The following is a 70,581-nucleotide window of genomic DNA, read 5'->3' as shown; positions in this document are numbered from 1 at the left end:
AACTTGCAGAGGTTTTATTGAATTCGTAAAGATGTGTGGAGGCAGGCTTACCCAGCTTTCAATAATGGAGGAGGTACTGATTCCAGATAATGATTACAGCCTAGATCGACTTCATTTGGAAGTCTCCAAACACCTTGGAAGAATGTGGTTTCCTGATATGATGCCAACATGGTAAAGTCTGTACATTTGTAGGTGAACTGGTAGAATCAGGGTGTTGCTTTCTATGCAAATAAAGAATTTAAAAAATTAAATGTGGAAACATATTTCCAGATTTGAGTTTTTCTACCTTGAAAACCTCTAGTAGTTTAACAGCAAAACATTCTAGAATGTTAGCGGTATATTGGAATAGGAAGTATTTTAGGTGTACTTAACACTTCTGAAAGTATGTCTGTGGTTTACAGGTGCTTCAAACTTCAGTGAACTTGGGCTTCTCTGAGCTTCAGTTTAAATGTTCCATTCACGTCAAAGATTTCTCTTTTTTTCATGTTTTTGTATGTAGTCGGAAGAGGTCTAGAGAAACTTTTTCTTTAGGAAATCTAACTTTATGGGCAGCTGGGTACATCTTGGAGCTATTTTTCAAAATATTTGTGTTATAGATGTAAAAACTTGTACATTAAAATACTTACTCTAGCCCAGGTTAGTCAGATATAATCTAGCTTGAACTCATGCCAGTATATTAAAATGTTGTGGTAAATAAGCTTATTCTTATAAAAAACTTTACAATTTTAAATTGCACATTAAATAATTTTGTCAGATTAGCTAAACTGTAGACACTGCATTGTGCAGTATGTTGTTTTTCTGTCCTATGCATTCAATGGATGGGAAAGAAATCCTGTTATAATTGATGAATTTAAAAGTTTGGCTCTAGATAATTGGTTGGGTGAATGACAAAGCACTTTGGAAACTGCCGGAGTACAAGGAATAGCTTCTGTGTTTGCAAGAGTTCAAGTCTGTGATAACAAAGATTGATGTCTGAATGCTGTTCTGTGCTCTTGTTATTGAGAGACAAGAAGGATCTCGTAAATATGGCTATTGAGAAGGAAGGATCAAATGGAACACAGTTGTATTTGATCACTTTCTATCTGGAATCAAGGATTTAAAACGCTTAAAGAAAATATTTGCCAGTTAGAGGCCCAAATGGCCTGTAGTAATCTTGCCTGTATCTCACAGAGCTGTGCTGTAAGCCCTGACTTCTGGAGTCCGGGTTGCTGGAGGTGATCCTGAAATTTTTAATTCAGGACTGTTTAATACTTGTTGCTATTAATTGGTTTTTTAGGGAGATAATTTTATTTTTTTATTTTCTTTAAAGGGGAAAGGAATGGTGGGTTGATATGAATTAAAGTCTGTATTTTTGTGTTGACGTTTTTGCGTACTGTAACCTGAAATGCGTTGTATACAAATTTTGCTGTAATTATTTTCGTGCTGTAGTTCTATCTTTCTATTTATAATGAGAAGTCTACATTTGATTTGCTGGTGGTATTTGTCACTGCAGATAACATGTCAGTTTCTTCCACACTTCCACATCTTTATTACAAAAATAACAGCTAAAGGGTTAAACCACCATTATCTTGGGCAGACTGGTTCCCAGTTGCAGGCTAAAGGATTTAAGATACCATATAATGCATGTCTGCGTTATTGCCTTTTATGCAAGCTCTTGCTTCCGTAATCAAGGAGATTATAATTGTCCTTTCAACAAAAGACTAAAATACTTCTAAACAGTATTTGATTTAAGATGTGTGATTTGCTTTGAATGTAAATATAATAAAGTGATCTCATACAGGCACTGATATTAGACTCTGTTGCACCATGTCCTCCTGCGAGGCTGAGTTCTGTCCTGCTAGAAACTGTATACTTGACAAATCTGGGGAGAGGCAGTAGAAATGTAGAAACTTTGGATTCTAGTGAATTAGTCATTGTCATTTCATGTTCATGCTCCAAATTTTCTTCAATTCAGGTGCCTTCAAAATCAAAAGTAATCTTGTTTTCCAAGGTGTAGTAAAGTTTTTGAATTAGCCTAAGATACAAGGTTCACAACAATTACAGGTACTTACAAAACAGTGCCTAATGAGTATCTGGAGTGTATATTAAGTATTGAATCAGTAGGAATATAAACTGTTGTATTGTACAACTTCTTAAATTCTGTCAAATACATTTTTCCTTCCTTCACTGCCATAGGCTGTCCACGTGGTTAAAAAAAAAAAACAACAAACCGCCAACAACTTTTGGATGCTGAGATGAGTTTATTTGGAATTTACTACGTTGCCATTTCACTCTCTTTGCCCTTTTCCCCTTTCAAGATTGCTAGTAGGATCTGAACGGTCGCAGTTCTCAACATGAATATGAGAGGTGATCCCAGGAAATACTCTTTGCATCGGCAGCATTCTCCCAAGGATTTGCCCCTTAGAAATTCTACCATTGTATCTGATGGGGTGGATGCAGAGTAGTTTTACGCAGAAGCCTGGGGAAAACAAGAGGATAGAAAACATCAGATGACCGATGAAGCATTTGTTCTTCCATACTAACTATTTCAGAAATATTGATGTTTTCTGTCTTGTCCTTTCCGCTAAGATAGCAATAGTGGAAATACCAATAAAGTGAAGACACTGTGGTCTTAAAAAATAGAGATAGTGGTTGAAGTTGTTGGCTTGGTGGAGAAGGGAAGATGGGGGCACGGAGAAGGTAGGAATTCCAGCTTTAGTGAAGAGAAGAGCTCTAAGGCATTTTACAGAACTCAATTATTTGCATTCTATCATAGGAGCAAAATGTTCTGTGTGTAAATGGATAGAAGATGCAATGTTCCAAAATATGTACCTTGCTTAACTACTTGGCTAGCTGCAAGATAATACATCCTACACAGCATCAAGACAAAGAGATGTTAAATGAAAAATAGCTCTTTACCTGATCCCCTGATCTGGACTCCATCATCAATGGCATTTCCATTGTGGAAGAATTTAATGGGTCCAGAGAGCTCGCCAGAAAAGGGAGCGTACACGGTGGCTCCATCAGAGCAGATGACATCCACACCCGTGTGCTTTCCTTTCCCGTTGCGTCTAGAACCAAATACGTAATTAGAGAAGTCTCTTGTCAGGCCTAACATTAGAGAGAGATCAGTTAGCTTGCTACAAGATCTGGAAGTGGGTTGTTTGTACTGAGACAGTGTTGACACAGTTGACTCGCTGAAGAATCTATAAAAAGCTTTTTGCTGTAGATGATGTCATGCCATTTAGGGCTGATCATCTGTTAGAGTTGCAGTTTTGTAAACCGGAGGAAAAAATACTGCCTTTCTTCCAAGCCTTTAAACAGAACTGTGAAGTGACAGAAATGTTGATTGGCAGGTACCTGTGGAAGACATCAAGTCCAGCCTTCCACTTGAGTCCAGATTGTTCCCAACACCAGATCAGGTCCAGCACAACTTGGTCTGAGTCATAAAAACCTCCAAGCACAGAGGTTTTTTGAACAAATTGAGCAACCTGTTCTACTGTTGCATTACCCTTGCAGTGAAAATGTTGCCTCATGTCCAACCTAAACCTTCAAAGCTGTAATTCTTAACTGGCTTAAACAAAGTTCAACTCTGTTTCAGTGGAGCAACAACAAAACCCATGTGTTCTGCTTACAGTACCTTGGAGCTCCGTAGTATCCGCAGCCGTACTTATCACAGCCTCTTATCTCGTTTGTGGGATTCCCGGCGCACACTGTTGCCCAGCGTGTGTCTTGTTGTGGGAATGGTGGAACAACTTGGAAATACAGAAACACAGCACAACAAAGTCAACTTTTAGGTTCTAAGTGTTTGTAGCTACTAGTTTTCATTTTAGGTAGGAAAATACTGGAATTGCATCCCACATGTAGTTGGATGTCTCCTCCACAAAATTTGTCATCCTTTAGGATTACTGGATTGTAATGTTTCTAGATTAGGGTTATCTCATATAAGGAACATACTTTAGAGACAAAAATTCAAAATTATCGCAGTTCCTAGAGTGTGATCTGAGGGACAAGAAAAGACTCAGTTTTGTTTATTATTCTGAGCCTGGGCTGACGGGACTGGACTCTCTTAAGTCCTCCATTACTACCAGTGTAGTATTTGTATTTGCAAAGAATCATCCTCAAGTCTGCCAGGATGCAGTACTGAAAACACTAACAGTTGAAAGGGCACAAGCAGAAGAGATGGCTGATCCAGTTTACTGCTGAGACTTGATGCCGCTGTGTCATGGGGGAAGAAGAAATAGAATGTGATAAGCTGATATATTTTCTTCCTCTAAGATGCCTGCAGTCCTGTCATGCTATGTTTATAATGCTTATTTTCTTTCTTTCAGATGTTCCTGTTGGGGAGAACCTAAGACAGAGGAGACTATTGCTATTTTATATTATTGTCCTTATTTGAAATTAATTAATAACTTCATTTTTATTCAATATACTGCTTATTCTGGGGTTGCAATTTTTTGTTGTTGGTTGTTGTTGTTTGTTCATTTTTACCAGGTGTAAGTAGATGAGTAGGATCAGAGTGGTCACAGTTCTCAACATGGATGTGAGAGATAATGCCAGGAAATACTTTTTGCATTGGCAGCATTCTCCCGAGTTGTTGCCCTCTGCGGATTTGGCCTTGGTACCGGATGGGGTGAATACAGACAAGCTTCACACAGTAACCTGGAAGAGACAGGAGAGGATGTGAGGTCAGGAAGAACCAGCTGTGTCTATTCTTGGAGTGAGCAAGAAACCTTCCTCGCTAACCTTTTACTGGAGACTAGAATGCTGAAACAGAAATACAGTCAAGGGACCAACAATCCTGAAATCAAAATTTCTTGGATTGCTGGGGAAAAGAATGAACTGGAAAACAGGGACAGGAAAACGTCCTCTCAGCAAAATGGAGGGCATATTTCTGATAGTTTATTTTTACTGTTTCCTTTTTTTTTTTAAGTTTATGTGGTTGTTTTCCTGCTACCTGTTTTTTCAACTCCCTTCTTCCCTCCTCTACAAGAAAAACATAGGAAAAGGACTATATCCAGCTGGTGCTGACTTCTGATCTTTCGTAGCAGCAGCCTAGTTGTGCTTCAATGCAGGAACTAGAGAAGGTGTAAAATTAGTTAACCCTTTGCTTGAATTGAAGAGCCACAGAAACCTTACTCAAGTAAATAAAATGAATAAATAAAAGCCTCAGAACACCTCTGCTGTCATGACTTGCCTGATCCCCGGATTTGGACTCCATCATCGATGGCGTTTCCATTATGAAAGAATCGAATGGGTCCGGAGAGCTGGCCGCTGAAAGGAGCGTACACCGTCGCTCCGTCAGCACAGATGACGTCCACACCCACGTGCTTTCCTTTGCCACTGTGCCTGAAAACAGAAATATGTGATTAGAGAACTCTGTCAGGCTTAACATCATGGATAAATAGATCACTTAAACACCACGCAATATCTGAAGCTTCTCTAACAGAAGTTTTGCATCTGCAATGAAGTTGGAAAGAAATAGTGGCTTTGATCCATCTTTATTTTATCGTAAAATGTTTGTATTAGTCTGATCTTTTTAAAGGTGACTGAGATTTCACATTTTAAGTATATTTTTAATTTTCCCAAGTTCATGGGCTATTTCTAGCTGTTATAGAAAAGTACTGCTGTTCTACCCCAAGATAATCTGTGCCAGTGTAAAATAGAATCTTATGTTTGGAATTTTCTCATTTAGAAATTCAGAATGATGACGATGGACATTTCTTATAGTGCCTGAGGAGATGAGGTGACAGGAAAACTCAGGAAAGGCAGGCGTCGTCCTACATATAAAACCATTCTTCAGGGAAATATAACCTGTTTTGTTACGAGGTGTCTACTTAAAGATGACAATGCTGGCAGACATTTGGCTTGGGTAAATTAATCTATTTCCTGTAAGCTCTTGCTGAATGTTAGTTAAATATCTGGTCTATAAGCAACTTCTGTTTAAACTCTGCTCTTTCTCCCATCTGACGATTTCATGTAGGAAGGCAAGAGCGAACCCCGTTGCTCCTGCTGCGTTACCTGTCGGCACCGAACTGGCCACAGCCATATCTGTCGCAGCCCCGGATTCTGTTGGTGGGATTCCCGCTGCAGATCTGTGCCCAGTGTCGGTGCTGTTGTTGGGGTGGGTGTGCGTCCAACTGCTTGGCAAAAACTTTACGTGCAAAAGAGGAAAACGGGGAAAATTCAACTGTGCTCTTAGTACAGTACAACAGAAAGCGTAAATGTGCAAAATAGTGTTTAAAGTGAAAGACTTGAGCTCCTGGGAGTTCATAATTTCAGAAACCGTAGGTAAAAGGACATTGTACAACCTACTATATAGATTTGATCAATTTTTCTTGAGGTCTTAGTTTTAAGGTACATACACTGAACAAAGCAAAGCTATAGATTAATATTTTCAATATTTATGAAATAAGTCAAATTACTTTCACTTCATGAAATGTCTAAACATGTAATTATGTGACTATAAATGCACCATCTAATTCCATATTTTATAATACTCATAACTGTGCCTATTAGCAAATTTTTCATCAAACTAGATTGAAAAAACTCTCAGCATTATTTATGTTGGAGAAATGTCAATAATTCATTAGTGTCTACCTAAAACCAGTGAAGACCAACTGCGATGTTGGTTTCAACTCACCAGTGGACACCAAGCTGACCAGAGCCACCAGGCTGAGAGCTGACATCTTGTGGCTGTTTCACCGGTGTTCTTTGATCAAATCAAATCAAAGACGTTGAGCAGTAGCTGCCTGGGGTATTTATGTGTTTTTGAAAGCCCGAGTCTGTTGTCTTGGCCAATCAATCTGGAGTAAAGTATTACAGCTCCAGGGAGATGGTGTTGCCATATTAGGCACTGAGGATGTCTACAAACAGTTGTTAGAGCTGGTTGGGAAAGACGGATATAATTGGTCTCTTAGCACACAGTAACAGATGGAAATGAACAATCCCACATTTCAGGAAGCCCTGGTGGAATGGTTTCTTAACACCTTTTCTTCCCCCTTCTGCAGCAAGGCCATGCTTAGGCCAGAAATGGTAGGAACAAAGAATATGGTCCAGAGGATTGAGCTGGAGGGAAAAGATGAGCAAAACTCCACCAGTGGATGTGACCAGTGTGTCCTTCACTGCTGGTTCCAGTACTGCCTTCCTGGTGTATGTGCCCGTTAGAGCTTTCTAACCGAGTGACAGAGAACACATGCAGTTGTAATATTTGTTCACTTAGGCTGAGAAATACAGATGCTTTTGCATGGAAACTTGTCTTTTTTTTCCTGTTCAGCTGAAATTATCAGCTAGCCTGCACTCAAATTCATGAAGTCTTTTCACTGAAACCCTAGTTTTTTGACAACTAAATTCTTACTAAAACATCTTCAAGTTCTGAAACAGTTGCAAACCAAATTGCATGGCATAACTGACATGGAGTTAAAAAATCCTAGGTTTTAAAATGTTTCATTTAGTATTCGCTTGATTTCAGGTGTTGTACCATTAAGCAGGCTCCTTAGTGTCTCTTAATCCTTCAGTTTGATTTTTCTGCACTACTTACAGAAAAGCATTAGATTTTCTTTACAGACATGTCTTAATTAGTATGAAATTTAAATGAGTCATGGTGCTTTCACATGAACTATCTGATACTGCACGTTACAGAAACCTCTGATATCCTGCACGTTTTATTCAGAGGAGAAACAGATGTCTCTCTGCCTCACTTCTAGTTTGCAAAGAGCATCTAAACAAATATTTTTGCCCTCCCTGGGGTTATTACAAGTGACTTTGGTGATTTTTACCCATCCTGCCAGAAGGAACTGCTGTTTTTCACACTTGTAGCCACCAAACAAATATTTATATAAATGTTATGTCCCCTCAGTCTAGATTTGATGGGGCTTTTGGTTGTACTTTGCTCAATATAATGTAGTCCAGGCTTACAAATGATACAAGGTGCTGGTAAGAGCTCTCAGTGGGTGTTCAGGACTTGAGGATGCTGAAATATGGGTATGTGTGTTTGTGTGACCATTGCCAGGAACAGCCTTTGTTGTTACAAGCTGGGACACCCTGTGTAATATTCTTTCCAGACATTTTCACCTTCACAAACCCCCTCGGCTTTCTTTTGCAGAGAGAATCAGCAAGGGAGGTGGTATGGGTGGCATCTTTCAGTGAAGATTTCATGGAACAGAGGTAGTAAAGCATTTCCAAGCTTGGTTGGCTTGATACTAGCTGTTGTAAGTGTTGTTGTTTTGTTTTGTTTTGTTTTGTTTTGTTTGCTTGTTTGGCGTGTGTTTGTTTGCTTTCTTACTGGAAATAAAGCCATTTAAAAATAGAGACTTTATTTGGGTGGTGCCCCACCATTCCCAGTTGAGGGGTCTCTTGTGGGGTTTCTGCAGTTATCTCTCTCAACGAAATTTAACTTCTGATTGATTCCTGGCTGCCAGTTCACACTAGTAGTTTTAAACATCTCGTTTATATAAATTTTAACTGAGGCAGACCTGCCTTGAAAAGCTAATGATTTTTATAGGCTTTTGTGAGCTCACATGCTCCTAATTTTACCAAGGAAGGAACTGCAGCACCTCAATTGACTCTACAAGGCCTTGCAAAGCAAAGGCTGGGTGTATAGCCAGCCAAGCTGGTAGGCACGAGGAGAGGTGTGCAACTGTGTTACAGGTGCACAGACACTGAAGAAGCTTTTCTCCCAGTTCTGTTTTGCAGTCTGGTACTTTGTAAATAAGACACTGGTTCTTTGTGTGTTTTTTTTCCTTTTTTTTCACCCTGTCTGATTTGTGTTACAGAGCTGACTCCAAACTGCTCATAGATGTGTGTAATTTTTTAATATTTTTCTCCATATATTTTGCTCTGGTCTTGCTGAAACGTGTCAAAATGTCATTTGTTACGATAACATATCTAACGCACTTCTTGTAAAGTGTTCTTAATAGAGCAGTTTTCAAGTGTATGATACTGCAGTTCACATTTCTCGGTGCGTTCCTTGTCTTTCCTGGGTGAGCTGGAGGCGACAGAGCTCTCACCTTGGGTGTGAGGAAGCTCTGACCCAAACCTGCTGGGATCCTGTGTTGGGCAACGGAGATGCCAATGTAACAGTCGGTAGGTGCAGTTGTGAAAGACCCGAATTGGCTGCTTGACACACACTAACAGAAGGATATGGAACAACTGGCCAGCGTTGCACAGCCCTGGGAGCTGGAGTTGCACCATTTCCTTCACTACGGTGGGGAGTGGGCACAGAGATGGAGAGGAGCCAGCCCAAAGCACTGCGAGGAGCATACTGACTTGGGAAATGCTGGCGACTTTCTCTTGAATGAATGGTGCGAGTTCCCTGGTTTGCCCCTTTTATATCAGTAGTATCTTCCCTGGCTGTGTCAGTCCCTGTGAGGTATTCTTAGGGACTGAGCAAGAGTGCAGCAGGCAAATGTGAGTGTTTGGGCTGATATCAAGAGGCAGGGAATGAGTTAGGACTGTTGCTGTCCAGGAGAAATCCTTACTTTGCTATTCAGCCTCTCCAAAGACACCCTGATGCTGCTGAGTAGATTCTGTCATGTTTCAGGAGGGTCCACTGCCAGTCACCAGGACTTTTGGATAGATGGTACCTGCCATGCATGTGGCCATAAACCTTGCAAATGTTAGACTAGTCCCTCAACATGTTAAGTGACAAGGTAATTAATGAGAAAAGTCAGATGGTAAAATTAGGGAATAAGATTTTCAGAGTTAAAAAAGCTAGAAAACTGTGAGACACACCTGGGCAATGGTAGTGGACCTTTTGAGCAGAAACATCAGCAAAAGCCAAGGCCAAACCCTGAGCCAGAGTGAATCCCACCCCCAGCCAAGGCCTGTGCTTTCCTTCCAGCTGTGCTGCCACCCCCCTCTGGTTGCCCCTCAGCAAGGGCTGGTTTCTCCTTCATTTTCTTTACACATATTTCTGCTCGATAGGATTCGGCCAACATCCAAATACCGATGATTTGATCCACAAAGTTCTTCCTCTTTGCAGCCTCTGTGGGGCTGCAGCCCCAGCAAATTGGATAAATGAGAGCTGCACATCTCGTTTCTTGCTAATGTTGCAGTATCGTAACTGTAGTTTTGCCAGGCTTCTTAGGAGGCGATTGAGAAGGTAAATCCTCTTCCTGTAACAGATACATCTCGCAGAACGGTTGGCTTTGTCCTTCTCGGCTGGCCTGGTGTGTTCAGTGTGGGAGCAAGTCGACGCTGAGCTGTGGACAATATGTTACTAAAGAACCTTAAAAACCGTTTCTTTGAAAAATGCATAACATTCTTTGTGCTAATCATTATAAAACAAAATATGTTTTAAAAATTAACTGTAGAAGAATTTACTTGTGCAATTAGCAGCACAGACTTTCATGGGGAAAATCAATCTGGCACAATGTAAAACAAATTCCACTCGCTGTTTATTTAGGCCTCTGACCATTGGCAAGGCTGAGATAAGAGAATTTCGCCTCAATGATTAACTGAGCTTTGTGTACACAGCTTATTGTAGTATCCCTGGAAAATCAGCAGGTTGCGCCAGCTGATCAACCAAAATCTTCTGACTGAAGTCTCCATCTGCCTTTATTAACATCCTTACTAAGCCTGACTTAGACAGGTTTTAATAAGGAGGATTGAGCAAGGCAAAATCCTTTTGCAACTTACATCCTATCTCATGGGTTGGACAAAGCTTAGGCTGAATCCTCCAAAAGTCCTTTAATGTTTGGGGAAATAGCAGGATACAGTGTAGATTGGGTTGCAACTTTAGGCAGTTACTCTTGGACTGTGTGATACAAAGTTATAAAATAAAAGGGATTGCAAGTAAAAGGATCCCTGCAGAACCAGTGCAGAAACAGGGCAATTCTGCATGGCCTGAGTTTCCACCTCTTTCCTGGAAAGTCTACTTGCCCCTGTTACTTCACCCAACCCCTTGCCCCTCACCTCGAATATTCTAGAACAGTGTATTTTACCAGCCCTTTATTGGTTTCCCAGAAACAGCTACGTGTTGTACTTTCCCTTCCTCTACAGCCAGTTATTTTTTTACTAGTCTGAAAAGATAAAGCTGGATTTACTTATACCCTTTGCCCCAACTGCTCTGTAACCTTAAAGAGAAAGTGGTATTTACTTTTTCTTTGCTGCTGCTGGTTGATGGCCCCAGCTAAAAGTGTAAGATTTAACATTTGCCCTGTGCCACTCTCAGGCGCCTGCAGGAGCATCCTGCATCTCTGTGACAAAGTGCTGCTGGAAAAACAAATCAGAGCTCCCTGAAAAGGTTTGTGAACCTAGACTCTGGGGACACACAAAGAAAGTGCTGTTGTCATTAACATGCAAGTGAAGCTGTTACTTGTGGAGGAGCAAAACCTGTGTGTGTGTTGGCTGGAGGCTCAGAATCCTGCTCAGTCTTTCATTAGGATTCACATGGAGAAGTGGGGGGGTTGATTGGGACCTTCCCTTTTCAAAGGTGAGAAGCTGATAACTGGGTTAGGACCTGGGATTTTAACCAAGCAGGAAACTTAGGTGGGAATCTTTCTTTTCTGCAGGCAACCAGCTTTGTGACAATTTAAAAAATTGATCCAAACAGGAGGACACTGGGGACTTTTTCTGAAATGTTTCTCCTTTCAGTAAAAGGAAAAGGTTATATTTTCACAGCAAACTCAATTGTATTGATTTACCTTCAAAGTCTGGTTGCTGTCTGCCCCTGCAGCTTTGGGCCGTATATTTATAAGGATGTGCTGATTTTTCATCCACAGCAAAATTCAAGTGGTTCCGGGGGCAAGTGAATGGGACGCAGCAGGTTAAGCACTTTTCACTGGTGTATCAAATATTCTTCTGTAATTTCTTAGAAGAAATCAATCTGCTGTCAGGACATACACAGCTCCCACTGAAGCAGCTTCTCTACTTATCCAAGGCTGCAGTTGCATTAGTAAATATGTGAGCCTGCAGCACTGTAGAGCACTTTAGCCCTTGAGACTCCCAGTAGCATGTTTGTAGCCTTGGCCTGAAAAGCCCTGTTCTATTAACAAGAGCTTGTTATCCCAGAAAAATCTTCAGCTGATTTGCTAATGGAAAGAAATGCCTCACTTGGACAAAATGAAACCTGCGTGTGCCCAGGTAATCCTGAAGCAGGAGTCTGGGGAAAAGGAATAAGTTACTTCATTAATGTTATTTTATGGTTTTGGTCATGGGCCCCAGGAAAGATTTGGGTTTCAGCTTATACAGGTATTTTTTTTCCCTAGCTGCACTAAAAAAGCAGAACCCAACCCAAACTGTGTGACAGCACCAAAGGAATTCAAAGCGATTTGTAGTGAAGCAGCTCTTTAATAATGTGATTTTCCATATGCAAGCACAAGTGAAGTTTCTGAGTTATTGAAGAAATCTTCATTTTTGGCTGCAAAGGGAGCAGAGAAGTCCAAGGCGAGTGAGCTGCAGCACAGCTCAGTGCATCGAGGATCCACCAGCCCCCGGCCACTCATCCTTTCCCTGCTGCTTCAGCCTTCATCTACGAGTGCAGTGATATGCAGGATGTGATAACAGCTTTAAAACACCTCTTACACCTTACTCCAAATCTGTTCATGGTCAGATAACTGCCAGAATTTTGCTCATGGGTACTTTTTAGGTAGAAAAAAACTATCTGAGGCTCAATGGCCTCTACTTTACTAGAGTGACGACTTAGACCCAAGTAATTTAATGAATACGCAAGCTGGGGGCTGAAGGCTTTGCCCTTGATGTGCAGCCACCTGTTTACAGGTTGGGAGTAGGATCTGTTAAGTCACAGTTCTGGATGTGGACATGGGATGTAATTCCTCGGTAGACCCTTTGCATGGGCAGCAGGACGCCGATTTTCTCGCCCTTCTTGATGGGGCCACTGTACTTGACTGGTTTGATGTAAAACATCTTAATGCAGAATCCTGGTAACAGGGGAGAGAGAAGAGGGGGGAAAATGTTTCTCTTGTGAAATGGTTTAAAAGCCTGGCAAAGTCATAATGTTCTGTTGCAAAATACAAGTTATGATAAAATGTGAGAGATTCATCAGCAGAAAAAGTTACAGAAAATGCTGTGATGCCCCCATAGCATCAGGAAAAGAGAATAGGAAAATAAATAAATTAACATGAGGAGGTTGGGGAAGGGGATTAGGGTGGATAAAACTGCATGGGTAAGTCAGAGGCTGTTCCTTTAATTATCCAAAAACTGCAAAGGAACCAGCTTCATCCTTAGACTTTTTAAATAGAGGTGAAATGCTGTAATCCTTTCAATCCACTTCCCTGCATTAACAGAACCTGGATTTCAAAGTTACAGTTTTCACCCAGATTCACATGCGAGCACACTGCAGTTCAGGTTGGGTTCATGATTTTTGCCTCAGTTTAAAGCTCTATAAACGAATCAGCATGTTTCACAGTCACGCCTTGCAAGATGCATGTTTTTCAGCTCTGGTACCTGATCCCGACAGCTGGACTCCGTTGTCAATGGCGTTGCTGTTTCCGTAGGGCCTGACCTGCCTGTCAATGGTCCCCGTGAAGGGTGCGAATACTGCAGCACCATCCTCGCACACCACATCCACCCCCTTGTGCTTCCTCCCTCCTCTGAAGAAGAGCAAGATGGGTTAGCCCACAGTAGCACCTTGCCAGCTAGAAACCCTCCTCTTCTCCAATTTTTCACATTTTATTCTATTTTAAGAACATTTCAAGCCCAGCCATCTCCCATCACCCCAGCCTAGGACCTGGGGTCGTCGTATCTACCGCAGCCCTGGGAGTCGCAGCCTCTGATTTTGTTTGCAGGTTGGCCTGAGCAAATTTTTGCCCATTGTGCTGCAGTAGCTAGAAAAGAATAAAAGAGAAGATCAGAAGATGAAACCCACAAGCTAGAAAGGGAATTTCCCAGCCAGTGTTGTTTAATCAATAACAAGGGCCCTTTGGACTTTGCTGTAACCATGGATCAGGCTTCAGGGAGCTAGAAAGTTGTTCATTTTTTAATGCAATTTTAGGAATGCAATGAAACAGCAATATTTTTTTTTCTTTTATGCTTTGTCCAGTGATGTTTGAGGGTACTTCAAGCAGTGACTTCAAAGCAAAAATGCAGAACAAATATATCTGGAGGGACACCATGGAGGGACCCCCTCCTCTCCCATTGCCCCAGGGCAGACGTGGGGCTGGTGCTATGGGGTGTCTCTGCCTGGAAGGTGACCTGAGACACCCAGGATCTTGGAATACTGAACTGAAACTGTGAAAAACAGGGCTGAGTGCCACCAAGGTCATTCTTATGCCTTAATGTGGGATCCAGTCAAAAATAAAAGCTGTCATCTACCTTTTATTAACAGTATTTTCTATCTCCCCATATTTCTATATTATTCTTTCAAAGTGGCAGCCGGCAGGGTAATATCCTCACATTTTTTACTCTAGACTCCACAGTCAAACCCATGCTGATCCTACAGCCCTGGAGGTGTCTGAGAGAGGGAAGACATTTACAGGGGAAAAGGGGGAAGAGGCAATCCCTGCCTTGGTACTTTCTGCAAACCTCTTATAGCCCCACTCCCCCATCTCTGTTGGGCTCTGGGAACATACGCAAACAGGGGAAATGATGTGCTGGCACTGAAGGTCTGGTGCTAAAAGGATGCAGGAAACCTCTAATGCCTTCCTCAAGCAAAACAACTCTTTGTTCTAGGTAGCCTTCCTTTATTTTAGTGAAATACGTATTCTTTGTGGAATCAAAGGTGATGACATTAAACACAAAAACATCTCTGCGAACACTCTCTGCTCAGCAGGCTGATCTTTAAGTAAAAGGCTTTTAAGAAAATACACATGCTGTTAGTAATCAATATGACTCAGCTTATTTTTTTTTAGTCAATCAACTTTATTACTGCAAGAAAATTTTGCCACAACCCTTTATCATGTCTAAAACATATATTTCCATGGAGGTTTCTATGCAATGTGAGAGGGGTTATTTTCAAAAGCATGAAATGGCAGAGAACAAATCAGAGGAAAGGAAGAAAAAAAGGAAGAAAGAAAGAAAGTTACAAGTGAAGTATAGAAGAATGCAGCTAGCTCACCACTGGAGATGGCAATCAAGAGGATGACTGCTGTGACTCTATGCATTTTCATGTGTCTTGAGAGCTCTGATTTCAAAGTGAAAGGTCTAAAATATTTTGCTTTCTATTTATACACCCCAACAGAGGCTGTATCCAAATTTTTCCAGCCAATCAGAAAATCTATGTGGCCGCAATTCTTTTGCTTGCAGATTCAGGCCAACAGTAAGACCTGACGGCAGCTCTCAAGGTCTACAACCAGCCTGGCTGATTGGTAGTGTGGAGGTTCCAACCTATTTAGCAATAGCAGCTATGTGGTTTTGTTTGCTTTTGTTTACAATGAAACCATTAATATTAAACTCAAATGTTAAGGATAATTTGTAACTGTTCCTGCCTGTTGCACAATCCTGAAGTTTATCAGGATAATGCAGGTGGAAAAGGTGAAAAGAGTTCAAATTAACTTAAAAAAATACCTGGGCAGATGGATATGTTGCCCTCTAACCATGGCTGTTGCTTTATGGAAAGAAGTTCAGCTGGGTGAACACAGCTCTGTGTCATGCTGGAAAAATCTGATTAGGTGTCCTGTAAAATGAGAGCTTTGTACCCCAATTTTATTAGCCAGCTTCATTAATGCATCCCAGATATTGCCATGTTGCTGATGCTGAAACTTCAGCTTTAACAGTGGGAGAGACACGTGTTTACAGTCTTCACTATGCCTGAGCAGAAAATCTTAGAAAACCTACAATATTGTGGCTGAGCAAAATTACATGAAATTGAAGAAGAGAACACTGGAGCATGAACAAGGCCACCTTGAGTGTTGTTTCTGGGAAGGGAGAGAATGCAATGCCCTAGTTTACAGTCAGGAGCTGGAAACCGGTCTTTGGCCACCCAGTCTGTGCCACGGAGAGCCACTGACTGTTTTGTTTCTCTGTGCAATCAAAAACTGAGAGCCCAGGTTAGATCCAGCTTCATGTCGGGGCTCTCAGCCAGGATGCTGTGCCCTCACTCTCTCTTTTTTTTGTGGCACTAGGTGGGTGAAGACTGGCCTTATATCCCAGAACAGCACCAAGAGCTGTTCTGCCACACAGAATTCAAACCCTGTCTTAGTTGTAACAGAGAAGGTTCAGATTGGATATTAGGAAAAAGATTCTTCACTGAAAGGGTTGTCAGGCACTGGAAGAGGCTGCCCAAAGGAAGTGGTGGACTCACCATCCCTGGAGAGGTATAAAGATGCATAGACGAGGACCTTAGGGACACAGTTAGAGCTAGAGTTAAGTTATAGTTGGACTCAATAATCTTGAGGGTCTCATCCAACCAAAATGATTCTATGATTCTATGATTTGCTGAAGATGGAAACATCACATCAGCTGCTGGTGGATGCCACTGAACAGAAGTTGTACTTCATGGGGAAAGAAAGTGATCCCACCAGGATGTCTTCAAGACACATGTGCTACTTTCTCTTTTGCCCTTCTCCCAGTGAAATGTCATCCAACTATGTCATTTATGTCTGTCACGCAGTGACAGGGTAACAGCTTGGACAAAACCACCACCTGAAGCCTGATTGGAGTCGGCTTCAGAGCCTGATGGAGATCATGGGAGATGTTTCAGCTCCAGACAACCTACTGCAAATGAGCAAGGCGAGGTGGAGAGACATGCCAGTCCTGCTGCTCAAGGGGTTTTAAACCCATTGCCACCTTCACACACCCCACACTCCCATTTGAATCCCTGTATGATTGTTTTTCTCCAGAAGAAACACTCCTGATTTAATGTTTTCCTTGATCATCAGATGTTACATGTAGAAAGGGGAAAAAGTCTTTTTGACAGTAACATTTTGAAGCAATAAGTTTAGACAGAGTAGGTAGGAAAAAAATATGACAATACCTAGCTCTCTGTGCAAAGCTCCTCATGCCCAGGGCTCAGCTAAACTAATCCAGATGAAATTGCATTATCTTAAATTAATTTTCTTAATTACTAATTTTGTTAGAAACTTACCAGTTGAGATTGAAGAGGAGAACAGAATGAATGAAGTAATTCTATGCATTTCCCCAGAAAATGAGCTTTTTTTCCTAATTCTGTTACTAATAAATATCCTGAAGGCCAGATACTTTCTTGGTTTCAAGTTGCACATTCAGTTTAGTGAGGCAGAAGTGAAGGTACCATGGTGAGATGCAGCAGGAAACCCCACCAGCTTCAAGGACATTCTCCAAACACAACAGTAAGGTCTCCTGGCTACCAGCTCATGCCACATCTGATATTTCCCTGACTCACAAGAGTAACTTCTGCTCATGGCCAGAACTAGTGGTGTCACCAATACACTCAGCCATGTAGACTGTAGAAAACGTGCACCCAATTTTGCATCACACTGGGAAATTTGGGTTAAAAGCTTTTCGGAAATCTGGATTCCCAGGTTGGATATTGGTTTCTCGAAGGTGTTTTAATGAAGTTCTACTCAGGTCTGCAAGGCTTGACTCCCCACACCCCTCTGTGTCATTTTTTGGCTTTGTTTTGATTTTGTTAACTGAGTTGGAATTTTTTTTATGGAGCTAATTGAGTGAATTAAACATGGTGAAGACCAAATTATTTGCTGCCATTTTACATTATGCCTTGAGATAAAGATCAGTGAGGTAAAGGGTGATTAAAGTAGATTTTGTGTGAACTGTGCAAGAGCAGCCAATGCTTTGCTTGTCTTCTCTGCACCCACCAGCTGCATTTCATGGGGGTTACAGCCCCATTCTGCAACTGAACAACACTCCAAGCACTGCAGCAATACACATAAACCACCTGTTTCTTCACATTTTGCTTGTTGTGAACTCTAAACAAAGTTTTTTTTTAATTTGCAGAAAAAAACAGTCACAGAAAGCTGGCAGCAATTGGCAGTTACTTAATTTTGTATTGATGGCAGGTGTGTGAGTTAAAATAATGAGATAAAGCAGGACAGGATAAGCACAGCCAATGGCAGAGCCTGGGTGATGCAGGTGAAGAAGGTCTATTTTGTTGGGGATGAGATGGGGAAATCCTGTGGGAGGTAAGTGAGGCAGGATGGAGCTTTTCCTCATCCTGCATGCTGCTGGAAGCCACTGAGAAACAGGAAAAATGCAAAAACTGCAGCTTTGCAGGACACTCTGTGGCTTATGGATACCCACAGTGCTGCGTTTGGGGATAACACGGAGGGAGGTGGGTGTTTTGCTTGCAAAAGGGTGAATAAGTAGCAAAATGGAAACTAATCATATTGCGAGTAAGCACCACAGTGCAATCAAATTAAATGTAATTTGAATAAGATTAAATTTAAAAGACAATGACATTAAATCCTAGCTCCAAAACTCATCAAACTCACTAAAAGCAATTTTCAAAATTGTAACCATGCTGAGATCTAATAAAGTTTTCATTAAAGAGGAAGTGTTTGACTCAGCCTGTCACTTAGCAATATAACGGAGGGGTTTTTTCTCCTGTTATGGAAGGGATGCAAATATCTTTAATAGTTTCCTTTCTGTTTTACCAAGTACCAAGGCATGACTGAGTTCATTGGCAATGCTCTAAGGGCTGAGAAATCTCAGCCTAAGTAACTTATGATAGAAATGTTCTTTGTTGCTCCCTCTCACCCCTTAAATTTATAGGATTTTGCTAATGCAGGTACAGTGATGCTCAGCCTGCTCTGAGCTGGTTTTTGCTTTACTGGAATTACCCAACAGACAGGAGCCTTCTCATTTTCTTCTGTTCATCACTTAGTACAACCTGAATCGCCTAAATATGCTTAAAAGACCTTCAGAATAAAATAGAGTGAAATCCCTGAGTATGGGTAGATTGCAGCAGGGATGAGAAGGCAGTTTGGTTACCTAAATGTCAGGTTTTGGAAATATTCAGGTTTTGCAAGATTCTAGTTTAATTTCTAACATGAAATTGAAGGAAGTGAGCCCCAGGGCATGGTACGGCAGATCTCTATTACCAACGTCTTTTTGTTCTTCTTTTTTTGATGGTGGCAAAATATGAGTGAGCACACATTCCCCTGCTGTGCTGGGTTGTGTCACCCAAGTTTCCTAGAGACTGCCAAATCTATAAAAGAAGACCCGAATTAGTCAAAAAACTGTTTATGTGGATAACAATTTATTGCTTCTGTTAGTTATGCTTATAAAAGAAATAAATTGGAAGAACAGGGCATTCTAGAGAGCACACTGTTGTCCAAAAGTAGATGTTTCATCTGCCTTTGCTTCTCTGATAACATCTTGGACCTTTAAAGAAATAGGAAATAGTTTATCACAAAAAGTCTTTTTTTTAAATTTTATTTTTAATTTTTTTAGGAGAAAACATTTTTGTTGTTAGCGTGTAATGGATTCCTGAAATGCGGCATCCAGCTGGTGTAATGGGCACTGAGGGAAAGGATGGTAATGAAACCCAATTTAACAAATTAGTGTAATTTAGAGAGAGACTTTATTGCAGAGTTTCACGGGAAATAGTTTAGAAACATTCAGCCTGGGGAAAAGAAGGGTTTTGTGGTTCCTCAAAAAGCCTTGCTTCAATCTATAGAAACACATAGTGGTTTTTAATTAGTTAATGTGAGCAACTGAAGATGTGTGTAATCAGGAGAACACACTTGTCTCTCCATCACATCCCCAGCTGCTGCAGAGCTGCCTCTGGGTTGTCCCACCAGATGCTCCTGCAAACCCAGGCGAGGTGTGGTTTGTGAGGCTTTGCACTCAGTATTTACTTTAGTGTGTTGTTAACTTTAAACCCCCAGTTTACTGTGCACAGCTGCCTGCTGGCTCTTGCAGAAAGACATTTCTTTAGGTCCCAGTTCCCCGTCAGCATGGTGGGGTGTGATGGGACGAGCTCCACAGCCCCATATCCCTTCCTCTCCTCTGTGGTGCATCAGCCCCACGATGCCCCTTGTGTAATGGTAACGGTATGTCTCTGTCTGTTCTCCATCAATGGCCTTGTCTTTGTTCTTGTCCTGTTACTGGATTTTGGAGTATTTGGGGATTTTCTTTTTTTCCTTCCAAAAAACCTATTGAATAATAGCTCATCTTAGCACAGCTGGGCTCATCCATCTGACACGAAATGCTGACCTGGTGGCAGCTATTAATGGAGATTTGTGGGCAGAAATGGAAAAGTTGCTTTACTTTTCCATCATTGCGCATCTACATGCTTCTGCACCTCCCACCATCCAGGGCTGTGGTCCAGCACATTTGCTTTCATTTGGAAAAAGGAAAAGAGACATTTATCTCAAAACAAAATCTTTAATTCTGAATCCTCAGGCAGGTCTTGTGGTGCCAGGATCCCGAATCTGCCTTGTCCAGGTACCCCAGCCTCCCAGATCAGCCCACAAACTTCTCTGTACTTTGGCACTAGCAGCACAGAGAACAGCAATATACTGAGTATTCAAATATGAAAGCATGTAAAGATGACTATAAATATAAGTGATACAGCTCTTGTGATGATTGTTACTCTTTCATGTTCAGTAGATTTTCTTTTACAGTTTAAGAGGAAGTGTTGTTGGATTTTAAAAAAAACTACAGACAGAAAATGTTGTGCAGAAGTTGAGGCTGGTTTTGCTGATAGATGAAGGCAGATACTGTCTATCCCCTTTTACTTCAGGCTGGCAGAGCCCTGTCCTCACTAAAATAAAGATTGAGTGGAAATGGCCCCTTGGCAGGTCTTTGAATGGAAACCATATAATTATAAACCACTGTCTAGCCTAAAGTACTGCTAAGTGTTTAAGCTATCATATTTCCACTGCTCATTCAAGGGTATTTTTAGTGTTGGTGGAAGAAATTGCTGACTCTAGGTCAAGTAATCCCTCCTAAAGTCTATGATCCTGATTTGGGGAAAACAAACCATTTGCTTAAATGTGTGTTATTGTGAAGCCTCTCCTTCTCTCTGTCCAAGCCTGTGCAGGGAGAGAGTTTGCATGGAAGAGGGTTGGGCCTGGGGTACAGACATAGAGAAAGAAGACTGACTTGCATTGGCATTCGAAGTAGAATAGTCTGCTACTGCTAAAATGTAGATATTTGTCTAAATATAATTTCTGTTATACCTATACTTCCATTGCACATACTTGCTTTTGCCGGAGTGGAGGCAAGCAGCAAAGATCTGCTTCAATAGGCAGTGCCTTGGCCAAGGCCCTTCTTGGCTCATGAATCCAGCTGTGCAGCACAGCTGGCTCAAAAGCCTGGATGTGTTTGTAACACAAGTCTCTTGGTGATGATGGGATGGCATCATTAAACTGTTGCTCACCCAGCAAAGAAAAAAGCCAGATCTAGAAGTTTGCATGGTATTTGTTATCCTGTTTCTGTGTTTGGGGATTTATTGCTATGTGGTCATGGCTGACGATGCCCATCACCCCATTCTGGTCCCTTGTGACAACCCACTGAAGGAGATCTGTGCTCAGGGTGAGCAGTCTGATGAGCTGGAGCTGTTGGAGGGTGAAAGCAGCAAGGACACCATGCTGGCCAGCACCAAGGGTGAAGGGCTTAGTCTGCTTTTTCATAGGAGGAATAAAGCTCCAGGAAACATCTGAGGAGGGTCACTGGGTGATGGAGAAGAGGTCCCCTGCATGCAGCCATGCAGGCGACAGGTTGGAGGGTTCACTGTTGGCAGTGGAGGCGACCTGTGCTGGCAAATGGGAGGTGGGTGCTGATGGCTTGACAGCATGTGGGAGATGGCTGGTGTGGGGATGAGCTGTGAAGAGCCTTGAGATTGATCGGTGTGTTTGACATGAGAGAGGGGGAGTCATGGAGAGAAGAGTGATGTGGTTATGTTGTCATGCCAGAAAATGAGCCCAGGCTGCTCTGAGAAGACATCCTAACTCTAAGCCACAAACACTTAAGCCAAACAGACTGCTGAAATCACCCAAATTAATTCTAGTTTGAACTAGAAAAATCATCCCATTTAATTTAAACACTGCCAATGAGTATCCAGCAGCAAGTATTTCTTCTGGGCAACTAACCTCAGAGTTGAAGACATGAGCACACCCAGGGTCTCCCTTGATGCATTTGAAGTGTCACAACTGCTTTGTGATACCTTAAATGCCACTTCCAGTGGCATCGGGCCCTCCCTGCTGAACACCTACTTCAGGTTTGATAACTATGCTGCACCATTAAGAGAGGGTTTGTAAATAACTCCTCCCTGCGTCATTAAATCCACAGTTCATTCCCTGCCCTTGTATTTCATCTCTTGGGTTGCTGATGACTTTCCTGTATGGCTTCTCTCAGAAAACAGTCTTTCCTGCTATGCATTTCCTTTCATTGGCACATAAATGTTAATTAAAACCTCCTTAGGCTTTGTTGCTTTGATGCAATGAAGACTAGAGAAGCTTTTTTTTTTTTCTAGTAAGAAACAACCAAATGTCTGCAGATAATCTGCATGCTCCTGTAGCTCTGATAAGACATTCCTACTTGTTTGCAGGATCCTTTCTGAACACACAGCTTTGATTTAGTCCATTGTACTATGAAATAAGGAAGACCTGTGGCTCTGGAGAACCTCACGGACTAATATTTTGCTATGGAAAACCCAGAGCGCTTTATCTCAGGGCATGGTTATCCAGATCAGGAGGTAGATGATGCCTCTCAGTTTTGCCCTGTTGCCCCTCAGAAGAAGACCATGTCCCACCAAGAGATTTAGGGTGAGTCCAGCTCACATGGAGCTGTGGATCTCCAAAATCTGCTGCAGGGGGGAGGATGCTCTGGGCCATTCCAGCTGCCTGGTGCTTGACCCCTCTTCGGTGTTTCTGACCCAGCTGTGCCCAGACCAGAAGTGCTGGCCACATCTTCTCTGTTTGCTTGATGCACATTTGTCAGCTGCCTATTCACTCCCAGTTGTGGCTGATGTCAGATTTGTCATTCCTGGTACCCAGAGCACAGTTTGCACCACTGGTCATCTAACTGGGATGAGAGCTGCTTTGAGCCATGTCGTGGTTTCACCTCTTCTGTTCAACTGAAAAGATAATTTCAGGAAAAAAATAATTTATCTTGTTCAGGACAACGTATGATGTATGAAGCTTGTTTAAAGGACTCCTCTGGCAGTGTCCAGCAGAGGGTGCAGTGACTTTTTATGTCTGCACAGATGATTTCCAGGGAAAGGATGTCTTTATTGCTTACTTCTGTTCATTCTGTTTTTAAAAGGGAAAAAGATTGAAGGACCCTTTTGCTGTCTTAAAACTGAAGTTATTTGCTGCCCATATCAAAACTAATATCTACTTAATTTTAGAGAGAAATATAGCAGTATCATAGGTCATTCAAAAAACGCTCTCTGATATCCAACTATGTGAAATGATTACCAATAGGCAACAGATGAGAGGTTTGTAAGTGTCCTTTTATACTTAATTGTATGTGCTTTTATGGAGCCCTTATGTATCAAATTGTGTTGGGGTGGTTAACATTTTGTAATGCTTTTTGGGGTGTGTTGTTCTCGGTGTTGGTAGCAAGGGCAGGATATTTCTTTCTTTGAGTTATGAGTTCTCAGCACCACAGAGGCCACAGGAGAGCATTACCTGGTGGGAAATTTGAATCTTTATGTTCTTGCTTTCAGAATGCAAATATGGTGTGAAATTAGCTCTCCTTTAAATCACCATCTCAGTGCTCAATGGCTGTTCCTTCCAGTTTCTGTACAGACTGACACTAGGTTTTCTCCCCTGGAATAACAGGCTTTAAAAACTGCCCACAGAATACTCACTGTTGGGCAGGAGGAACTTGATACTACAATTATGAAGTGCTCCTTTGTAGGGTGGGCTTCAGGTGTCACCTGGGCTTCAGATGATCCTTATATCAAACAGTTGTGAATAATTTCTCTGCCACCAAGAGTCAGCCAAACAGCACTGGAGAATTGCCAGGGATCAAGCAGTAAGTTCTTTTTTCACACTTTTATTTTTAATTAAAATAAATAAATTTTAAAAAACCCAAAACCACACTGGTCCTACAAAAAGCCAGTGGGCATTCTGCCCCAGCTTGGGCAGGAGCTTGTCCAGACACACTGCTGCCTTTGTATGCCAGCACCCGGTGAAAAGGGGCAGAGGATAATTTCAGTAGATGACAGCCCAGGGCTTGGTGCTGAAGGCTGAGTTGATCGAGGCCTCGTTATTCTCATAGCAGGGGCTTCTGTGCTGAGTTCACCCACAGACAAGCAGTGCCACATGGGTGCCAAGTCTCCAGAAGGTTCCCCACCTCTTTACAGTGGCTTGGAGATCTATTTATTTAATCGTGCCAGTAATGATTGACAGAAATTGGCATGGGGATAATGAGGACTGCTGTAAAAATGGTCTGAGGGTTTGCAAAATCTGCTCTTTGCAAACATCCAGCATGTAAACTGTACATCTCAAATGGGATCAGGCTTTTGTGGTCGCTTTAAGACTTGGAACATTGCAACTCAGTGCAGCTTAATTAGATTCAGCCTCCTAATTCAAGTCTATGTTCTTTTCATAATGAGCTATAGATCTTACAAAGATTATTGATGAGATATCGGTGAGTGTGTTGTGAACCACACATCAAATTTACTCCTCTTGCAAAGGAAGAGAGAGCCAAGACCTCAGCAATGCTGTGTGCTGGCTGCACCCAGGCAGAGCCCTCCTTGCTTCGGCTGCTCTAACAGACTATGCATTAAGCTAATGAGGGCCAAAAATTGATCTAATTCCTGCTGGAACTGCACTGAGCAGTTCAGCTCCCACATTCAGACCTGCTGCTCACACTGACACCTAAGGCCATGTCAAGGTCTGGGTACAGCCTGGGACCACATGCTCATGGCTGTGTGATTTATCTGTTTATACTGAGCTGTCTCTAGACATCACTAAAGGGCTTGCTAATGTGTTTGAAAAGCCTGTTATTTCTCTAAAAGGAGTGAATTCCCTCATTTAAATGTGGCACTTTGAGTTTATATGTGCCAACATGATCCTTGTTGTTACACCAGGACTTGGACAACTTCCACTGAACCTGCTTAGATGATCTGTCTGCAAGAGGCACAAATTCAACAGCTCCTTGACACTGTTCTCCTGGTAGAAAGGAAAAAAAATGAGTCATTTCTGCTTCCTTCTTTCCTCCCCAATGAATGGGCTGAGAAATTGGGTGAACTTCCCACATCTCTGAAAGAGCAAACCAGTCAGATGCTGGTCACTGCTCCTGCTTCCCCATTGCCTGTGATGTGAGCCAAAGCTGACCCGATAGGAAGTGGCAGTATTTTCATTTTTGATGGTCATTTCTTTGTAGAAAGGCTGTGAGCCTTCCCTTTACTGATGATGTCTCAGAAAGCTGTGGCAGAGCAATAGAAAGGAACCTGATCTCTGTAGGAAGATGGCAACAAAATAGATTGGGCTGAATTGATGGGGAGGGTAAGAAGTGAAAATTTCACCCATTTCTCAAATTAAACATTTGTTGTCCTTCTTCCTTGCCTCCCATGGCCCCTCGGTTCAGAGAGGTGGGTGAGTGGTTCAGCAAATGCCCCATGGGATGCTCAGCTTGATTTGAGCTCCAATGGTGTTTCCGATGGCAGAAGGAACCAAAAAGAGTATGAAGGCCCTAGAGAAACCTTCCTGTGAGATTTCTTACCATCTTGAGGAAACTCAAAATCTTATTCAGACACGGAGGGAAGAGGAGGGGGTTGTTAGAGCTCTTCTGCCTCTGGCAAAAGGCTGCCCACTGCTCAGCTCTGATGTTAAACAGTTCTGAATAACCTTCAGCTAACTCTTGCTGGTAATTAAAAGGTGACTCATTAGTACTTGTAGGTTGGAGTCCATAGTGGGTATTTCCCTAATGACCCAAGATAGTTGAAGCCGTGGCGTGCACACACGGCGACTGAACTGCATCCTGTGCTCTCCATCCCTTCAGGGAAGGAAGCCTCACTCCAGCTCACTGGGTTTCCTATAAAAAAAGTTCAAATCATAACTTAACTGTGTATATTTTTTTCAAAAATGATGAAGCAATGTTTTCCTACTGAAACATTATTCCACCTCTCCCTGCAAGGGAGCCTTTGTTTTTATTCATCTTGAAAAAACGTATGTCTTGTTTCAGCTCTGTCTCTGTACTAGTCTCAATCTTTTGCATTTGCAGTTAATTTCCTACTTCAAAGAAAAACAGAAAGGTCCTTGATTTACTAGATTGGCTAAATTCAATATCTTTCCCAGAAACAGTGGCTCAGTGTTTCCTAACTGTAAGTTTGAATGATATAATTTCCTCACTTCTGACACTCATCAAAATCAGCATATTGTATCCAATTTGGTCTCCTTCATATCCCTGTGGCAAGTTTAGCATAAATTTTATCCACTTTAAACAATACTTGTGTTTGCCACACAGTGTCCTAAAGCTGCAAGGTCTGATTCGTGATATGAATAACACGCACAGTTGGACACCTACATTAAGTATGTATGATGAGATCACTTCCAGTAAAATCTTGAAATGCAGTAATGTGAAAAACATCTGGTTGTTGTGCATTTGATTTAAAGTTGGAAGCCTTGGACAAAGGGACTATACATTTATTAATGAGTTCTGTGCTTTATGGAGGTTTCCATGCAATTTACTTATTAGACTTCATAAGCAGGAAATTATACAACCTCTTGATTTAAATTAGCTTATTAAACATCAAAAGCAGGAAAATATATGATCTCTTGGTGTGAATTAATTATTGCGCTTTTTTTTTTTTTTTAAGTCTGAATTTAACATAGCAATTCCCACCTACAAACCCATCACTGATACAATATGTGTGTGTGTGCTTATGCACACACATGCCAAAAACAAAACGGGCAAAAAGATTTGGGTATTGGGAGTTGGCCGTGTCAAGCCATGGTGGTTCCTTAGCTGGAGATATTGGTGCATGTTCAAGGGCTAAGGCCAGAAGAGAGGATCCGGGGGTTCCTGCAGCTGTGCCAAATGTTTACAGCCATGCGGGGTGGCTATGTGATATCTCTTCCCCAGAGCAAGGAGATGCAAGGATGAAGCATCACCTCTCCCATCACCTGGGTTAGTCCCTGCTATCACCTTTGTGGCCTCAGCAGTGGCCAGCACAGGGCTGAGCTGTGTCCTGTTGCTCCGGGCAGTTGTGCAGGAACGACTCTGTGTCTACATCTCCCCAGCAAAAATGTACAGTATGTTTGAGGCGTATCGGTAGCGAGCCCTGGTAACCATGGAAATCTGGCTGTTTAGCAAATTGTAGAGGGGAAAATTCAACAGAGATGGCCAAGGGGATGAGTTAGAGCTGCCCCTTGGCAAGCGCAGCATAGAAACTGGTGTGTTTTTTTCTTCCAAAAAAAAAATATGTACGCATGTGAAATTTCTAATTTTTCATTCAGCACTGTCTGCTCTGAGCTGTGGAAAATATTTGCAGGGGTGTTGCAAGGTCTCCTACATCTCATTTGTGGTCCTGCCTGGCCTTGCCGAGATGGCCTCTCCTTGCACCGTGGGTGCTGCTGTGGTGGGGTGTCCCTCTACCCCTTGGTCTCACAGAAATGTGCTTTTTGCAGTCCTGAATTCATATGCTCTGAGGGGAGATCCCCTAATATGGGGAAAAAGTTGCTGGAAATGCTGCCAGGGGCATAACCAGAATGCAGAGGGGCTGAGGGTGTGTGATCTCTTCACTTGCCCATCACAGCCGGGACCCCCTTTCTATACATGAGGTTTCATATAGGACCTCTCCATTGGCTTTGCTTTGCGCCCAGTTCCTCACAACTGCCCAGTTATCATGTTTAGATCACTTTTCAAATGTGGGAGCTGCAATGGCTCATATTAATTCTATAATGGGAAAATCTGAAAAAAAAAAAAAAATACAGGAGATCTTGGTGTTTCTGAAATTGCTTTGTGCCATATTCTCTCTGATGCTGCTTAAAGGTACATTTGTTTCTGTATTTCATTTGGTGCTGCTGAGGATTTTGCTGCATTAATATTTAGTTTCTTATAAATTGCTACAAATTTACATATCATATTATGGTTTTAGTCCCTATAACCTCTGCTGTAGAGAAACACAGATGGCAAAGCAATTCATCTCTGCAGCAGTCACTGCATTGTCCTTAGAAATCCAGGCAGCCAACCAAGCGTAATTTAAGCAGTTTATTCTGAAGAAGTTATTTTGGTCTTCCCTCAGGCTGCCTTTTTGGGATGCACATACACAAATCCCTTGGCCTGGGCACAGTTGGATAAATAGGACCAGTTTCCACCTGATGTGCAGTTCCCCACCAGAAACAAAGGTGTAAACCTCAGGAGTTTTGGTAAGCCTCTTTCTGACCAATCATTTTTAACTCAGTCTGTTCTGGCTTTTTAACATTTGGGTCCAGCAGCGTTTCAAATGCAGCCGAGGTTCAACTCACAGCATCTCTGTGCCTGGGCTGGGGAAACAACGGAGAAAACCTGTCCTCTGGATGTGCAGACCATTACAAATGACCAATTACTGGAAAATATTTTTCTAATGAAACCGTCTATGTACAGTCTGACTCATCTAAAAGCAGACTAAGGAGACAAGTCACCTTTCATGTTTAATAAAACTGTGTTAGCCCCATGTATAAATATTCTTTTCCCGTAGCCCCATTGCTATATCCATGAGGCACGTTCTGCTGAGCCCTCTGTGGGTCTGTTTCCCATGAAAGCACAACCCGGGCACGATAATCCCAGCTACTACAGAACATCTGCTCTACATTTTCACATGATTTATGGTAACATGTTGCAAACATATATGCATATGTGTGCGTATATATATGTTTATGAAAAAATAATATGCTAGCACTGATCAAAATTCCTTCTTATTACTCTAACAAATGTTTTTATTACATTTCACAAATCATTTGTTGTCCAAATTCCTACATGGCATACTTGCATAATAAAAGAAGAAGGAAACAGCAACTCCATTGATCTTCTTCAAAGCCAACTGCACTTTATTTTTCTATATGAAAAGATAATGGAGAGATTTATATACAATATTTCTTTATTCCTTCAGTTACACAAGGCTAAGGTACTTAGCAGCAGTACAGATTACCTTTGGACTATGTGGAATCATTTATGCCATGTAATACCAATGAAGGTCTCTAATTATTTAAGAGCTTACACATTTCACAGCAGAAGCTCAAATTCCTGACATTAGGCCCTTCATTTGCTTTTTATTCTGAAAAACCTGATAACCCTTGGAGGAAAGAGAAAACTTTTTTCCCAGCTAAAGAGAAGTCTGAGCAATGACTTCACAGGAGATTTTCTTGATGAGTGTCTTACAGACTAGATTGCACAATTTCTATGCTTTTGAGTTTGCTTCTCAGTCTGCTCTTTTTTTCCCCCCCTTTAAGCAGGAAGGACTTTTTCTTCCTCCTTTTCTGCTTTTTACAGTCAAAGCAGAACATGAGGCAATAGCATCAGGGACTAATGTTAGTGCCAGACTTTTCCCACTGGACAGACAAAATGGGAAAGTCAAATTCTAACTGTAAAAAAATGAAAACTTCTCAGTGAGGATGCCCAAGGGTCTTAGACAGCGCTTGGGCTAGGTATTCACTACTGTCAATACACGTGGGCTGGTGAGCACCAGTGGCACATATCCATTTTGTGGTACTGCTGGTTCATTAGTGTTGATATTACTCTGCAATTTATAGTCTGGAGAACCTGCTCATAGCAAAGAGCACAGGCTCTATGCTTGTAGATGCTAATTTGATGTGATAGGATAAGTCCATATATTGCACAGCCAGAAGCAGTTATGATATTTTCCTGTTTCTCTCCCTTTGTTGTTTGTGCTGTGATGATTTCATCCTCCCACATGTAATACCCAGAGCCGCAGCCTCAGGTCCCCTCCATGGCTCCACCAGCAACCGGGAATGAGAAGCAGCCCTGAACAGCAACAAGGAGTCTACTGGATGGACCGGGATGCAGATGAATCATGGTCTGCAATTATGTCAGACTCTGCAATATGTTTCTCATTTGCCGAACTAAGGCTTTTATGAAACAATAGTGCAGTGTGTGCTATGTCAAAGGCAAGAGAGCTGAAGGATAGTGGGGAAGTCAGAGCGACAAGAAATAAATAGCCCATGGTAGGTATGGACTCTGCTTCCTTTTCTAATTTTTAGTTTATATTCAGTAACTTAAATGGCATTTGACTTATGCTCAAAGTAAAGTCAGTACTGCCACACATCCCTCTGTCTTCATTTAGGCCACTTACAGCTTTCTAATGTTTTGGGAAAAAAAAAAATCGTATTTAATTAGTCATTCTTAAAAAATAATACCTAGCAATTATGTAATGGAGTTCTTAATTAATCCATTTATTCGCATATATGGGCACATCATGCTCCTGCTGCTATCACTGAGGAATCCCAAACATTTATCTGGTGGAGGTTATTTACCCTGTTTTTGATCCCAGGTATGTGCTGAGGTGTGGTGTGAATCTGGGGGGCTGTGGTCAGACCCTCAAAGGGCTGCTGCTCCTGATGACAGGCTGTGCCTGCATATGGGCGCTCTGATATAAACACTTCATGTAACTCCTCAAGTGCTCATAATGCCATTTTTTTGCACTGATTATTTTGGTTAAGAGCAGTATAAGGTTACTGGAAAATGAATAACCACAGTTACAAGTGTCAAAGCAAAGCATTGGCAGAGAAATCTCCTCCCTGGGTCACCTATCTTGTTTCTCACTCTGATTTGCTTGTCCTTCCATCCCACCTTGCTGCCCAAACCGGAGCCAATGCGTGTGTTTTCTGGACCAGCTGTATCACTTACTGGAAAAAATTGCATGGTTTTGTCCCTCATGGGGAAGAATAAGGTTACGTTTGATTTTTCCACCACACTTGTCTGCACCTCAGGAGAACACTGAGTTGTGGTTCATCTCTGAGATATTTGCTCTCCATCACTGAAGTACATGGAGGAAGAGGAGGAGGGGGCCTGAAGGCACACAGGAGGGAGTAATTGGAAGGCACTGGGTGGATGCAGGCTTGGGATGTGCAGGCTCAAGGGAAAGAAGTGCTGTTATATTATATTAGCACAGAGGGATTGTAGTTTTGTAGGATTTTGGTGCAATTTTCTTTACATCCATTTGCTTGAAGAAAATTTCCAGGAGAGGCATCTTCCCTCAGGACTTGGAGAAGGCAATGGGAACCAATGGGGCAGGGCTGGGGGTGGTGGGATGGAGAAATGAACTCACATCCTGGGGGATAAAAGGAGAAAAAGGGCTTTGGGAGATGTGTTTCTCCACATTTCTTTGGGGAAAACACAAAGCACCCCGCTTCTGAGAATGCAGCAAGCGTCTGTCAATTTGTGCTGGAAAGGAGAGACAGGTCTTTGTTTGGAGATAGCTTGTGGTCCTTTTTTGAGGTCAGGGATGTGATTGTAGTGGAGAAAAAGGAAATAAATCGTCACTGGGAACTGTGTGAGAGGCGATGAGCCGAGTCAGCACTTGTGGGCTTGGTGTTGAACAGCGGCATCTTCTAGTGGTTTTATCAGGGGAAATTTGGAGGACTCGTTCTCAAACAACACCCTCCTGGGCTGGCTGTGGTGGCTCACATGGATGACCTGAATCTGGGAAGGATTCAACCTCCAGATGCTTCTCAAATGGATGTGATGTGTATGATCCTCAACAAAACTGGTGGGTTTGACTTAAAATGAGGCACTAATGTATTTGAGGAGGTATCTGTATGTTCTTTCACAGCATATATTTGTTTTGCAACCAAACCTCCTGGTTTGGAATTTTTTTTTGGAGTTGCTCTATATTCTGCTTCACCCATTTATGGTGCATTGCTGCAGGAGCAATGCTGATGCTGCAGCTGGTTTCACACCAGGCAGAACATCTCAACCAACAACAGCTCTGCAGCATCTCGAGGTGAGCAAGATCTGACTTTCTTGTTTATCCAGCAAATATCTCAGGAGCACCATTTCCAGAGGTGTCTGCTAACATTCCCTGGTGCTTTGGGTGTCCAGATCTGGCGCATCATACCTGATCACTGTAGGTCCCACTGAGTGGGGACAGGAGGTTCCAACCCAGGCTGTGGGCTGGGTCCTGCACAGGTCAGTGTTGGGCCCATAAATGAGGAATAAAGCTCCAGTAGTCAAACTTTTTGTCCTGTCAACGTGGGAGAGATTTGCCCAGATGACTTACATTAATTTTAATGGAAACTGTGTGCGGAAACCACAAGCTTAAATCAAGAAGATTATGTCAAAAGAGCAGACTTTACATTCATAAATCCAAATGACAGGCTCCAAGTGTGTTTTTTTTTTTCTCACTGCAAAGAACCCATCACTATTTTCAGCTTCTTAAAGCTGACACAATGCCCAGCCTTCATGGGGATCAAGTTTTGAAATGGTTTTCATAACTCAAAGGATAAAGGAAGAAATCTCCCCAACCAAGGTCATGTTAATAAGCAGCTACATTAAAAGAGCAGTTCCCAGAGACTTCAGCACAAGTTTTGGCTTGGCATCTCACCGCAGCCTCTGTGCCAAGGTGGGATGAGCTGCTGAATCTCATTTCCCTGCAGTGGTGTGGTTGGGAGCACAGCAAAGGATGTTGCATCAGTCCATCCTGCGTGCTCATCCCAGTGAGGAGACTGGCACTTTCCATGGAATAAACAGCCTTTCCTGGCCAGCTGCACTTTCTAAATTCTATCCATTAACAGCGATGAAAGGAAGGGAAAATAGAAACGTCAGGAATGTCCACAATGGATAGTATTGATTTTTCTGAGGATGCTTTTCGTCTGGAAACATACCTCCTGAGCTTTGCAAGGAGCTTGGGGGTTTCATGCAGATCCAATGTAGCAATCACAGACTGATCAAAATGCACTCCAAGAAGTATGGTGTGTAATTTGATGTACTGCAACAGGTTGAGAAAACCATGACAGGTCTTTGGGCAAGCAGAAAGGAAAGGACCTGGCTTGGAGGCTAGGAGTGAAAATTCCATTGCACCCTGTGCTTGAGAGAGCCCCTTCACACCCAGCTCCTGGCTCTCTCCATTAGGAAGACGGGAACAGAGAGTTCCTGGGGAAGAAAGAAGAAACCCTCCCTGCAAAAAACTGCTTTCAGAGATTTCTGGGCAGGGCGGGAGGAAGTTTCTCTGCCAGGAAACAGTAGCCATCACTAACGAACAGGGAGCAACTTGTCATTAGGTTCTTGTCAATGATTGACATGTTTGTGGCTCTGGACATCTGGAAGGGATTTAGCAGAAAGGTCTGGTTCCTGTGACACCGCTAATCTCTCCAGCTGATGGATTCAAAGGGAATGAGGTAGAAAGAGAAAAGAAAACTGAAGAACCAAGGGCTGATTCTTGCCACATGTGAAATAAATAAAGGACCTGCTCAGGAAAGGGTAAATAACCCAGTTCTGCAGCATCAACCACTTTCTCTTCCTTTTCCCTTTGCCTGCTATTTTGTCAGAGGTGACTACTACACACTGAAAGCAAAACACGCTTTTCCCTGTAGAGACTGGCTTTCTGCAGGGTAGCGCGGGGCTCCATGAGTCTCCCCCATGCTGGTTCCCAGCCACCTTCCCCTCCTGGACTGAGCACTTGGGCCTCAGCGATGCTCGTCCTGCAGAGGTGGTAGCAGAGCTTTAACTAAAGCCCAAACCATCACCTGGTACAAACTCTCATCCAGACTCGGTGAGTACATTTGAGGCTCAGCCCGTGACCCTGCCTCTGGCTCAATGGCATGACCAGAGTAGAGCCCATCACTGACCTGAGACAAACATGGGGAACAAAGATGGAAACTTAGAGGTTTTAATTGTTTGCTTCATTTTGGTATGACATAAAACCCAAGACTTCTGGAAAACATTATGCAGAGAAAGAGGGAGATTTCCCAAAGCCAGATGTGGTGTTTGGGCCTCACCTGGGCTGTGGGAGACCTGAGCTTCCTTCTCAAGAAGCCCTTGGCCGCAGGAAAATGGGCTGCTCTGGGTTAGCCACACTCAGAAATTACTCAGTCTTACATAAAACTGCAGACCCAAAAGGTGGTTCAAAATAAGAGATGACCTGACTTTCCAGCCTCCTTGATTACTTGCCTGTCAGGTTCTCCAGGAGCGACCCATATTTCATCGTATCTCATGTTTGGGAAACCTTCCACCTGAATACACAACATACAACATGTTGGTCACGCTCTTTCCCTTGGTTCAGACCTGCTCAAGATAACCTTATCCCTACACATGGTGCTGCTATATATTGTGTACTGGTAAGCAACATGTTTTAAGTTGTTTCACTTAATATAACACAAGATTTGGAATATTATCCTATGTATGGCACTCCTCTATTTATGTAAAGAGAAAATGGAAGGAATATAGCTGGTCTGTGTGTTTAATTTGCAGCCCTAAAATATGCTCTTGCATGTCTCATGTTTTTGAGATGGTCTTTTTTTAGTACCATCTGGGCTAAAATAATAAGGGTCTGTCCGGGAGCCATGAGCCAGTTTGTTAGCTCAGACCTTGGTAGGATTCAGATACAATTCCTAATTTGGACAATTCCTGATCCAAACAGTCCCTCGAGGAGAATGGCTGGGAAATTCCCTGGTTCTTCAGTTTAAAGGGTAAATCACCAAAGTCCAGTGAAAGGCTAATGAGCAAACCAAAAATACCTCAACCACCTAAAAACATATTCCCAGCAGTAATCAGCTGGGAGCATCTTCTGATGAGCTTTTAAAAATATAATAATGATTTTTAAAAAGTCACTTTTAAGAAAAAAAATCATTTAAAGAAGCTTTCAAGGACTTTGACAAGTTCTGAAACCTCAGAGCAACAGGTACCTAGTGCTGGTGCTGGAAATTTAATGTTGTGCCCTGGCAGCCCTTTTATGCTCTGGAGCAAGTCTTTGTGTGTGTATTTGCATATCACTGTGTCCCTCAGACCCTGCGGTTTGCTCTCGGCAAGCCCCACGTGGGGAGAAGAATGTTCCATCTCCCACCTACTTGATGTGGCCTCTAGAAAGAAAGTACAGTTTGGGATTAGGCAACCATGACCTCATTCTCAGAGTTTCACACTGCTGTGAGGATTAGGACCATATGACTGGAAAGCCTGTCTGATAAATATTTATTCCTGCTCATGCATAGAACGCTTCTCCCGCAGCAGCTGAAGCAAGGGAGTGTTGCCTTCCCACTTCTCCCAGTTTTGCAGGCACACTGGACTCCCACTGTAAATTAGCCCATCCCTCTGCTATAATAAAAGCTTTGGAGTCGGAGAGTGATGAGGGTGGATGGTGCCAAACCATTGTGAAAAGCAGACTTAGAAGAATTAAAAACTAATAATGAAGAAATTAGTCTGTCTTGATTGTGCTACAACTGCCAGACTAATCCTACTGGAATCCTCCTGAGCCAGAGCATCACTTAGTTTCTCAGTAGCTGGCAACTCTGCTTTTTAATCGTAATGGTGGAAATAACTTTGGTTTTAAGAAGCTCTTTATTTGCAGTGAGGTTTTCCTTCATTTGAATTCCAGATTTCCAGACACTGGGGGCTAATGCTAATACAAAGTCCTATTGTATCACACTAAAGAGATTACTTCTCTGAATCTTGCCATAAATGCCTGAAGCTGAGTTTCTTTTTACCTTGCCTGAGTGAGAAGCACCACTGAAATAAAGAGGTCAGTTTGCCTGAACAAAAGGAACCAGATTTGGCCCAAGATATCTTGCTTTATAATGTGCTATGTCTCCTATAAAAATCCACGTCTCCAGTTTCTCTCTGCTTTGGATATGCCGAAGTACTGGTACATGTTCAAACATCCTCTACGAGACCTATTCCCACACCTGCATCTCCTGTAAAAAGCAATAAACCTATGTGCTTGTGAGCTTCAGAAACGTGCATATACTTTGCTGGATAAAACAGTGCCTGCATGTTTCAAATATTTGACTGAAAGCTGCAGAAAATGCTGCTGCTTTTATTTTACGGAAAATAAGCTACGTGGACGTGGCTAGTTGTAGAAGTGGTTTATCCAGGAACATATGTCTGTACATTGAACTTGCATAACGAAGGCAATTATTTTCCATTCAACCCTCCTAACACATATTGCAACATTCGTTCTCAGCAGTAGTGAAGAAATGCATCCAAACTGCTCCAGGTCTCCCTGGCCCTTTATCAAGGAGCCTTTAACAAGTGCTGTACTCTATATTACTAAATCATTCCCTCTTTGAAATCATTACTAACCTTGTCATGTTATCTACTCAGCTGTGACTAGAAAACCACTAAACTAAATTAAACCGTATATCCCCCTATGATTCCTTGAAGTGACAATGAACTCAATATATCTAATGTGTCTATATGGGGTTTGTGTTTGTATCTGTGTGTGTATGCAGATAGAAATGGTCCAGAATCACAGGCTTGCGTGAAGCTCTGCTGGTCATACAGCCTCCCAACACAGACTGTGGTGAAAGAGATGTCTCTGTCTTAGTTTTCCAGCCATGAGGAAGCTGGAAGAAAAGGTGAAATTCAGACATGAAGGAGATGATGAGGTATATAATCACCTGCAGCGCACAGCCTCATGGACAAAGGAAAGCCTGAGAAAGTCTGCTGGTGTGATGCCAGGCAGGAGAACATGTCGAGTGGGATGTTCTGCTCTTATACCTACCACGGTCCAGCCCTGTGGGGATCGGTGTGGAGGTGTCCAGTGAGTGAGGGCTGGGGCAGGCAGAGCCCGCACATGAGTCCCTGCTGCTGCTGGCATCATTTGCTTCCCTGCCTGCTCCTGCCCATCCTGCCTGCTGCCTCCAGAAATGCTCCTACTGCTGGGGAGCCGCTTCAGCTCATGAATCCAGTAGGAAGCTGGACCTGCAAAGTGGGTCCCACTGTGCTGGGGCAAAGGAGCAGCCTGGGAGCACTGTGCTGGGCTGATGGAGGCAGGAGAAGAGCTGGTACGTGGGACAGGGAGGAGCATCCTTTTTGGAGCAAGTCAGCTGTAGTGTCAAAGGCTACCCAGCAGAAACTGGTCCAGGAAGGTGTAAGTGGATCTAATCCCCACTGACAGATCAGGTCATTTAGTCCATCCCCTCATCCCAGAGCTGGCTCAGTGCAAGCTCTCTCCTTGCAGCAGGCGTCTGTCCAAGCTGTTACTGAAATCAAGAGGGGAGGCTGCTCAACTTCCTACCTTACAGCTATACAGACCCTCTCTGATGTCAGGTCTGTGGTCGCACATCCACACGGTGCTTGGATCTGCTCACAGAGCTGAGAGAAAAGTGGTGGAGTGGGAAGGAGGTAGGTTGCTGTGTCCAAGCACTTGGTCTGATGTACAGTAGGAGAAGGCTGTTCCTCCTCAGTGGTGGCCTGGCACAAACTGTGACTGGCTGTGTTGCGAACTGTCCCTCTCGTGTCATTGACACTTGTTCTGACTTCATTAAGAAGAGAGACGTTTCTTTATCAGGACCTAGTTTTCCTAAAGTTTATCACTGCTTGCCTGGTCTTCAGTCCTACGCTTCCTTATGTATCTAGTTCACCTTGGTGCTTGAGGAGACCGTTGTCTGAAGAATGGAGCAAGCAGAAAAAAAACCAAAACACCCAGCATTTGCATAACTTTGCAGAACTGGAATATCAGTGATGTGAAAATGCTATGTGAAATATTCACCAATATTTTATTATTATTTAAGACTCTCTCTTTTTCTTAGGTGCAGCATGTCTTCCCGTTGATGAGGGCATGAATCAAACAAGGCATTGTAGCCTTGAGAAATACTCTGCTGTTCTCTGAACAGTTTCTTGACTTCTCAGCACTTCGTAATTCTAAATACTTTTAATATGCTCCTAACTGCAAGAGTCCATCGGGTTTATATAAACCCTCAGGTTTACTTCAGGTATATGGATAGTGTTAGAGAAGTTTCTATTCCCTAACAATAGTGTGTTGGAAAATGTACAGTAGGGAACATGCTTGCACTTTTACGCTATAATGTCTCTTTGCTTTGTTAACACCACGTGAAATGTATTGAGAGATGATTGTGCAGAGGTCCTGTGGTCAGTAGGTAGTGACCACCTTGTCACATTGGGTGTAGCACGTTGTTGTGATAGAGAGATGGAGAACAAAATGGCTCCTTAAATCTTGATGAAGAAATTATCGTGCTGAGCTGCAGAAGGACGTTTTGAGGTTAGTCTTGAAGTCAGAGTTTTGTCATGCTTTCAGGGAGCTGAATTTCATTCAAAGACTGTAGGCTAACAGAAGCAGCATACTGGCTACACATCTCTAGTTATGAGATGGTCGATTGACATAATGTAATGTAGTTTGTGTATCTTTTTGGCAGGGAACAGTTTCTTCTGCCTGTTCCATTTAACTGAAGTTAATGAGTATTTTTTTTTTTTTTGGAAGTTCCAATATATCATAATAAACTAAATGAATTCAGATTTCGAAGCTGAGCATCCCAAAATAACAGTCTGTTGTAATTTGGCTCAGGATGCTCAAACGTTTGCTGTCTTCCTGCATTACAGAATGGCCAACAGCCAACCTCAGCAGATTACTGCACTGACACTGGGCGTCTATCAGACCTTTAAATCAGTTGAGGCAGGCCAGAAAAAACTTGCTTTTATCCATTTTAAGGTCTGTAGACTCTGCTTGTCAAGTGGTTTGCTCTCCACTGATCACACAGACTTTTCCATGGCTTATGCAGCTATGCATGGAAATGAATACTCCCCAGAAAGATATGTCAGACTAAGCTTTCTTAGGGTTTTTCTACTTCATTGCTGGCTTGCTGAAAACAAGAAGATAAATTGCAGCATAAGGAATAAAATGAGAACATGTGAGAGCTAGAAATGCCTTGTGGGAGCTGTTTTCTATCTCTTTTTTCTTTTTTGTATATGGCTGATATGACTAAGTGACACTGAATTATTCTGTGAAAGTTGAATTGCTACTTTTTGTGACTTCCTGCTCTACAATTTTACTGTATCATATATCTGCAATAGGGCAGGGGGAAGGAGGGGAAAATGGAAAACAGATGAGGGATATCAGCTTGGCCCCATAACACTACTCATGATCTTCAGTGGGTTTATGAGTGTCAGCATACGAGAGAGAAACAGCAACGGAGAGGCATTCTTAAAAAGATTTATCTCAAAGTATCTAATGTGGGAAGATAATTACAAGCTTATACGATGAGGTAAGAGAATTGTTTTGTTTATACTAGAGAAGATAAAGTACATATTTCTTCCATCACGATGATATATTAAGAGGAAGCAGAATATTGTGTGTTAATTGCCTTTTTGGCTGGTGCTCCCCGAGGCCCCGAAGGACAGAATGACAAGGTGCCTTTTAAAGCTCACGAGCTCGCTCAGGGCAGCCGCCCTGCTTAGCTGCTTGCATCGCTCAGAGTAGATTCATTTCACGAGACCTAACAAGACATTCAGCAATAACTTCCCCCTTAATCAGAAAGGAAGGAGAAAACAAACAGTAACTGCACCCGATTTCCTCCAAGCAGCTTTTTGGAGGATGTGACAGAATTGGGCTGGTCCGGCCCTCACCATGGAGCATCGCAGCTCCTCCCAGGCAAACGTGCATTCTGTGGACTGCTGGGTGCCCAAATTGTCCATAGCTTGTGATGAAGACCCTGTATGGATGCTGCAGGCTGAGGAACTGGCAGAGTTTCGTGCCTTTTGACAGGGGTAAGTTAGCCATGCCACCGCAGCAGAGCAGAAGGCTTTCACCTTCTCAGACTCTAATGAAGTACTGGTCCCTCACACCAAATTTGATAGCCAGAGCATGGTTCATTTTTGTTCCTTTCTGCTCTTGCTCACTCTTCCTACTCCAAATACAGTCCTGATTTTTATTTTATTCTGAATTTCCACTGTATGTCATATCTCTGAAGGGCTGCACAGGCTCTTCTGAGGTTTCAAAGACAGCTCGTGCTGCCTGCTGCTATTCCGATTGCTGGCCTAGATGTTACTATACATAATAATAAAGCTGTATACATGCAGAGGGTCTTTTGGACACAGTTTTGGGTGGAGCTGGAACATAAATTCCATTAGTGCCCTGCTGTGTGAAGTGGAGGCAAGTGGGATTAGTGTTCTTCCTTTTCAGTGGGCTCAGGACACATCGAATGGAGCTGTCTACAAAGGAAAACTAAGAGAATTATGTGATCTTTATCGGGATCTTTTTACAAGACTGAGCTGTGAAAGTAAGAGCGTGGTGTGAAGGAGCATCTGCTACATTATTACCACATGGGACATGGAAAGAAGACCCAAAAGGCAAGTGTGGGAGCATTTGGGGTGAAGAAGTTGCTCAAAAAAGACCTAAAAAGACCCAGAAGGGAAGTATTTTCCCTTGATATCAGTATTGATAGTGAAAACAGATAAAAAAGTGGGAGTGTGGGGTTGGATGAGATGGAATTTATTTTATACTGATGCATTAACAGGCTCATGATTAAGGTCATTTCCCATCAATTAACCCAATTCTCCACCAACCCAAGCCAGGCATGAACTACTGGCTGTCAGCATCACTGTCACCAGGATATATTTTCCTGTGATATTCTGATTCCATCTCTCTGGATCATTTTTTGTTTGCTTCAGCTCCTTTTGCACCTGAGCCACACAGGTCCTGCCATGTCCTGTGTGGGGCTGTGCCTCTGAGAGTAAAATGAATGCAGGATCATCTGTTTATTCTTCTATATAAATTCTGCTGTATTTAAAACACAAGCACAACAACACGCTTGGAGATATTTCCAGTGCTTTTGCTCAGAGTCTTGGAAAATGAGAGCAAAGGCTACTCTGGGAAAAAAAAATCCAACCTGAAATCACCGCTAACAATGGAGATCCAGCCTGTTGCATGGATGTGTGGTTTAACAAATGCCACTATAGCTTTTGATTATGGGAATAATTGCTTATAATATTCTGAGGACAGTAGAAATGTAATTCTATCCTGTTGGTCATTTCTCCTAAAACTATTACTAGAGAGGTGTAAAGGTGTTTTTTCTGTACAAGCTCTCCTTCTGGCCTTTCTGTGCAGCTCACAGAACAAAGTAAAAAATATTTATGGTACTAAAGATTCGGTAATTTCAGCCTTCAGATTTTTTTATACAAGGAAAGCTTTTTAAATAATAGATGTTTATTATTGCTGAAGATTTCTTCATTTTGGCTCAGAATACATCTTGCAATTTCTCCCTTTTGGTGGAGCAGCTGTTATTTCTGCCTATTGCTTACTCTGAAATGTGTATAGAAGTGTCTACTTGTGTAAGTGCAATTTTCTACGTGATTGATTTTAAAGTATTTGTATGAGTGTGCAGAAAGTCCACTGCACATGGATTTCATTTCAAACTAAACATCCGCCCGAAAGCAGAGGTTAAAACAAGTGCAAACCAAAGTAATGGTCATTCACAAATAGAATATTTGAATATTTCTTTGCAACAATTGAACCACTCTCAAATAGATTCACAGAAGCTAATTGAAGGCTTAGTACAGAGAGTCCTGCTGGAGAGGAATAATGAATAAGGATGCACTGGAGAAGAACAAGGAGGCAGCAGGACCAGGGTGGGAGGGATGAGGAGGAACGAAACCAGCAGTGATAAATAAAAACCATGAATTTCCCTGCGGGGTTTGTGAGAGATGCTTTTCCATGAGAGCTCTCCACTGCCCAAATAGTAAATGCGACGGCTCTGCCCACCCACCTGCACACAGAGTATTCTCCAGTCCTGCCCTTGCCTTGCTCTGTGTATCTCCGCACAACCAACCCAGACTTTTTGGGGCAGGAGAAGCAGCGTGTTGCTCAGGATACGTACTGGCGCTGGGCACAGGAAGGTGACGGGGCTGCCCCATCCCTCCCCGCTCTCAGCCCTGACCCCTCTCAGATGCTTGTCCCTGCTGACCCAGTGTTTGCTTAGTCCTCAGGAAAAACCTTCCCCAGGAAAAATCATTGCCAAGTTTTTTTCCAGCATTTGCGGTTCAGAAAAATTCTGTTGACTACAATGCAGGGTTTGATGTCTTGAGGACATCAACCCTAGTTTTGGAAGGTCACAACATGAACATGGTAATCCTTATGAGCTCATCCTAGGACAGGCAGCCCTGCGCTCCTGGGGAAGATGCTCTTCTGAGGGTCTGGGGCTCCTGCTCCTTGGAAGTATCCAGGAGAGAGGCTCACGGGTCTGTAAACCAGCTGTGCAAATGAGAGGGACCTTGCAACTCCTGAAACACCAGTCTGGGAAGTCAAGGCAGAAGCCCAAATCCAGGTGCCTGGCTCTGCCACCATATGGGAGCTTCACAGTTGCAGAGAAATAGCAACCGACTGCTGTTGCCAGAGGACTCAGCAGTTGGCAATGCCTTTGCTGTGATCTCCCTCCTCTTTTCATTTCACTTTTTTGGAACTTTAAGTCTTTCCCTGGCAATAAATTACCATGCCTGGTGGAGGAGGAGTAAATTTTAAGGCGCGTTCTCTTCTGGGGCCAAAGGTTCTAACTCTGACCTGGAAAAATGCACATCCATCAGATCAGGCTTCACAGCCCTAAATCTTTCCCCAGAGCCAGGGAACCAAGTCACCCCTTTTTGGGGAGAGTGTAGATCACTCCTCCCTTTTAAACAGAGTGCTGGAGGCACTCATAAAGTAACTCCATTTTATAGAGCTGAAGCTGAGAGAGGCTTGTGTCAGGTGATACCTAAGAGGGTTCAAAACCTCCCCTTTTTCTCAGTAAGACCTGAAACCTCCATTTCTTGTCTTTTAGGCTGTAGTCATGAGCTTTTGCAGGTAAGACTTCACAGTTTACCTACTCAAATGGAGACAGCAGTGAGGCACTCCCTGGGGAGAAGAAACACAACTGAGGAATGGTTTTGTGGATTTTATCCAAGAAGCATTAATACTGTTTACTCTGATCAGATTTATTTACTGTGGGGAAAAAAAAAAAATCTTTGCAAATACAAAGTGCTTGTTATTGCTGAAGACAACTTCTGTTTGGCTCAGTGGCTCCTCGCTGGATACATCACAATTCCCATCCTTTGTCGAGCAGCTGCTCCTCATGGCCACTGCTCAGTCTGCAAAGCCGTATGAGGGCTTTGCAGAAGTCTGTCCATGAGGTCAAGTTGCCACAAGGCACCCCTTCTCCTTCTTAGAAGGATTTAGGCACCTCAGTTGTTTGTCATTTGTCCACTATGTAACCTCTTTAGGACTTCTGCACGGCCTCTTTCCTGGCAATCCTGCGGTGATTAGCACAGTGACAGCCTCATGTGAGGGTTTGACTTCTCTGCTGCCATTACCTTTACAAACACCGAACACCACGCTGCCCTTGGCTGGAGTGGAGGTTTTCCACGCAAGCTGTTAGGACAGCTGCGATGCCAGAGCTGGCTTCAGGGCCAGGCTGGCTTGTGGGGACTTGTCCCACCAGCCATGGTGGGCCCGCAGCTTTGTGTCTGTCACCCTTCAGAGCAATGGGGTGGCACATGGCTCACTACAAAACTCACCCCTGGGCTTCACCCCAGAGCTGTACACAACACCAGCAACCTGGCCAAGGGGACACACTGGTGGCAGCCTTATTGCTCTGTGTTGGTCTAAAAAAAACCAGAAACCTCTCACTATGTGTGACTCCTGACACAGGAGGCTCCCAGGGAGCTGGGGTGACACCAGCATGCACTGAGAGGGTGTCGAGCATGGCAGCAAGCACGGGGTGACATTCAAACAGGCGGTGGAGCAGGGCTGGGCTGGCTGGATGGCAGCCAGCAAAACTCGCTGGGGCATGATGATCGCAGAGGGGTTGAGATCGATGGGACCCCCGGAGTGAGTCCAGCTACCCTGCTCTGAGTCCTGCCTGGGGAGCGGATGGAGGGGAAAAAGTGCAGAAGAAAAAGCAATTGTAGACGAAATGCTGAACTGGAAGGGAGGGTGGAGGACGCTCCTGGATGCTTTCTGCTCCCGCAGCTGTGGGGCTGTGGGGCACGGATGGACCAAGTTACAGATGGATGGATGGACGGGTGGACCAAGGGACGGATGGATGGATGGACGGGTGGACCAAGGGACGGATGGATGGATGGACGGGTGGACCAAGGGACGGATGGATGGATAGACGGGTGGGTGGGCGGACGGACGGAGGGATGGATGCCCTTCCAGGGGGGCGGCCCCTCCTCCCCTCCCTGCCCCTCCGGCCGGGCCGGGCCGGGCGGCGGCTCCGCTCCCCCCGCGGGGCCGCGCCACCGCTCCCCGCCCCCGCGCTGCCGCCGCCGCATTTAACGGGGCGTGCGGCCGCCGCCGGCCCGTCCCGGCCCGTCCCGCCGCCTCCCGGCCATGGCGCAGCCGCCGCTACCGCTGCTGCTGGCGCTGGCGCTGGGCTTCGCCGCCGCCGCTAAGTCCCCGTACCAGCAGGTCCTGCAGCACAGCCGGCTCCGCGGCCGGCAGCACGGGTAAGCGCGGCGGGAGGGCGGATCTCCGTGTGCGCACCTCCCCGGGGAAAATACTTTTTTTCCCTTATATTTGCACAAATCTCGGTGGGAAGCGGCGGCCCCGCAGCGGCTGGCAGCTCGGTTGCCCTCTCGCCCATCACCGGGCACCGTCCGGTTCTTTGCGCGGGTGCGGAGGCGCCGGCGAGCCCGGGGCCGCTACCAGCAGCTCGGCCCAACACTCGGGGAAAACTCCGGCAGTTGCTTTCTTCCTGGGATAACGACTGTTTCTTTCTTCCGGGGTTAAGAACTTTCATCCTCGGATAACAACTTTTTCTTTCTTCTTTGGACGACTTTATTCCTTTCTTTTAGGATGCTTAATGTTGCAGATGTCACTTTAGACTACGCAGTGATTCTTTATCGCTCTATCCCCATTAAGGAAAAAGGGGAAAAAAAAAAATCCCAGATTTTGAGTGGTTAAACATTTTGGGGAAGGAATTCTCCTTTTCATAAATTTATAGAAAAAGAAAGAAAATTCATTCAATGGTAGAGGAGTATCTCTGTGGAGTAAGCACCAATTTACTCTTTGGCTGGATCCCCCAGTAAGTCTTGAAAGTTTTCTTGAGAAAGAGTTTTTAGAATGTAGTGGAAATTAGGATGGGTGAAAGGATGACAGATGTTTCAGCTGGTTTTTGTCATTAATGGAACTGTAGCTTCTACTTAAATGGATTGCTGAAAGCAGGGTCATGAAACGTCTTTTAAAAACTCCGAGACTTAAATATTACCATTTTATACATTAGCTGGCAGGGATCCAGGTCAGTATTTAAGAAACAGGGTAGGCTCTTTCTGTGTCTGATCAGGTACAGAATCCAACAGACAAATTTTGAACTGATGTCTATTTGTAAAATCTCAGTAATTAAAGAATTACAGTGATATGCATACAAATACAGTGAGCCTGGTTATTTATCTCTACATGATCTGAAACTAAGTAAATATCCAGTTCTGCTGATAGCCTTGAGGCAGATGTTTGCTCAGACTCGGTAAGTTACAGTGCAGTCCTGGCATAACTCAGTGCACTCTGCAGAGAGAAGCCTGTTACTCCCTGTATAATCAATAGAGGCGCACGGCAATGTGACTGTGGTCCATGCTGGTGCCTGAGGTGTTAGGGACACACAAGGAATTAGCACAGCAGGGTTTCCAGACAAAGTGAAGTTATGCTTAGATAAATCCAGCCACAGCACTTTGCTCACTGGTCCCTTTCTGATGGAGAGAGCAATTTATACCAAGCCAATTTTTAAACATCGACTGAATTTTGAACATTGATTAATGACGTGCCAGACGGATACAGCAACACAAAACCAGCCTCATGGATGTAAGGTGTGTTGTTTTGCTTGCAGGAGGGAGCTTAGGAGGGATGTGCAACCAGGGCTGCCACTCTTTCTGCTGTGAGCATCCCCACACATCATCAATGCTTCTATTGAGCTGGGAGCAAGTTGGGTGGCAGAGCTTGGCCCTGCAGCAAAACTTGTACATCTTAATTAACTTTTTTTAAAGTGAATCAGCTCAAGTCTGGGAGGGGAGCTGAGAAGTATAGAAGGAACACTAACATTTGAAGATGACAACCTAGGAGCTCTCTCCTGAAAACCTACCTGGCTTTGCGGGCACTGCACGGTGCTGGGGAGCTTCACGGGTGCAGTCACGGCAGGTAGCTGGGACCATATGGTAGGTCCTGCTCTTCTCTGCCTCTTCCTGAAGGGCAAACCCTTCACCAGCAGCTCCCAGCTGCTGCCTGCCAAGTGGGAGGCTTCAGTTGAAGGGGAACAATAGGCAGTTTTATCCTCGAGTCAGCGCGGCTGGCTGGGAACGGCATGGCAGAGGTGATGAACTCCAACGAGGAGAGGGGAGAGTGTTGACAAATTCATTTTAAGCCAGACTGGGCAGAGGACCAGAATACGCACGGCAGGGAGCCGCTACTACAGCCTGTCTGTGGGAATCATTGATAACACGGCTCTGGGGGGGGATTTTTCCACACTGAAGAATAACTGGGAAGAAGTTTTCTCTGATAAATCAGGGAGGGAGCAGCAGCCCTGCGGAGCCGCAGTCCCGGGCAGGGAGGAGGGAGCAAGGCAGTGTTGGGTTCAATGCTGTCCTGAAGGCACAAGGGTTTTCTTGGCAGGCTGCTCCCAGGGATCCGGGGAAAATGATCAAACAAGTCCTTCAGTAGCCAGGCTTGTCAAGACAAATATTAGAGGGATTGTCCACTGCCATTAGCCAGACACTGAAATTGAGGCAAGGTTTGGAATTTCGATGTAATTGGAACCATATTTCGGCCTGGCGGGGCCAGGGTAGCTGAGGTGGGCTGAGTCAGAGAGCACAGACGTCTCTCTAAGCGATGATTTGGTGTGAAAATTACTGAGCCTGGGCCAGCCTGCACCAGCTGAAAGTCTGGCTTTGTGATTTCTGACTTTTTTGCAGTAGATTATTTCTCTTTGTCCCTCACCTTAAATATAGGAAGGGAATTAAATGCTTTCATGCAGAATCAAACTACCATTACTGGATATGGCAGTAACAAGGAAAAAGGTGAGCCTAAGTCCCCCAGGTCCCACGGGCTCTCACCTTCCCCTCAGGGCAGGACAAAGATGTCAGGACCTTTCAGGGTCGGATCCTGCCTCTGCAGCACCCTGCGTCAGCCATGTCAACAAAGACTCATTGAAGACAAGCCAAGCTCCAGCCAAGACTAGTGCTGGAGTTAGGCAACATATAGAAGACCCTCATGTTAATTCATGTTAATTGACCATAATGATGGGCAGACTGATCTGTTTTGGAGAGATGAATTTGGGGTGCTGGTGAAAAGCAAGTGTGGCCTCAGGAAGACTTAGTGGTTGGGCTGCAAACTCCTCTTTTATTAATTTGGATAGGCAAGAAAGCAGTGTCTCAGTCACCCCAGTGTGAAACAGGCTGCTGTCTGTTTTCCTAAACAGATCAACAAGACCTTTACAACAGCATCTCCAGACTCCATCAGGAGTTTAATTTGTGCAAATGAAAACTCTGCCTTGGACAGTACAGAGCACTTCTGATGGGCTGAAGTAATGATTTATGTATTTTGATTAATTATTTGTGTTCCCTCCATCTGCTTGGCAGCTAATACCATACATACTTTTGGTGCTGCTGCTGCAACTGGGACATGGCGTTGGTGTTGGGAATCCAGTCTCAGTTGAGCTGAGCATGCTCAGCTTGCTTGGGCGTTTGCTACAGCTCTGGCTCAAGACCAGAGACAAGTCGGTGGCCTCACAACCCAGATCCATAAATCAGATCTCATGCATTGACTGTGCGTTGTCCACATCCCTGGCCAAGGCTGCTGGCCACAAACCACAGAGCTGGTGAGCCAGGCTGAGCAGGGAAATGCTGTGCTGGCCAAACCAGCAGCGAGGAAACTCCCAGCTCCTGTGTGACCATGTCTTTGCTCACAGTGATACCACTTCTTAGAAAGCTGAAGGGCTACAGTCAGCTTTCAGTGGGGTTAGTCACATGTGTAACACCAACCATCTGCTTTTCTGGTTGAGAAGAAGCTTTCGGTACCTTTGGGGGTGATACAACCACCCTCAATCTGTGCTGTTGAAACTGGAGTGGGCAGTGCCACTGCTCATTTTCTTCATCAGCTGCTCAGCATCCATGTCCAGATTCAGCTGAGTCTGCCATACAGCAAAAGCACATGTTCTGGTTTTGGTGCAAGTCAGCATATAGGCTGATAAATACCTGTCTGCTTTTAGGTCTTAAATGACAAAATAATGTGGATTGTTTTGAAGGATTTGAAGTGTTGCATAACTTTATCAGGTTTTAGCTGGGATCCCAAATTGGAAGTAGCTGTTCACCATGGAAATACTGACCAAAGTATTACTTTTAACTTAATTTCTTTATATTTTGGTGAGAGGTTCAACATGGAAAAAAGTCAATGAAGAAAAGATACCCTGACAGAGTGAAGAGAGATCTCTTTCACTGCTTCTTCCACTTCATGGTAGTTATTATACGCTCAAATTGAGCAAGTTGACTTACAGCTCTCGAAGTTTCCTCCCTTGCAATACCAGCAGGGCTTTTTGGGTGCTGTCAGGTCAGGTCTGGCTCCGCATTGGGGTTCAGCACCAACAGGAGGGAGGCTTACAGGACCCTCTTCTGCTTTCTCATTACCTGTAGCCCCAATGTGTGCGCAGTGCAGAAGCTGATCGGCACGAACAGAAAATACTTCACCAACTGCAAGCAGTGGTACCAGAGGAAGATCTGCGGGAAGTCCACGTAAGTACCTGAGCACTGGTCAGGGTCTCCCCAAAGACCCTGTTGTGGAGGTGGGTGCTGGGTAGGAGAAGCAGATGGTGTGACAGACGTGGGATGTCAGAGCCCATGGTGTGGGCTTAACGTCTATGTGTGTTAAGAATTGGTCTAGCCTTTTACTCCCTAAGAAATATTTGCTTTTTTCTCAATTTGCAAACATGATCCTAAAACACTTAGATGTTAAGAATGGAAAGTACTGTGTAAATACAAACCCTGATGGTTTATTCTAATTGCATTTCTATATATACTTATAGAGCTCTCAATGCCGTAATGAAGTGTGTACCAGATGTTTTCTAGTACTTAGCCGTGTCTCTCTACATGCATAGCTAAAGAAAATAAAAAGGCAATCCAGAGCTGACGGATATTAGAGAGGACATAAAATTCATCTACATGTGTTTGCTTTGGAAGGAAAAACAGAAATAAGGCGAAAGAGGTGTCAGTCTTAGCCAACACTCTCTGATGACTCCACCAGGAAAGTTAATTAGACTTGCAGGCCAGTTCCCCGTTTAAAATTGCAAACAATAATATTCAAGTAGCTGTTGCATAAAGTATCTGTGTGAGCAGCCTCAGGACATTCTTTTGAAAGATGTAGTCAGCAGATAATTAAGGATATGCGTGCTTGACTATCTGCCAGGCTGTAGATCAGGAGTGGGGAATCTTTTTCCTTGGTGTAGGCCAAACTGGGCTTTCAGACACATTTGCTGGCCCAGACTTTAGCACATACTACCACGTTACCCAATGTCAGTGCAAAGGTGCTGGCTGTGGGGAACAGGGCTGTGGGCCAGGTCTGGTCCTGGATCTGCAAGGTCAAGAAGAACAAACAGCACAAAGTCCTCTTATGTGTTTCTGATATGGTCTGATGTGAATTGTGATTAGATCCATAGGAACATGCTGTTCTTTACTGCAGAATAAATAACTTCAGTGTCTGTAGTCAACAGCAGACTTTGAGATCTTGAAGTCAGGTAATCTGTATTGGTTTTATTTTGGTTGCCTGCATTGGTTTAGCTGTGCTGGCTGATCATGGGGATTCGTTTCATCTGTCTGGTGTTGGTATTGTGAGAAGGGATGCAAAACAGGAGTTGTCACTGTGAATGGCTTTTGGCCTTTCATTGTACTAGCCATGAATTTGTCTAAAAGAGGAAAATTCTGTACTTCAGGAGGATATATTGCAGGATATACCATATAGAGAGCATGTATAGTGGTTTCCCTTATGTCCAGTTGTCCTTACAGAACCAAAAAAAAAGAAAAAAAAAAGTAAAACCAAACAAACAATACCCCCCTCCCCCTTAATTCTACAAAACCACCAAATCTGGAAAGACTTCATTTGGGTGATTAGAGTTCAGGCTCTCATCTTGGCCAAGTGGTGGCTTTTTTGATGTAAAATGGACAAGATTATGGCATGGCAATATGGTATTGTCATTGCCTCTTCTGATAACAGAGTAGCTTAGTAGGTCTCCAAAGAAAACATGACTCAGCTGTGGATGTGGGATTGCTTTCTTTTATAGTCACTGAAAGGCAAAGCCATCCAGCCACAGATTTCTTCAGCTCTGAAGCAAAAGGGAAACTAACCTCACGTAACCCAAGTGTGCAGCTGTATTTGGCAGAAACAAACTCACCCACTTATCTCCAGAAAGAAGTGGAACAACTGGCATCTGGCAGTATTTTATGATTTCATTTGAGCAGAAGGGGTTGGTTTCTTCTAACCTCACTTTCTCTGCTATTACCCAAGGGTCTAAACCAATGACGCATTGCTGAAAGAAAAGCTTACACAGTGTTAACCTGCCTGTTAACCTGTGAGATAATATTCCCATTATATGCGGAATTTGCTCACTGTTCTTCACTTTGCATCATCTCAACAATGGGTCTTATTGTCATCTTCTCTTTTCCTAGTCATTTTTGAGCCCGGGCCCTACTTTGTCCTTTAGCAGAGCTTGTGCAGAACAACAGAACATGCCTTGACTCGCATTTTCCAGAGGACCCTGGGACAGCTCTGATTACAAACGTTTGCTGGTGATGGCTCCCACTGGACATGGTATTCCTGGCGTATGGAAGCAATCAGGAGTCATTTGGGCTGTAAAGGACACGTGTTACACTACAGCAGTCAGATTCTTAAAGCCGTGTCAGGGTCTGATGCTGTTCCAGACTCAGCGCATCAGCACCCGAGAGAGTGTGTGGGCACAGTTAACAGTGGGTGCTCAGCACAAACCCTCAAAACTGGCCTGTTGTATGGGACTGAGCTGATCCGTGAGAGGTTTTGCGAATACCAGCAGCCTTTAAATCCCAGAAGGAGTTAGGATTTGGCATGTTCATCAGCATAAGTGGGTGGATCCACCTTTTGCTTGGGATCTGTAGTCAGAAGTCCTCTCCTGAAGCTGTGTGCTTGGTCCTCCCATTGGAGGGGGATCTACTCCATCAGCCCAGGTGGGGCTGTGAAGCTAGATGAGCATGGTCATTTCTCTCTTCTTCCTAAAAGGTTTTTCTCATGAGAAGAATAGTCCTGGGATTGTAGACACTTGACTCATCTCATCTACTTCACATTTGACCTGGTTGTTATCCCCTGTAGAGAATCCTTCTGAAAGGGTCAGTGGTGCAACAAGTTGGGTGCAAATGCCTGGGTCTAGGAAGATAGTTAAACTGCTTTGATTTCTTTTCTTTTCCTGCTCTGAGCACTGTTTCAAAGAGGTAGTAGGGAGGGAGGTCAGTGAGAGACCCGGTACTGCAGAGGTGCAAAGCTGAGCTGCTGCAGGGCTGACTCAGAGCAGAGAAACTCAACCCTGGGTGAGGAAGGCAGAAAAGCTGCTGCAAGCCTGTAGCACAACCTCACTCCTTGGATGGTCACATCTTGCATCAGGAGACACAGAGTGACTGGAGCAGCAAGGAAACCAGCTCGAAAAAAGTGGATGTGCCTGGTCTTTAATCTTTTCTCTGGGTGCATCCTTTTCAGTTGCTGCTGTAGCATGATGGAAACTTCAACTCGTTCATCAGCAGAGGACTCCTACCTCCTTAACTACTTTTTTTCTTTGTTTTTCTTGTCTTTGCTTAAGTATTGGCTCACATAGTTAGGAAGAAATTAGAGGATTTATGTACATTTTTTATCATTGCGTTACTTGCTGATGAAGTGAGATAAGACAGTTGGCAAGAAGTCTGACAGTGCTTTGATTTTAATGAGCACTGAAACAAGGTTGTTTTGGTAATTAGGTAATTTTCCACTGCTGGTTATTCCAAAGCCAAAGAAATAGTTTATTTAGAGTATATTCTCATAGTTAGGCCTGTGTTTTTTGTATTTTTTTCTACCTTCTGTATGCACTGAACTCATTCTTCCAGAACTGGGGTTGCGATTGAATATGTCCCCATACACATTTTGTCGTGAGAATGAAAAGACAACTTACATAAACATGGTTTTTGAACATTGTTTGAGTAATAACTACTAGCAGTAAGTTGCCCCTTAATACATTCATTTTTTTAACTTTTAAATTAACTTTCCTTTTCTTGTCTGATGTACTTCCCTCAGTTCAGGAGAAAAAAAACTACTCTCTGGCACTTACTTTACAAAAACAAAACATATGGGTTTTATTACAGGAAATTATTACAAATGGATCTTTATTCACTAATATATGCCTAAGCTTATTTTTATTACCTTGAAAAATGCACTTAAAATTTAATTTCAGATCCTGAGAATGCAACAGCGGTGAAACAATGCCTAATAAAAGCCAGGGAGCTTGCTTCTGGAGTCAGACACAGATAGACATTTAAGAAATACAGTGTTTCAAAACCAGAGGCTGAAAAGCTATAGATTTGGCTCAGAATTCCTCACTGAGGAGGTCAGGAAATTGTGGTCAGAGGAGATGTGGAGTGGATGACAAATACTCTTTGTAGGAGGGCATTGCTAATTGAACCCACATCGCTGGCACCCGCTGTCTCCTGGTGCAGCAGTCTGGAGCTGCAGAGCAGACACCAGAAACGGGGCTGGACATGGCAATTCCAAAAGCTTTTGTGCAGAACCTGCCACACGGCGCAGTGGTTGCAAGTGTTCAGTTTTTTCTCCCATGACCTGTTTGCCCCTGGCCATGTAAAAGAAATACTCCTTAGAGCAGACTGTGGCTCTGACCCAGCTGGAGGAGGACATGTCAAAGGAGCAGCCTTCCTCCCGTATGGATGTGTACTGTAGCATCAAAATGCAGAGTCCTGGAAGCAAGGCAGGGCAGCCTTCAGCCATGGCTGTACTGCTCCTCCCTAAGACCTGGAGGTGTCTGCAGGACCATCTTCCCAGAAAGGGTTGTTGGGCATTGGAACAGGCTGCCCAGGGCTGTGGTGGAGTCACCATCTCTGGAGGGGCTGAACAGATGCAGAGACGAGTTTCACAGGCACATGGTTTAGAGGTAAACTTGGCAGTGTCATGTTGATGGTTGGGCTCGATGATCTTAAAGGTCTTTTCCAACCTAAACAATTCTATGATGGCCTGTGCCCAGCCTGGAGTGACCCCTTCAACAGTGCCCATGTGCCTTTGGGTGGTCTGGGTGGTCTTGTGCTTCCACCAAGTCCACCAGCCACAGAAGGGCAAATGACTGAAGGTGGTTTTTACAGTCCCCATCTCTGGCTGTAGTAGGTGTGAACACTGGGCTGAGCACCTCTATGTTCACCTGGCCCTTTGGAGTTTTCTGGTACTCAACTCAAAATGCTGGTGTGCAAGATGCGTAGCAGATGATGCTGGCAGGCCACCTTCAGTGGGTGAGTGAGACAGGGGGCTTGAAGGAGCCCCTGCACAGGTGGAGCTGGCCTCATTACTGGCCTTGGTGCTTCTTGACATTTGCTTCCCCTGTGGGGCGGTGGTGGAGATACCCACGAACTTGCTGAAAAGCAGATGGTGTGGTCCCTCCATCCCTTCTCGGTGCCCTCCCCTCCCAGCTGTTGGGGCAGCCCTGAGCCCCGCGCTGCAGGCTGCGTGCATCGGCGTCCTGCCCCTTCTTCACAGCTCGTTAATCTCCAATCGATCTATAAATAAGCCTTTTAAAGCCTACGCCAGCACTCAGGAATTATTTATGCTGAACTTTGGAATGATTTCTCTTTAATCAGCTCTTCGTCTTTGATTACAGGTCTGAATCAAGGGAACTGTCTAGACTGGATTTAGTTTCTATGGGGAAAAAAAAGAAAAATTGGAGGTAGGGGAGGGAAGTGGTGGGGGGAGAAAGTGTGTGTTTCTAATGAACGGAGACGGAGGGGCTGGGGAAAGTGGAGCAGCAGGGTGTTAAGATCTCCAGTAGTTAAAGGAAGGGATTGCTTTAGGCAAACTCTTTCCCACATGGAATATATAATGTCTAGACAATCAGTCTGGGTTTGCTTTGTAATTCTCTTAGGAAACCATGACACAGAATTTATTTGCTTCTGTCACAGAAAAGCAGGTATTTGTTTCACTTACTGGCTCTTAATTACCTTGAAGAATTCCCTCTTAAACCCCAGGCATTTCCACTATTTGTTAACAATGTTAAAATTATGACAAATATCTGAAGCTTGAGGATTTTCCTTTCTCTCTGAGTGAGTGTGCTGAGGCTTGGTGATACAGCATCCTAATTGTCTTGAATCCATCCGGGAGCTCAGAGGAAACTATCGTCTTTGGGAGGAACACCTATTCCCTCACTGTCTTAGCCCATCAATCAGACAGCTTTGCTCCTGTCACACCAAGAGTGTAAGAGCAATAGGTGAAAGAACCCCCTGTGAAAAATAAACGAGCACCTTCTGGATTGATCATTTTTTTTTCTTTTCCCTGTAAATATCAGAACATGTGCACTCAAATGACTGGCTTTGAGAATCAGATGACTTTTGTTTCCCACTGAGCTGCAGATGATGGACACAGCATTCAGGCATTCTTTCTTGCTTATTTAGGGTCTGCAAATCTGCAGGATGGACCCGAGTCCCCAGGACCTGGTCTCTGGCTCCCTTGGTTTTACTGAGGGACAGTGCTTGATTGGAGCAGCAGCTTGCTGCTAGCCAGAAGAAAATGCTCCACTGAGGGTGCTCGAATGGACATACCCAGGGTTAGCAAAGGTGTTTGTGCTGTGGTTCTGCCCAGGGTGCCCATGGGTGCACATGCTACCATCGGTGAAGTTTGTCCTTGCAGGGTTTATCCCAAGCCCTTATGCTCACACATCCAAGACCAGGGATGCTCCTTCCCCTCCAGGTCTGTCTTGTGGATTTTGCCATAAGTAAGCAAAGAATTTCTGCTGGTAGACAAGAATGGGGTGAAATGAAGGGGAAATGCTTGGCTGGTTCGGTAAAGCAACTGCAGAGGAGTTGCAGTGTGTTGCCTTTACAGTGATCAGATACGACAGCAGCGGTCGGCTGGGGAGGTCCCTAAATGCCATGGGGAATGCGCCCAAATGAACCAGCACTTACAGTGTCTTGCGTAGGTTATCTGTTGGGACCATGACATTGGTTTCCATCCACTATTCGTACAAAGTCTCCTGGAAAGTGTGGTTTTGAAAAGAAATTGTCTGCTTTTGTTTGGTGGAGAAATTTGCAACATGAACTCTTGAAGGAGATAAAAATTGTGGTTTGAGTTTTGTTCAAGTCTATATTTCTAATGAAGAATCTGCTTAGATACATCACCAAATATAGATGGACACAGATCTATAGCCAACAGAGGAAAAGCAGTGAGACGCCATCAGTTAATCTGCCGTATCCATCTCTTATTCCAGAGTAATCAGTTATGAGTGCTGTCCTGGATATGAAAAGGTTCCTGGAGAAAAAGGCTGCCCAGCTGGTAAAAATACTTTTGACATTTTTCAAACTTCTTAAAATTATACAGCTGCCTAGTAAAGGGAAATGTTATAGAATTACTCAAAGTGGATTTGATTTTTTTTGCAATTTATGCACAATATCACCATAAGCAAGTAAAAAATGGACTCAGCAGAGCACCAGCTGAGTGCCAGATCAGCTCCAAAGCATGCAAAATGTTCCAGACAACTTAAAACCTTGGATATAATTAAACTTAATCAGGCATGGGAGGGCCATAGGGAGCTACATATTCCAACAAGTAATATAGCTGTGTTGGAAATACAAAGGAATGATAGAGTAGTGCACAGTTCTGCCAATCTCTGCTCATTTTTATTTTGGCAAGCACAAGGTTAGTGAAATTGCATTTAGGAGAAAATACAGTTCAGTCACTGGTGGGGATTGAGAGGGAATTAACTGGGTTTATTGAAGAAAGACACAGTCTGCTTTTGCTTTCTGAATGCTTCCTTACACAAAAGTTTGATGCCGCCCAGTTAACCACGTGGGCTGGTGTGGCTGGGAGAGCAGCAGTGAGCTGCCGGCCCCAAGCACCAAAAGCCTGACTACAAACAAGGGTTGGGCGAAAGCAATTAATATCTTTGCTTGCCTCATTTCACATCCATATAAACCCAGAGTAACTCCATTTAAACCTGCAGAGATGCAGTAGATCCTGGATTGCACTCCTGTAATTGAGGCTGGAGCTGTCAGACTATGATTATTTATTATCTAATTAATGAACAGATCTGAGTTCCCTGACGTGCTTCATTTCCCCAAGCATTTTCGCCAGTAGCTCTCCTTTAATTCAGCTTGGTGCAGGGAAGGATGAGTGATGTTGTGCTGGGAACAAACCTTCTCTTTTTTCAGCGCTGCCACTTTCAAACATCTATGAAACCCTGGGAGTCGTTGGGTCTGCCACCACACAGCTCTATTCCGACCGGTCTAACCTACGACCAGAAATCGAAGGACCTGGAAGTTTTACAATTTTTGCCCCAAGTAACGAGGCCTGGGCATCCTTGTCTGCTGTAAGATTTAATTCCTCTTCTTTCTCCTCTTCCTCTGGCTTTTTCCTAGTGGAGATCCACCTCTGCACAGGTCTGGATCCAGCCCCATTTAGCAGAAGAGACACAGTCCTGACATGGGAAGGTCTATGAATATCTATGATGAGAATCACTGTGCTGGTCCATCAACTCCAGAGCTTTGTTTCTGAAACACTAGAGAGATGTGGATGCTCTCCAGTGGGTGGATGTAGAAATCACCTCAATCAGGTTTCCCTACCTCCTACCATTACAAATTGCATCAAGACCTGCAGCAAGTGACTTTTTTTTCCATCCCTTTTGTTTTTTCTTGTTGACCCTTACCAGTCTAGTTGTTCTTAATAATTTGCACAAGTAGCCAGTCCCAACTGGAGCCTCCGTAAACTTGCAGCCTTTGTGCATCAGTGTGCTCTGATGCCCAGTTACATATAAATTTCCCTTACATTGGTTTTGATTTTCTCGCTCAGTGTCTTGCTGAATTTCCACTCCTGAAATTGTCACCACTGTCCTGCTGGTGCTCCCATCCTAGTGGAGCATCTCTGTGAACAAGGGAGAATCCTGATTGTACAACCCCTATCCAGTTACATGCCATTTAAATTACTTGTTCGTGTGTATATATATATATATATATATATATATATATAAAATATATATATAAATATATAGGAACAACTACTGGGGCAGGGAGGGGACATCTTTTTGGCTTTCCCCACTACCAAGCCTCTATCCCAAACCTGCACCAGCAGAGCTTCTTGCAGGGATGATACTGTTGGGGAAGGTCTCCTGGTATATTTGTCCTTGGCCCTAAGTGATGCCTTTTGTTGCCCTACTGCTCATTTTGATGCAGTGATCCCACACTGCAGCTTGCTGCCATCATCCCTTCATCTGCCAAGGATGGGGCATTCTAGAGCTGCTAGATGCTGTCGTAAAGCAAAAGATAAAGATTTACAAAAGTTAGAGCTCTTAATTTGCACAGATGGCTCAAGGCTGAATAGATCACTTAATAACACACACACACAGAGCTTGGATGCAGCCAGACCTCCTGGCTCTCTCTAACAGCTGGCTTAATTGCACTCGGCACCGAGAAATGATTTTTTTCTGATTTTCAGGAAACTCTGGATTCCTTAGTCAGTAACGTCAACATTGAGCTGCTCAATGCCTTGCGCTACCACATGGTGAATAAACGTGTCCTCACAGATGATCTGAAACATGGGACTACACTTAACTCAATGTACCAGGACCTGCCTATCCAGATTCACCACTATCCCAATGGGGTAAGACATTTGTATTCAACCTACCCAGAGTGGGTTTGCTTTTCTGCTGTGTTGCATCTTCTACATCGTCTTTGGGCTTTCAGGACCCTGTAATGCTTAGGTTGACAACTATGGATTTAAGATACATATTTAGAAGGATCTTGAAAAAAATATTTATAAGCAGATAGTTTCATTGATGCTGTTGGAGGGAAGTTGCCCACATCACTATGTAATGATATGCTTGTTGGTTCTTGCATAATTTCTTAGTTTTGATGATTCAGGGTAGACAAAACACTGATTATTTTGAAACCTCTTTAAACATGGAATATTTCAAACATGCCTGAAAGAGCATTCTTTGTGTGAGTATTTTTGGGAAACCACATTTCTGCTCTGCTAATTCAATATTATAGCACTTGCTGCATTTGAAAAACAGCAGAGGCTGCTTTACCCTTCTTCACATAATGTCCCGTGGCTCTTTCCCTCTGCAGATTGTGACTGTGAACTGTGCCAGGCTGCTGAAAGCTGACCACCATGCCACCAATGGAGTGGTTCATGTCATTGACAAAGTCATTGCCACCACTACAAACAGCATTCAGCAGATCATTGAGACTGAGGAGAGCCTGGAAACGCTTCGGGTGAGTCCAGCCAATGTGTGCTCTGGGGATCCTTAAAGTTGTTCAGTCATCCCACTCCCAGTGAGTTATCAAGAGCTCGCTAGTGCCTGGGTGCTGTGACCCTAAAGCTGCTGATAAAATCCTTGTACCAATATGGCTTATTTTGCTTTAGGAAGAGAAGTCTTTGGTGTCGGTACAAGTGAGCTTTTATGAAAATAATTGTCATTCTGCTATTGTTGTCAGTAAAGAGATGTGGACTGAGTCTGTCTCCTCACTCTTCAGTGGGAGTCTTAGCCTGATTAACTGTTCAGGACTGATAAGCACAAATCTATTTGCCATGATATTTGCCAAATAAAGGAATAACTTAAAAAGCACAGGGGTTTTGCAGTTATCTGGTTGTAGGTTCTGATCTGAGTTATTCGCTGGAACTACTGTGACCCTTTCCAGGCAGATCAGGGTATTTGAACCAGCTCTCAGCCTTGCCAAAAAAGGGCTCTTGTACTCAAGTTTCTGGAGCACAAGAGAACCACGGGGCCAGGTCAAATTTTTAAAGGGACCAAAGTGCTGAAAGAAGCTATTCAGGTTTTTTTTGTAAGTCCTCTGAAATTATAAAAGCCTTAATAAATCTGGCCCTTAGTGTGTGCCTGGACAAAGTTGCTGACCTTTGTATTCTGGCTGACTGTGTTTTACCCTCTCTCCTTATTTCTCCGCAGGCTGCTGTGGCTGCCTCTGACCTCAACAGCTTGCTGGAAAGCGAAGGCCAGTACACACTCTTGGCTCCAACCAACGAAGCCTTTGAGAAGATCCCACGAGAAACACTGAACAGGATCCTGGGGGACCCAGAAGCCCTGAGGGGTAAGTGCTTGTTTACTGAGCCCATGGAGAGACTGAAGAGTATTTTGAAGTTCTTTGAATCCTTCTCAAGGGCATCTGAACGGCTCCTTGATACACTCTAACAACAGCTGCAGTAAACACATTTGACAGATTCCAGCTTGTTAAACTGGACAGACCAGACTTCTTTGGATGTAGATGTGGTGGACGTGTTGGCATGGCAGAGGGAGTGGTATCCAAATGTGGAGGAGGGAGTTGAAGCAGTCTCTTTTCTGAGTTTTCCTTTAGCACTCCTGTATGCAATGGTGATTTCTATCAATCCAGCAAAATGCAAGAAAACCAGTATCTAATCAGTGTAACTCCCCCCGACAAATGAGTCAAATAACCACACAAAACCTATTGAAGTTGACAAAGGTGTATAAAAATTACTTTTTTTAAGCACTTAGTTTCCCAGGCTGGTGAATTAAAACCAGCACAGTTTAAAATGACTGCGCATCTTTCGGAGTGGAGTCCCATACTATGCTCTACAGGAGACCCTTGCCCTTGAACAGGATCCCTAAAAGCTGCAGTGATTTTATAGTTGATTGTTCCAGCTCACTAAGACACTTGCTTCTCCTACAGACCTGCTGAACCATCACATCCTGAAGTCAGCCATGTGTGCTGAGGCCATCATTGCTGGCCTGACAATGGAGACTCTGGAAGGAACCACCTTGGACGTGGGCTGCAGTGGAGAAGAGCTGACCCTCAATGGGAAGCCCATCATTGCCAACAAGGACATCCTGGCTACCAATGGCGTTGTACATTTTGTTAATGAGCTGCTGATCCCAGACTCAGGTACTGATGCCTCTCTGCATCTTTCTGTTGCCTTTCTTTTGTCTACTTTTCTTTTTTGCCAAGGAAATACTGGATTTAGAGGGTGTAGATATTTTGTAGCAACGGGTGGATTGCCTTTAACGCAAGGTCACTATGCATTGCTTTTCTTTTCAGCTAAGACCCTGTTTGAGTTGGCACAAGAATCTGAAGTTTCCAAGTCTACAGACCTTTTCAGACAAGCTGGTCTCAGTTCTCATCTAACTGGCAGCGAGAAAGTGACCCTCCTTGCCCCAGTGAATGACGTGTTCAAAGGTAAACTGGGGAGTAAATCCCTTTTTTGCATTAGTCTGGGCCACATTTCAGTCAAGTTTCAGTGCACAAGCATGTAAATCCTCTCTCAAATGCCTCAGCTATAGGCAGTGGCATCTAGCTTTAAAATTAAAAACTAGTGTGGGTAAAACTCTGTATCTGGGCTTTTTTAGTGTCTCGGTGGTTGTTTTAAGTGAATCACTGGTTCTTTCCATACTTTTTGCTGCAGATGGACTCCCCACTGTTGACAGCAACATGAAAAACTTGCTTCTGAACCACATTGTTAGAGATCAGCTCTCCTCTAAATATCTTTACCATGGACAGAAACTACAGACTCTGGGTGACAAAGAACTGAGAGTTTTTGTGTATCGCAATGTAAGTCCCTGCAGTGTGCAGTGCTGTATATGGCTGAATGATGTTTGTTGTCTGCAATGGTATGGCTATCATGTAAAAGTTATAACTGAGCATTGCGGAAAGTATAAAAATCTTTTGAAGCATAGGCTAATAAAATCTTTTTTTTTCTTCAATTTTGTTTTCAGAACCTTTGCATTGAAAATGCCTGCATTGCTGCCCATGACAAGAGAGGAAGGTTTGGGACACTGTTTAGCATGGACAAAATGTTGACTCCACCATCTGGCTCAGTAATGGATGTTCTCAAGGCAGACCATCGCTTCAGGTGACCTTTCTGCTCTTCCTAAGTGCTATTTAGGAGCAGAAGAGCTGCCAAAGCAGTTTCTATTTGTTATGCATCATAGTCATGACTATATGTATTTTTTTTTAACATCAAGAGAGCATCCAAAACCATAGTCTCATCCCTAAATTATAGGGAGTGAGACTTCAAATAACCCTTCCATGAATTGTGAGCCAAGAGTGTGTGGTCCCCCTTAACATAGTAAGAATCTGTCTCCGAAGCCATCTCTGCCCATCAGAGCCACTGTGACCAGGCCTCCCTGCCTCCAAGGATTCAGCATCTCCAGGTTGCTTTGCCATTTCTCAAATGTTCTGACTGGACCTCACAGGCTCATTTCATACCTAATCGACTTTTTGGTTAATTGATTTACAGGAACCCAGCAGCATCTTTGTAATTGTAACTCTTTCGAACACAACATGCAATTGCTCAAAGACTAATAAATTAGTTTATAGTGAAGCATTTTCTCTTTGTTTTGCAGTACGTTGGTGGCTGCAATCCAATCTGCAGGTCTGACAGAGAACCTGAACAGGCCAGGCACCTTCACGGTGTTCGCTCCAACAAACGAAGCTTTCCGAGCCATGCCCCAAGGGGAACTGAACAAACTCATGGGTGAGCATTTTTACAGTATTTGGAGGAACAGCTGTGGGGTGCTATTGGCATGATATGGGAGAAATGGCTAAATTTCGATGCCATATCCTGTTCTTTGACCCTGTCTGTTGGAAGCATGGGCTTCCTACACAACTGATTTGGATAAGCCGTATCCAGCAGAAGGCCAAGGATGCACAGTGGCACTGAACTCTCACACAACATGTGGGCATGAGTTTATACTTAAGCACAGCAGATATGGCCTCAAGTTGTTCCAGGGGAGGTTTAGATTGGATATTAGGAAAAATGTCTTCCCAGAAGTGGTTATCCAGCACTGGAACAGGCTGCCCAGGGCAGTGGTGGAGTCACCATCCCTGGAGGGGTTTAAAAGATGTGGAAATGAGGTTCTTAGAGACATGGTTTAGAGGTGGACTTGGCAGTGCTGGGTTAATGGTTGGACTCTGATCTTAAAGGTCTTTTCCAACCAAAATGATTCAAGTGTGTGCTGCAAACTTACTATGACTTTAATTTGGCTGTGCTGGCTGGTGTAAGCAAGATAATTCTAAGGTGTTTCTAGTGGAACCAATGAGGTCTCTGCCTTGCAAGTCAGGGATGGAAGAAGTGGGAATGTGGCTGTCAATCACATAAGACCAGAGTGTCTAAAGTAAGTTTTGCAAATAGAAACCATGGCCCACATTCAGCTCCAAGTTACACTGCATTAAATTTAAGTAGTAAAAGGATGGAGCTGTTGCTCCATCTGTGTATGTGGACAAAGCAGGAAGTCTGGTCTGATCCTGAGAAGACAGTAAATATTCCAGTCTAGCACAGATGAAGACCAATATCCTGAAAAGCACGGGCATGCAGGCTGGGTGTGGAAAAAAACCATGGGAATGTTTCATAACGCTCTTCTTGATAAGCAGCATAATCTTTTATTTTGTTCGTGTTAAAAATCGGCCGTGGTTGGAAACAATGTCAGGTATTTGAGTGTAATGTCTTCTCATCATTAAAGCCCAACCAAACATTGACATAATAATTTGAGAAGCATCTACCCATGGTAGCTGGTTATCCTTTTAAGTGCAGGGATGAGGAACTGGTGATATCAGACTGCATAACCAGACTAGTGCTTCATGTATAAATATTTCAGAACTGGTTTGTAGCTATTGTAAACGGCTGCAGGAATGAAGTATCCCAGATGCAGACACTTCAGATGTTCTTGTTTTTTCACACAAATATTTAGCTTATGCTTCTGATGAAGAAGTGAATCATGCTGGTGAGGACGTGCAGTGTGAACTGTGGCGACCCTAGGAAAACTGTAATGGAAAAAAAGCTCACAGCATATTCAGAAATGGGTAGTGAAACAAAAAGTCCCCCTTGCTGAAGGGGCTGCTCTGGTTTCATAGACAGAGACCATCTCTTGCACCAGCTGTTCCCCATCGGCTGTCTGCGGGTTTTACCAGTGAAAGCCCATGTGTGCCCATCACTGCCTCTTCTGGAAAAACAAATTGCAAAGGGGAAGCATCTTTTCTTCCTAAGATCTTTTTCAAAGCGTGACTATATGAGTAGAGACTCAGTGGGATGGCTATCGGGCCACCAATCTGCAAGGTATTAGTGACATTTCTCCTGCACTTTTCCCCTTCTTACTCAGAAATCCTACAGTTCCAGCTGTGAAGATTGTTGCAAAGTGACACTGGCTTTGGCAAAAGTATTGACATTTGCAAATACCAGAGTGATGTATTTGCTTCCTTATTTCACATAGGGCTTTTTTCCCCCCTAGATTTCCTTGGGAGGTGAAAGCAGAAGCAGGTTCACAGTGTGCACAGTGAGAGAATGAAGGGACTGGAAAACCAAGAAATAGGGATTTTGTGTATACGGCAGATTTGGTACATACCACAGTGGGACATTGGGAGAGTGTCCTTCTGGAGTCACTGGGATCCCGATCTGTCCAGACAGGAATGGCTTCAATGTCCTAACCAGCTCCAACCAAGGTTCTTCTACCTGGTTGTTTCAACTTTCCATTGTTTCATTGCACTTTGAGGAAATTATGGTATTTTCCATGTAGTATCATTCCAGCACATGGAATACAGGAAGCAAGCGCTGATGCTGTTTTGCAGATTGAAAAGTTTTCTTCCCCCAGGTAATGCCAAGGAGCTTGCCAACATCCTCAAGTTCCACGTGGCTGATGAGATCCTAGTGAGCGGTGCAGTGGGTGCCCTGGTGAGGCTGAAGTCCATGCAGGGAGATAAACTGGAAGTCAGCATGGTGAGCCACCTCAGATGGGGTTTTGTGGTCAGCAGGGCTGTGGTCTGTGTTTAGCTGTCCATGGTGAGGACCAAAGTGTGTCTGTGCTCATTTGGGTGGTGTGGGAACCTCTTCCAAATTGGTGCACAGACCCATGGAACAGTGTTTTCTGGGCTGGAACAGAGGGACTGTTGCCATGTGTTCAACCCAACAGGCTGGAAGTCTTGAAATGTGGGGCTTTTTTCAGCTTTCTCCCCAGAAGACCAGTTGTGAATAATTTCCAGGAGCTGTTATAATTTTAACCCCGAGTCGTGGGGGAAAAAGCTTAAATAAATTAAACTAATAGCTTATTCAGCTAACACATCTCTTTTGGTGTAACAAAAATGATCTCTGCATGGGCTCCCTTAACAGTAGGATTTATTTAGATGTATAATTTAATTTCAGAAATTTTGCACTGCATTAAGAGAATGTAGAATCTTTTATTGAGGGTATAAAAAAAAATTCAGAAAGTAAATCACCCACGACTCACTCTGTGCATAAGGAAGAAAATGCAGGACAAAAATGGAAAGGCCGGTGTTTCCAAGGGCATTGAGTTGGCCAGCTTGTGTGCTAGACTCTTCCCATGTCCAGTCCCGATCTGCCCTCTCCTGATGCCATCTCCTCAGCCATGGGGGAGCTGGTGGAGGTGTTCTGCTGCCATGGGACAACGTTCCCAGCCAGAACACTGAGAAAGTCCATGCTCAGGCTATAATTTTTTTTATATTCTCCTTAATTGGCAAGAGGAGTGAAAATGCCTACAGCCATCCAGTAAATGAATGAATGCAAAGTGAGAGCTTTTTTAATAAAATTGGAAACCACTGATGACAAAAGTTTCTCATTTTCTACTCTTTTTTGTTGTTGTTGTTGTTTTTTCTTCTTCGGAACAGAAAAACAACATAGTACATATCAACAAGGAGCCTGTTGCTGAAAGTGATATCATGGCCACGAACGGTGTGATTTATGCTGTGAACTCTGTCTTGCAGCCTCAGGGTAGGTCCATGGTTAGCAATATCTAGAACCATACCATTAAGGCAGAGCTGCTTTGTGAGGGAGAGGTGACACACGGCAATTGCTTTAGTTTATTGAGGGGGATGAGTCTGTTATGGGATTTTCAATGCATACTGACATGGAAAATACTCCAAAATACTGGCAGGAAGCAGCCTGTGTGCTTTGCAGAGTATTTCAGTGCTATTTATGTCCCACCCTTAGCTTCAAGGCCACAAGAAAGAGGTGACGAGCCTGCAGATCCCGCGTTAGAAATCTTCAAACAGGCATCTGCATTATCCAAGGTAAAAGACAAATCTCCCACACTAGAACTACTGAACTTACATTTTGGTAATAATGATTGGAAGATAATATCACGTGCAGTTTTGATTTCCAAAGAGAGTGAGCATGTGTATGTTTCATGGAATGACCAACCCTCTCTTCTTACATGATTTAATTATATAAGAAGTAAAACATTTTGCAATGTGAAGCCTATGGTTTGCAGCACCCTGTGAATGGAACCTTGACATGGTAATATATATGTCAGCCTTCAATAATGAAGAGTGATTTATGCATAGTTTATGGAGACTAGAGATAAATATATTTACATGAAAACCGTTCTTAGAGCGGTTGGAGATTTGTTGAATTTATACAAACCTTGTATTTTCTTTCCATGCAGGTTTCTCAGAGGAATCCTCGACTAGGTAAAACAACTTCTCTACCTTGTTTCTAATTTCCATCATACATCCCTCTCCCTTAAAGAGAAGTCTATTCTGTTTTCTTGCTCCAAGCAAGATGTAGCATAACCAGGAGGGGAGGGGACAGGGAGGTGCTCTGTGTCTGTCCCACCCAGCTTGCTTTTCTCCTTGCAGCACCCGTCTACTCCCGGTTACTCGCGAGGATGAAGGAGAACTCAGGTGGATTCTGAACAGCATCATGAGCAACCACAGTCAGCACCTCCATCCCACCCACTCTGGCTGACAGCTAAAGAGAAGGACAGAATCATTTTTAAAAACCAAATATCACCCTTAAATTTATTTTTGTTTCCAGTAAAATGGACAGGAAAAATGAAAAGCCATACATACACATATATATTTGAAGATCATTTTTATTTGGTTTTGACATTAAAGTTCCCAGACTGAGGGTAGGTTTTGTTTTGTTTTTTAAAGTAGTCACTAATTTGCAGATTTTAACATACCCAGTTTTTGGCTTGATACGTATAACACTTATGAGGGCAGGTGCTTAATTCCGCCCTGGTTCAGGAGCTCAGAGGGATGCTCAGAGCTCATCTTGGTGCTGTCTCACTGGGCGAGACCAAAAGGGGCTGAATTTAAAGCCCCTTTTCCAGGCTCCCAGTGGTACCTACTGGTACTGCAAACTCCAGACTCCCAAAGCGGGAAGCCAGGTGTGATCTCACTGAAAGCCCCTCCAAACCAGTGCTAGAATTGAGAGATTTTGTCCAGATTGACTTGGCAGGAATTGTGTATGTTCAGTTTTCTGTGCAAATACATCACCCGGGCTAACTGTATGGCTGGACAAACAGCGATTGCTTTGGAGGAAGTAAATTTGTTGAATTAATTAACCATTACCCAAGCAATTTTTTTTCCTGGATTTCTTTTTTTTTTTTTTAAACAAGCATGTGTTTTGTTCTTCCTCTGTGTTTTAAAAGTCTTCCAAGAAATTCTGAATTGAAGTTTTTTAACAAAAGCCTCTCTATTGACACTGAGCAAACTGCATAATTATAAGCTATGGTTTGAACTGGGGGGGGTGTTTGTTTTTGTTTTGTTCTGGTTTTTATTGGGTTTTGTTTATGCCTATGGGTTTTAACTGTGCTGCATTTTGTTCCCAAGACTGAAATGAGACTTCTCCCTGGCTGAAGCCTTCCAGTAAATGATTCATTTTTAATAATGGTTGTTTTTTAATAAAATTTTAAAGTAAAATAAAAAATATAAATATGACAAGTGATGATAATGCTTGTTTGTTTTTCTGTTTGGTTTGAATCACCTGATGGCACAGTTTGACCACCTGAGCACTGGGAAGGAGGGTGGTCAGATTTGGCCGGATCACTATTGACAGGTCTAATAGTTACTAGAGTAGAATAGCAAAGCATTTTTCCTCCTCTCTGACCCTGGCCTGTCATCATTTTTCAGCAGTACTTTTCTGTCACTGTCACCATTTCAAGGACAGGGCAGCCATGTGCATCCCCCTGACGGATGCTCAGCCATCTCTGCTGACAGCTGGGGCTCAGTGCTCCATGCTGTGATGCCAACAGCACTTATTCACCCCATCAGGCCTTTATATTCACTCCCCAGCCAGTTGTTACCTTTGTGAAACCCAGGATTATGAGGTAAAAAAAAGAGAAAATGAGTGTCAAGTGCAGAATACAAAACCCACAGATTGTTTTGCTTGTTCTGGCTGAGAAACACACTGGTAGTTTTTCTTCTATTAAATCCCAAATTGAAATCCCATATGCTATTGGTCATCTGCATAACTCAAATGTTAAAATGTGGATAGTAATCAAGCTTTTCTTTTATTTCCCATTACCAGTCTCCCGTCTCACCTTTTTATTTCTTTGGCATGGTGCAGTCCTGTGATTTAAGGCTGGAGCAGTGATGGGGAACCCTTTGAGCCACCTGTTCCCAGGAGCCCAAGGAAGAAAAGACACATCAGGGGATTGGCTCCTGAGGGAGGCTCAGCTTTTTGTAGTCAGAATAATTGATTACTGACTCCTACAAAAGCCTGAAAGAGAGGAGAAACCACCTTGCATCTTGCTCAATAGTAGCACATGCAATTGTAAGGGCAGAGCCTTGCCTTTTTTTTTCTCCCACTTCCTTCCTCCCCTGCATCCTTGATGCTTCATGACTAAGTGATGCAAAGCCCATCACAACTTGGGAAGCTGGAAAGCAGATCTGATTCACATCTACGTGAGTACCTTTTCCTGGTACCTTCTTGGTGTCTGACCTGGTGAATAATTAAGTGTTTCTTTGCAAAACAAAACCACTTGAGTAGATGGGAGTAGGGGAAACTTTGCTTAGATGTGCTTAGTGACTGCAAGAAGTCCTATCTGCTGCTAGAGCAGTTGTCATCTTCTCCTGGGAACACAGCCCTGGTTCCCCTATTGCCTGGTTTACGAGCAGGGTTGCTGGTGACACAGCAATAGTCTCCTTCATGTTTTGCATGTGGCCTGACTTTGCCAGGCTTGCTTTGTGGGGGACACCAGGTTTATGAGTCCCAGCAGAATTTACAGCAGATAGCGGCATATTATCCTTTCAATCCAGTTCCCTTTTTGCTCTCTCCCATTGCCTCTTCACCTTGGTCCTCTGGCGGCACTCCCTGCCCTGCTCTTCGTGCATCCCGCTCTATCCCCATAGCTGATCCCTGGGATCCCACATCCTGGAAAGCCATTCCAGGGCACCTTCCCATGGGCTCTGTGCTTTGGTGGCTTTAGATGACAGTTTATGTTGGTGGAAACTCTTCAGATGACTTAATTCCCTCTATTTCCCTAATCCAAGTTGTTTTTTTCACCCCACAGTGCTCAGCGGGGGGGGTCCCCAGACAGCTTAGATCAATGGTTGAGCTGTTTTAGTTGATCAGCAGGAACTGCATCTCTCGCTTTGATTCAGTGACACTTTGGGGATGTTTTTTCCCATGGATATTAATCCCTGTACATTAGCAAGGGCAGGTCCTGGCAGTCATCCCACCAAGGGAGGTGAGACATTATTATTCAACCTTCAAGGGCCACAACAGGAGGAAGCGAGAAGAGAACAGCTGAAAGATGAGGAAATGAGGAATGCTGAGATGATGGGAATGTAAAATTTATCTGTCACTTTCTAAAAATTTTTTATTTTTTTAATGTGACAAAAGGTGGAAGTGAAAGGAAGAAGGAAGTTGCTGGTGCTGAGGAGAAACATAACTCCCCTGGGGAAGTGCTGGCCGAGGGGCAGAGAGTTCCTCCAAGTCCAGCTGGGCATGGGAACCTGAGGGATGTCCCAGCTGAGGGATGGAGGAGCTGGGGTTCCCCTCTGGACTCACCCCATCCCACCCCAGAGCTCCAGGCATCCCTGGGGAGGGAAGAAGCAAAACCTGATTAAGGTGCTGCTGGGGAAAGGTCTGGGCTGCCATGGCTGCAGAGTCCCTGGGGCAGCTGTGAGACAAGCAGTGTTTAGGATTTGCCTTCTTGTGGCAAATGCCACTGGGGTGTTCAGCTCATAATCATACTGCACCAATGGTTTTGGTCACTCTGTCAGAGTATTTCCACTCAAAGCAGAGAATGCACTGGTGCATGCCACCATGAGCTCAAATTGGGGCTGTCCTCTGCAGGAACTCCCTCCAGGGCTGGGGCAAAAAGAACCAAACTGAGAGCAAATATGAGGCTTTTAGAGGAGAATTTTGCGTTTTTCCTACTTTGGAGTCAAGAGTGTTTTCCCATTGAATGTTTGCAGGAATGTGTAGCTGCCCTTGTTTACTTTTTTAGAATAATGATTCCTTCACTTGTAGTGGCTCCAGTTCAACAAAATAATTAAATGTATGCAGAAATCCATGTAGGAAAAATACAGCTTTTAAGTGTGTCCTCTGCTAATGCCCACTGATCATGGCTGGGCTGATGCTGGTCAGTAGCTCCTGTGTCAGCTGAGCACCAGTGCTCTCCAGGGCTGGAAAATGGAAAGCAAACAGCATCTCTGAAGGGCTGGAAAAACAAATTTTGAATGTGAAATACTGCATTTCAGGGAGCTTAATGTGGTGGTTTTGCTCATTTGCATCTTGAGATGAGCCAGAGACTTTTTTCTTCTAGAAAATTCTACAACTTTCTGGTAGCCTTCTGCAAATATATTTAAAGTGAGAGAAAAAACAGCACTGTGCTTTGTCCCAGTAGAGATCTTGCATTCAGTGCAGTAGTGGAAAACATGTGCTTGTCCAGCATCACGGAAATCTCAGAGCACTGTTTCCTTGGCTCACAAAAGAGCATTGGAGTTGACCTGCCCTAAGTTCTGGGGCTTGGGGGGAAATCAGGCTGGGGGGGCTGTGAGGTGGGTGATGGCAGCTCCCCTCTGCACCTCCTTACATGGAAAGTGGAAAGGCAAAAGCCTTTGCATGTGTCAAAGGCCAGGCAGAGACTTGAAGGAAACCAACGCACCGCAGCCAGATGCTCTGCAGAAGGATGACCCCTGCAAGCTGAGCCTGAAGGCAGGGGTGAAGCCACCCATGTGCCATTGCTGGAAGAAATTGTACTCCCTACTTTTCTGCTGTACATGAATTCTTGTTTGTACATGTGACTTGTTGGAAAGTCATTGCACCTGTTAGCTGTTTTCTCAGGAGGAGCAAAAGGAAAACTAAGTGTAGAAGTAGTGTCAGTGGAAGGCTCGAAAAAGCAATTGGCATCACAGGCAACCAGCTGTGGCTCAGGCAACTCTTGCATTTTTTTTCTTCAGAGTCCTTTTGGGTCATATTTGAGAGTTTTTGCAGAAACCTGTAAATTCCCCAAAGAAAAATATTTAGGGGGAAGTGTTTGTTTTTTTTTTTCCTAACAATGAATGATGCCTTACTGGTTTGTAATATTTTTATGAGTAAATACTTTGCAAAAGCTCAGCACTTTTCCTAGGAGAAGTTACCTAGGGCAAGAGCAGAGGGATATCAAGAGTGCAGTGAATCACCCAGAACAGTGTGCCACATGAAGGCAGCCCCCAGCTGAGGTAGTATAACTTACCTAAGATTCAATTATTGCCTCCTGGAAAGGAAAGTGAGAGGAGGGGTTTGTTGGATGCTGCCATCCATGATACACTGAAAAATTCTTTGCAGAATTGTCCTGAGTTGGCCCAGGCACTTCTCTTTCCTGGGATGCCTATCCTTGACTTTTCTGCAGCTTTTCAGAGGGCTTGGCTGCTGCTTAGGCTTTTGTCATGCCACCTGTCTCTTCTTTCTCTGATCAGTTGGTCTTTCCAATGGTATTTCATTTGACTTCTGAAGTCACACCATTTCTTTTC

The 70,581-nt window shown here is 43.7% G+C and overlaps 3 protein-coding genes and 1 long non-coding RNA gene across 4 annotated transcripts in view; 3 read left to right on the top strand and 1 right to left on the bottom strand.

The window, feature by feature from the left end:
* LOC309445293 (F-box/LRR-repeat protein 21-like) overlaps window positions 1-1,787 on the top strand; it is a 13,476-nt gene extending 11,689 nt beyond the window's left edge. The window contains exon 7 of the mRNA XM_082063923.1: window positions 1-1,787. This exon is cut by the window's left edge and continues 469 nt beyond it. Coding sequence (XP_081920049.1) covers window positions 1-175 — 175 coding nt within the window. The 3' untranslated portion in view covers window positions 176-1,787.
* Window positions 1,788-2,220: 433 nt separating this feature from the next.
* LECT2 (leukocyte cell derived chemotaxin 2) lies at window positions 2,221-15,062 on the bottom strand. The gene is made up of 11 exons (XM_082063922.1): window positions 14,996-15,062; window positions 13,670-13,766; window positions 13,387-13,532; window positions 12,695-12,860; window positions 6,623-6,675; window positions 6,001-6,133; window positions 5,177-5,328; window positions 4,471-4,641; window positions 3,620-3,734; window positions 2,899-3,050; window positions 2,221-2,458 (listed from the first exon to the last, which is right to left on the bottom strand). The coding sequence occupies exons 1-11, from the start codon at window positions 15,045-15,047 to the stop codon at window positions 2,268-2,270; spliced, it is 1,428 nt and encodes a 475-aa protein (XP_081920048.1). The 5' UTR covers window positions 15,048-15,062; the 3' UTR covers window positions 2,221-2,267.
* Window positions 15,063-19,514: 4,452 nt separating this feature from the next.
* On the top strand, window positions 19,515-30,400 carry LOC309445159. Its single transcript, XR_014185243.1, has 3 exons — window positions 19,515-19,634; window positions 28,022-28,145; window positions 29,682-30,400. It is a non-coding gene; the product is annotated as an uncharacterized lncRNA (long non-coding RNA).
* A 13,565-nt stretch (window positions 30,401-43,965) lies between these two features.
* On the top strand, window positions 43,966-66,565 carry TGFBI (transforming growth factor beta induced). The gene is made up of 17 exons (XM_082063986.1): window positions 43,966-44,139; window positions 48,307-48,405; window positions 55,134-55,198; window positions 56,074-56,231; window positions 57,353-57,517; window positions 57,985-58,131; window positions 58,824-58,965; window positions 59,563-59,775; window positions 59,929-60,066; window positions 60,293-60,438; window positions 60,603-60,739; window positions 61,233-61,363; window positions 63,474-63,598; window positions 64,504-64,606; window positions 64,826-64,905; window positions 65,280-65,304; window positions 65,473-66,565. Exons 1-17 carry the CDS (start codon window positions 44,024-44,026, stop codon window positions 65,526-65,528), a joined length of 2,046 nt encoding a protein of 681 aa, XP_081920112.1. The 5' UTR covers window positions 43,966-44,023; the 3' UTR covers window positions 65,529-66,565.
* Window positions 66,566-70,581: the final 4,016 nt, after the last annotated feature.

This window comes from Streptopelia decaocto (genome assembly GCF_964273445.1).
Source record: "Streptopelia decaocto genome assembly, chromosome: 12".
NCBI classification, from domain to species: domain Eukaryota; kingdom Metazoa; phylum Chordata; class Aves; order Columbiformes; family Columbidae; genus Streptopelia; species Streptopelia decaocto.
The sequence above is the reverse complement of the archived record's forward strand: the minus strand, read 5'-3'. Positions and strand labels throughout refer to the sequence as shown.

What these genes read in the sequence shown, in the direction of transcription:
- LECT2 (XM_082063922.1), bottom strand. Translation starts at nt 15,047, where the DNA reads ATGAAAATGCATAGAGTCACAGCAGTCATCCTCTTGATTGCCATCTCC. An exon ending in GGCCAGTTCGGTGCCGACAG is followed by an intron (nt 5,329 to 6,000) that starts GTAACGCAGCAG and finishes TTCTGTTTTCAG; the next exon opens with GCACAGTGGCAAAGGAAAGC. An exon ending in AGTCCAAATCCGGGGATCAG is followed by an intron (nt 4,642 to 5,176) that starts GCAAGTCATGAC and finishes TGTCTCTTCCAG; the next exon opens with GTTACTGTGTGAAGCTTGTC.
- TGFBI (XM_082063986.1), top strand. Translation starts at nt 44,024, where the DNA reads ATGGCGCAGCCGCCGCTACCGCTGCTGCTGGCGCTGGCGCTGGGCTTC. An exon ending in GCTGCTGATCCCAGACTCAG is followed by an intron (nt 59,776 to 59,928) that starts GTACTGATGCCT and finishes TTTTCTTTTCAG; the next exon opens with CTAAGACCCTGTTTGAGTTG. An exon ending in GAGTTTTTGTGTATCGCAAT is followed by an intron (nt 60,439 to 60,602) that starts GTAAGTCCCTGC and finishes TTTTGTTTTCAG; the next exon opens with AACCTTTGCATTGAAAATGC.